The 72,089-nt window shown below is 36.9% G+C and overlaps 1 protein-coding gene across 2 annotated transcripts; it reads left to right on the top strand.

Moving 5' to 3' along the window:
• Nucleotides 1-12,006: 12,006 nt before the first annotated feature.
• On the top strand, nucleotides 12,007-59,639 carry cplx1 (complexin 1). 2 transcript variants are annotated; one of them, XM_084431085.1, is made up of 4 exons: nucleotides 12,007-12,112; nucleotides 13,351-13,463; nucleotides 50,111-50,286; nucleotides 56,206-59,639. In XM_084431085.1, the coding sequence occupies exons 2-4, from the start codon at nucleotides 13,433-13,435 to the stop codon at nucleotides 56,401-56,403; spliced, it is 405 nt and encodes a 134-aa protein (XP_084287211.1). In that variant the 5' UTR covers nucleotides 12,007-12,112; nucleotides 13,351-13,432; the 3' UTR covers nucleotides 56,404-59,639. The 2 variants fall into 2 exon arrangements, with proteins under 2 accessions (XP_084287211.1, XP_084287212.1); XM_084431086.1 differs by having other exon boundaries at nucleotides 12,088-12,328.
• Nucleotides 59,640-72,089: the final 12,450 nt, after the last annotated feature.

Raw genomic sequence — 72,089 nt, forward strand, 5'->3', positions numbered from 1 at the left:
GCTCAAACAAAATTACCCAGAATGCAATGCAAATTACGGTAGTTTACTGTAATATAAAAATGCAGCAATGTACTGTAGGTTTTTACAGTACTGTGCTGCTAAATCTACAGCGACATTTAACAGTGTATATGTATAATGTATAATATTTTGGTAACACTTTACAATAAGTTCCACATTGGTTAGTGCGTTAACTAAAATGAGTGCATTAACAAACTAACTTCACAAGCGATACATTTGTTACATTATTCATTCATTTTTGTTAACGTTAATACAACTGTTTATTGTTAGATCATGTTAGCTCAGGTCCATTAAATAATATTAACAGATATTTAGTCAACTTTTGTTTTTAATAATGTATTAGTTTATGTTGAAATTAACAGTAACTCAGATTAATAAGTACTTTAGATGTATTTTTCACTGTTAGTTTATGCTAACAAATGAAACCTTCTTGTAAAGCAATACCAATATTTATATATATATAAAAAAAAAAAAAAATGTAACAACCCAAACCATTCAAACATTTCAGAGGCCAAAATACTGACATTTTTCCAAAAACTAATGAGATACTGGAGCATCTTAAAGTAGCAGGTCATTATTTCATATTGGAGAGCTCATAGGCCTATATGGCTGTGTCTTCTAAATGATGCACATGAAATGACTTTTTGAATATGCTTTTTTGGATACTGCCAATCTACACCCTCGTTTTCTTCCTCTTTTGAGTACAGAGATGAATGGCTCACTATTTCTCGTTGTTCTGTTTGATCTCATGAACCACAGTTTTAGCCATGCAGAAAATGAGCAGAAAAAGCCTTTTTCCTTCCCACTTTTCCTCAGCATAATGATGGCAGCTGCACTTTTATGGTAACTTGTCATCACCCGGACATAATATTGCCAGGAACAGGCCTATTTCCCCACTAGCCACTAGCTGCTCTAAAAATGTATCAACTATTCATTATCCTCGAATAACTTCTGAACATAATTAACTTTTTTCCCCTGTTGGCCTTGATATTTTTAGTCTTGCTCATACTTTGTAAAGCCATCTCATCTTAACATTTTACTTCTTCTGGGGAAAGATAATTAATGTTACACCACTGTGAGTGGGTCAACTGGCCACCAGTCTAGATCACACTGCCAAATTTAATTTCAGCAGCTGTGTTGGAATTAATAAACCACCCCTCCTTAGTCACAGTTTTCTTCTCTTTTTTATTTGTTGAGTTAGTGCTATTAGGTTATCTGAAGTGTTGCAATGAATGACAATGGCAACCCAAAAGACCATCTGGATGGAATTATAGGCTAGTTGGTGCTGGGAAATCAGCATGGCTAAACTGGTCCACCTGATATACCAGCACTAACTAACATAAACCAACCTGGACCTGCATGGAAATTCAGAAGGATTTGGGAAGTCAGAAATTCTTTAGTTCAGTTTTATGCACAGACCAAAGAAGATGGACTCTCCTCTTAGCATTTTTAGCTTCAAATCTTTATATAAGTACACTAAAAATGAAGTCTGCACTGCATGTGGTCTTTTGCTTTGCTAAAATTGAGATGATGCTTGGCTTGTGTCCTCAGACTGCTACTACACAGAAACAGAATTAGACATTATGGTGCGAGAGGGAGTCTGACAGATCCGCTGACGTTAACTGAAAACGGCACTGGTAAAGGTTCCTACGACTCCCCAGAGCAGTGATTCTTATTCTGATTATGTAATTACTTTCAACAAGCTGCAATGCCAACAATTTTCAGCAACAGGTGCAAGGTACCTGGTCAACTTATTTTGTAATTTTGTAATTTTGTCATTTACAGCCTTTTTCAATACTGCATTAAAAAATATTTTATGAAAGTTGTGCAACAAGGTTTTTTTTTAATACATATTATTTTAAATAAAGTAATTATACTGTCTTTACTCTGTGCATTTAATTGTTCTGGTTTTGCTTTTCACAATGAACAGTGTGACCCAACACAGTACCACCAACACTGTTTATTTTGCAAAGATCAATGCTCAAGTGAACAAGCACATATGTGTGCCTAAAACAAATGTTTTCATGGAGAATTCATGATTTAGGTGGCCTCAGAAAAGAGGATTAAAAAAATATTAGTATAAATTGAATAACTAAGTGACAAAAGTATTCATTTTATACAGAGTAACACTAAATAAATTAAAAATAGCATGACAAAATGCAACCTGTCAGTATATGTGTATATATAAAGCTGTCGAATGAGTGGTTGAAACATAATCACGTGCAGACTCTAGACCTATATAAAAACCGTTTTAAAAATGACAGTCCTTTTCTCAATGTTGCTGAGCATGCTCTCTGGCAAGCGAGCAGGAGAGTGCACGGTTCGGGCATGTTTTATAAAGTTTCTGTGTGCATGGACATTTAGAATCATTTAGAATATAACACAGATTAATCTTCATTAGAATGATGGATCCTAGATTTTTGGGGGCCCTAAGCAAATCTTTGTCAGGGGCCCTGTCAGTGTGTTCATAAAACCACCAAAATAACCCTCAACCCCTTAATCTGTTCTTTCAGAGCAGTTTTACAGTTGAAACTGTCAGCAATACAATAAAAAAGAAGAAAATATTACAATCAATAAGACAAATAGAGAAACGATACAATTGAAATAAACTACTTAGCCTACTAAAAATAATATCCTATTTTACAGAAATTGAATAATCAAATGAAAAAAATAAAACACTGACTACTGTATGAATTAAATATCATTGATTCTTATTAAAGTTACTACAATTATTTAGAGCAGTGAATGATTCTCTAATTTTTTTGTTGTTGTTTGATTAACATTAAATGAAAGAGACAGCCGGTTATTTAGGCTGCTGTCACTTTAAAACCGAATACACAGATCTAATATATATAAGCATTGGTTAGTTTTCCAACTGTTTATGTTCATTTAAGTCATAACTGACTGCGTTTAAGTGATGGACATTTTGACATTTTTGTGTGTATTTGTCCGTTTAAAGGAGAACTCCGGTCAATTTTAACATTGAGCTAATTTTTTTGTACATTTGGAGTGCTGTCAATACAGAGAACAACGACAAAAATCGGTGTTGCCTACAACGTGTTATCCTCTTTTTAAAATTTGCACCCTGTTGACTTCAATGGGTCAAGTTTTAAACCTGCTTTTAGCCTCTTAACATCCTTGATGTGTCATTACAAGTGCACAGGTCATGTGAGTGATTCCTTCGGAGTGAACGCGGGTGAATCTGACTGCAGTAGATGTGAAAGATATGAATAAAAATGATGTTTATTCAGCCAGCGCACATACCTGTATTTACATCCTGTTTTCGGTCGAAGTCCACAGTAGGGCTGGGCGATATATCGCATGCGATTGTTATGCGCATCTCGTCAGTAAAGCCGGTTCCTTGATTAGTAGTAAATCGCCATCACCTGCTTTCAGATGGAGCGGCATTTACAACACAGTGCCGTAGTTAACTGACAAGCTGAGCCATATCGCATTAATTATCGCAGGCGATACATCCGCGTTCTATAAAACAGCGTCTCTTTCGCAGTTCAGCATGCTTTTATTGTTTTTTTTTTGTTTTGTTTTTGCATATCGACCACGGCAGGAGACTGGCTATATTACGACAGTCATGTTACAGGATTTGACTGATTTGGATGGATGTAGGATTAGGATTATGTAGGAAGGGCGACAGCGAACAAAGGAAAGTAAAGGAACGGAGTGCGGCATCACGTTTTCATAATTGTTGGAAAAAACGTAATCAAAAACGAATTTTATTAATCGCACAGCCCTTCATTAAATCATATTTGAGAGCAATTTGGCCCCCTGGTGGTTCAGGGGCCCAATTTAAGGAGTATAGGGATGACAATTAATAAATAAATATAAGAATGCACCTGTGGTGAATCCCGCGTATATTTTGCGTGAGTTTTTTCTGCGCACGTATTTGAATTAATTGAAATTATTAGTGAATGTTTAATGTTCTTCAGAGAACATACATTCTAACAGTAGAATCTGCATCAAAGCAACATTGTCTGCTCGACACAAGCACAGCCTTGATCCAGATATAATAAGTAAGAAAGAGAGACAGGGAGGGGACAAGAGAGAAAAAGAAAATAACTGAAAAAAGAAAAAGACACAAGACAGCAGAATACACTTATTAACCCGGGACATGTTACAACAAAAACCATGTGAAGCTCAACACTGTTGTATTTCACTATAACAGAGATTGAAAAAAAAATTGTAGCAGTTGTGAAACCGTATATTGTTTCAGTACATTGTTTCAGCACAGTAACGTGTTCGCACTAAACCGTTTCAACATTAATAAAATACTGTATTCAGAACTGTTAATATAAATTATACTATAGAATAACTTAGAAAAATGACTGTTTAATTACAGGAACTATAGTTTTGAATGAACAAAAATATAGGATTGAATGTGAACCGATCAGGCTTGTTCTGAGACAGTCAGAGAGACACAAATCCATCTGATCAGAGAGTAACGTTCTGTCCTGTTGTAAATAGGTAGCCCAATTTTGTGTGATTGACCTGAATTGGGTTCTATCAATAGAACCATTAGTCATGACTAAAAAAAAAGTAGAGAGAGCTAGATATTAGGGTCTATACTTAGACATTGTTATCTGAATAGCTGCCTGTGGAAGAATGACAGTGTTGTGTGGCATCTGGATCAAACAATTCATTGTTAAATTCAATAAACTGATTTACTATGATTTAGATTTTGCTATTTCTTTCATGAACTCTTATATATAGTTTTGATACATAATGACTTCAATTTGGCCTATCACACAAAGCTGTCAAAGTGCCTGGGTTTATGTACTTAAGTTTAAAGAAACAGTCCCCATAGTTACTTACATTATACTGTCAAGAATGAAGAGGGCAATCTTCCAACGTTCCCCTGTTGTGTTCCACAGAAGAAAGAAATACAGGTTTGAAAATGGCACGAGGGTTAGTAAATGATAGAATTTTCCTTTTTTTTCCTTTTTTTTTTTTTTTTTTAAGGTGAACTGTCACTTTAAGAATTAGTTCAGTTCACAGTCAGCAAATTGATGCATATCACAGATAATTTCCATCCTCACTTCATTTATTAGCAAACAAAGTTTTGACGGTTGACATAGACAAGTTTCCATCCTCTTGAAATTGCAGGTGGATTCAATGTGCATCTGAAGACAATACATACGGTACATAAGTTCAGAGTAAACTAGGATTGTCAGCACTGTCAGGGTTCCGTTTGGTGACGGAGCTGTATATAGGCTGTGTCCGAAATCACATACTCTCTTCAGTAGGTACTTATTCGTTAAAAAGTATGTTCTGTATAGTATGAATGAGTGTAGTATGAATGTAATCCGGACGCACTACATCCGCAATGTTGTCATTATCATGTGACCGACCAGCATGAGTTAATTCACTTCACTGTCATTCATGGCCTAATAGGATAGTAAAGTGTTCCTTGTTTGCACACTTCAGAATCTCGCTGGACGTAGTAGGTCATCCGCGTACTCTTTTATAAGTGCGGTGAATTTGGACATACTTCTTTCATCACATACTGTTTTTCACCTACTATATAGAAGGGAAGTATGCGATTTCGCATGCAGCCATTGTCTTGTCATGGTGAGGGTATGGATCTGAGTTTGCTCAGGCCATGTGTGTGTTCTGTTCTGTGTAGCACGCAGTTCGTGTTTGTATCAGCCGTGTGCTTTCTTGTTGTCGTGTTTTGTGTGGACAAGCAGTCGGTGAGAGCTCTCATTGCTGCATGTTGGCGTTTTGTTTGAGCACATGGCTTGTGATTGTGTCTGCTGGCCATGTGCTCTTGTTTTTGTTTTGTGTGGTGTGAGCACATGGCTTGTCATGTTTGTTTCTTTGTGCCATGTGCTCCTGTGTCTATTGTCTAACCCCCGCCCTTCTTGTTAACTGATTATTGGTTAATTTGCCCCAACTGTCCTCCCTCATTACCTGCTTTGTTTGCTGCCCTATTTTTTCTTCATGTGTTTTCAGTTGTGTGCCAGTTTGGCAACATTCAGACTGCAAATGAGGCCCAAATCTGTTTTTTTGTTTTGTTTTTTTTGCTCATATGTGACTCAGATCTGTTTTTCTCATGACAGTGTGAACAGCACAAACCATACGGATTCAATTCCAATTTGTGCCACTTCCATATTCCGGATGTTTGCAATGCGACCGTAGTCTGAACAGTCATATTGGAACTCATGCGAATTTTACATCACTCTAGATCAACATTCGTTACAATTCTGGGTTCATGGGATTCACTTCAAAGATTTTACATACCCGAAAGTTATCAAGACAGTTGATAAAGGTAGTCAATGAAGGACAGTGATGTGTCAGCTTACAATATTACAGTATTACAGTAGACTGGTTTCCATTACAGATTTGCGCAAAATGTTTGCGATATTTTCTAAATAATTTGTTTCCATTAACCAATGTTATGTGACTAAAACAAGAAACTTTCCCCTCTCGCGATAAGTCATTCCCAAAATCATGGCGACGGATGTTGGTAGGATTACGTATATCGCAGCCACCGCACTAGCCATTATTTTTAATCTACGGAGACGTAGGCGTGTTATCCAAGCATTAATGTAGGGGAAATAAAGGTGAAAGCTTTATACTCTGGAGAGGCCACGTGTTTCTGGGAGGTTAAACGTGATTTCACAGAGGAACTGTGTCTTTGTTGTTTAGAATCCAGTATTCCAATAATTAATAAAGAACTTGCCCTAACTTGTCTCATCTTCCGTCCAAACATACCACGCCATCTTGAATGATCATGTGACTTTTTTTACGTAAGCCAGGTGATCTGTAAACCTCTACCATTGCAGTTTTGCAAAATATTCCTTTTTAGAATTGCCTGAAAAACCACTTGATGCGACTGTAAAAACTTTTTTGCGATAATGTGAGTTTTTGCGAAATTGACGTGTTTTCATTGGTCGCATTTTCAATTTTCAATTTCAATTTGCGCAATTTGAAGGTTAATGGAAATGCAGCTAGTGACAGCTCTATTCAAGCAAAACACGAGGGCTTGTATCATAAATGTTTTAAAAATCTGCTCTCTTTTTTCCGCATCTTTGTCTTCGTTTTTTTATATCACCTGTGCATAAATTAGCTGGCTTCCGCAGCAGGTCACACTATAAATAAAGCGTAATCACTTACTTTAAAGGCACACTGTGCAAGATTTGTACCTTAAAGGAACACTCCACCATTTTTTCATATTAAACTATGTTATTCCCTTAACTAAGACGAGTTGATACATACCTCTCTCGTCTCAGTGCGTGCACTCAATCGCTCTGGCGCGCGGCGACACTTTGATAGCACTTAGCTTAGCCCAAGCCCAGTTCATTCATTAGGGACCAAACAGAGATGAAGTTAGAAGCGACCAAACACCTCCACGTTTTCCCTATTTAAATACAGTTACACGAGTAGTTACACGACCAAGTATGGTGACACAAAATAAAACGTGGCGCCTTTTTTAAGCGGGTAAAAAGGATACAGTATATGTCAATATATTTACTAACAACATATATGTTCATATATGTTTTAACTTTTGCAAATTGTTTCATTTGAAATATTAATATATCTAATAATTGCACTTAGTGTTAGGTACGTGCCACCTAATATGGCCTAATAGTCCTAGGAAAGCAACTATCTGTCATTTTACATTGCAGTCATTTAAATGTAAGTACAGTATTTATTATAGCTGTGTGTCATAATACAGTAGTGAAATATGGTAGCCTACTGTTGTGTATAGGGGAAAAGGTAGAGGAATTACTATGATCAAAATACATTTTCGACCCTTCTTTAGCAAGCCAAACATTTTATGACCGTATATTTTGTCATATATTTTACATTACATGTTATAAATGTAAATATATTTCACACTTAACATCATATATTTTTGTTATATTTCAGAATATATTTCAAAATGATAAATATCAGTGAACAACAATGCAAATATATTTCAATGTATTTGGAATATATGCCACATATATTTTTGACACTTTAAAAAAACATTTCTGTATGGGTTAACTGAACATAAGATCTTTCATAATTAAAGCAATTTTTATTAAACCCTTGAAACGCTCCAACTTTCATAAACGCCTGGAATCCAAAGGAAAGTGCAGTGGGGATTTGTATCTAATTATCTCTTACCTTAAGGATACTGTTTTACATTACATGACTTGATAAATGTTTAAATTCATGGTCCAACTTGTTTTTCTGACTGCGGCGCTTGAAGATGCTGTTAACGAAAACAAATCAGTCCCTCAAGTGATAATCAAACAGGAATCTTATCACATTACAGAGTTGTAGCCTGGAGGCAAATTAAGGAAAATGACCCTTTCTTACCTATTCCTAATGACGTACAGCTCTGAAATCCATCCTCCCGGAGAGCAAATAGAAGACACCGGGAGGGATGGAAAATTATCCTATTCAGGGGTCTCTCAGCGTCCACTTACCCATGGTCATTATTGCAAACCTGCACACCGACTACCAAGAAATAACAACGAACACAAGCGCAGATGGAGTACAGTGCTTACTCAGGGTAATTCAGTTCATTTTTGGAGCAAGAAAATTGCTCTGTATTCACTGTGTGTTGGTTTGTTTGTGCTACATCCTGTTCTTTGTTGGGTTTTTTTTACATTTACTAGTTGCAGGGTACCATTAGACTGCTTGTTTGCACGACACATTACGTTCATTCGCATGGTGCATTAACACATTTAGTACAACCCCAATTCCAGAAAAGTTGGGACGTTTTGTAAAATGTAATACCATCAAGAATTTGTGCCTTTGTTAATTCTCTTTAACCTTTATTTAACTGACTAAATACAAAGAAAAAAATCCCATGTTTTCACTGGCCAAATTAATTAAATATAAACTAATTTTGATTTTAAAGGCTGCAACACACTCCAAAAAAGTTGGGACAGAGGCTAAATAAAAGTGAAAAGATTATAGAATATCGAAGTTAAACTGTTTTGAAATAATCCACAATTAACAGGTGAATTGGTCATAGGTGAGGGGATCATGTTTGGGTATAAATGGAGCATTCACCAAAGGCAAGCAAAGAGTCATGGGTCTTTCATGAGAATTGCCTGGGGTTGTAGTATATTACACTGGCACTGCAGTCACAATTTCATATTTAGGACACAGAAGACTCAGTAGACTGTTGAAAATATCCTGAGTATTAGAGCGTTTTATAAAAGAGATTAACAGCCAGGATCGGTGTTGTTTCTTTGGAACGATGAGTCAGAACGTCCATTACTTCAGTAAACACTTTTGTCTTTTCTGCCTCTCTCTATTTTTCATTTTCTCTTTGAAGGGTGAGGATGCGGTACCTGCTATAAAATACGATGCGTGGGTGTTTGGGTTTCTACAGTTCATGATTCAGACAATTTTGCAGCCTAGGATCTTTGTTAATACCAATGTAAGCTAAAGTACAGGTTGTTCCCTTAAGCGTGATTTAAAAAATGAAAACAATACAGCGGCTCATGATGAAGGACACGAGAGCTTTAATGAAATGATGCTCATGTTGTTTACACAATAATGAGTGAATCCTGGTTACTTTTCCATTATTTGGCCATGAATTGGGACATTAAATAGATGCTACTACTTGCAACATTTTAAAAATGAAATGGATTTTAGGTGGCAAAATCAATTGAATGCTGGCTAAAAACTAATTCTGAATTCAATCAGGATGAATATCAGACTATTTTCAGTGGCTCACTTGTCTGCTATGAGAAAATGTGTGTCGCTGAAAAACCATCATCATTAGACAAAAACGACAAAGATGGATGGTTTGGATAGTGACTGTAATGTCACAATTTTCAAAAGCCATCTCCAATTCTAGGTAGCAATAACTCGACCAATCGAGACAAGAAATCAAAGGCTGCTAAAGTGTGACAGGCTGTTTTTATAATGCTACTCAATTCAACCCCAAAGCCATTTTACATTTTAATGTATTTAGATTGAAGTGAGAGAGACAAAGCCAACACAGATAAACACAGATGTGGGGAATAAATCTCTAATTTAAGGAGCTGATTTAAGCATGCAGCATTCATTAATTCATTAAAAAACTCTGCAAAAGCACAGCTGTTCTTCATCGTTATCACACTGCAATAGTCCTAGTCACAATTGTTTGCTTGCTTTTGGTCAGAAAGTGAAGTATTTAGGCAGTGTTTAGCATTTGTGAGGTTCTTGTGTGGGCGACAACGCTGATTGAAGCTGAATGCTCCTTCACTGCTGTTTGTAACAGCGCGGTGGGAGGCGAAATGTCTCAAAATGTCAAATTTAAAATTCCCAGGGAATCTGACACCCACTGCTGTCTGTAATCCAGGTTATTACCAGCCTTCACTCCCCCATATGTGAATCATTTTCTCTTCTCGCGTCAGTACAAATCGGTGTATTTGAATACAAAGCTAGATAAAATATTGCAGTGCAGAAGGGCAGAGAGGAAGGTCAAATCGTAAACGATGATGTATCACAACTGCGTGCGCTGTAAATTCTGCTGCGATATGCCACTTTACCTGTAGCCTTCCGGATCAAGTTTGCAGGGTCTGTGTACTTAACACTTGATGCATTTTGTTTGCATACACATTTAAGATTAGATGGAAGAATGGATTTTCTCTCTTGTCATATCATGGGACAAAAGGCAGTGTGACTGATCTAACAGTCAAAGCTTCACTTTAAACCTTGGATAAGCTTCACCCACCTCACTACTTGTTCTCGGGTTACATGAATTAAATGAAAAACTTTTCTTACTACACAGAGACCCACAGATGCCCACTTTCCATTTACTGACTGTCTGATGGAAATGAATCTGGCAAGCCGTTTCAGTCGAATTGGCAAGAAATTGGAGAGAATTTGAGTGTTTATAAGTTATGTTTATAAGGCATTGGGTTGATACAATAATCACTTTTGAGGGAGAACTATTCACTGAATTTGTCAAAGCATGCCGTTGTGGTCTTAAATATTTCAGCCCCTGCTGCCACAAACGGCATCTTTCTTCATTGATGGCCACATACACTAAAAAAATATACATATACATCATACTTAGCTGGATATGGTTCTGATTTCATATTTTTACAGAATTTACATTTTGTTGACCTCACCGTATTTTAGATTTGTGTGTTGACGTACAGTATAATGTGCATTTTAATTTATTTATCCATCAGAGTAATATGTTTGCCTCTATAGTTTTAAGAGGCAAATAATGACTTCCTCGGCTTTGAAAATCAAACATAATGATGGCAGAACAAGGTTTGTTAGCTCCTTGCCTTGCTAAATACTAAACAATCTTTAGTCGTCAAGACAAGAATTTTTAAGTTCATTAGATGAACAAAAGTTTTAAAGTTTTCAGTTGTTAGATCAGTTAACTCAACAAACAGACTAATATAGGTTGCTTTATTTTTTTAAGGTCAACTTCTAAGGGCGAATGTGCTTCTACTACTGTATATTTTGCAAAATATTCCCAGTTACTGTATTAATAGTTAATCAGGTCAAACATAATACCACCTCACACACAGACACACACACACATATATATATATATATATATATATATATATATATATATATATATATATATATATATATATATATATATATATATATATTAGTAGGCTATATAAGATATAATGGTTTATTAGATATAGATGGTTTCATTAACTATTATGAGAATTGCACTCAACACAACCTACTAATTGAAGCCAGAAGCACATCTGTACCACTTCACCAGCACTCCTAACGCTCACGGGGTAAACATATCGGTCACACTTTCTTAAATCATTCTTCAGGGGAAACACAGAGAGTCGCATCCAACAGCTTCAAGGACGAATCGAGGTGAGGCCGAGCAACCGGCGGCTTAATCGTTCAATCATACTGTAGCACTAAAAGCATTGCACCGCAGCCTATACGTATAACCTTCCATGCATTTCCCATTTGCATGCTACAAGACTTTTGCAATGTGCTTTAAATAAGCTCATCCCAGCTGGAATTGCTTTGGGATTGCACAAGCATATAATGGACACATACAGCAGGACACCTACCCACGACGACCACAGTCGTTAAAAATTGATCGCTCAGAACATGGGACGCTTCAGATGGGAGCTCTCCATGTGATTCGGTGAGTGCCTTTATCAGCAGCAGCTGCAGTTCCCCTCACAGACACTCACACACTCACACTGCCTCTCTGAACAAGAGAAACAAGGACGTCCTTCTTTTGCCTGGAAACTAGAGATGTTAGGAACGAACAGTTAAAGCCTCGCTGTATCATTACTGCTCAACTTTCATTTCTGAGGAGTTATTCAGCTTCTCGAAACATTTGAATTCGCTCGTGCAGGTAATTATGACCTTTATGTGTGTGTGTTTGAATGTGGAACGCGAGCGTTGGGCTTTTGCTCTATGTGGGATGGAGCGGGAGCTGTCCGCCAACGATGGTGCTGAAATCAGCTTCAATGAACGAGGAAGTGATTTTGTTTTCGGCACCTATCGGGAAAGGGAGTAAATACTAAAGCGGGCTATTTTAACGCATTTATAGGCGTACGAAGGTACTAGGAGCACAGTAACGTACGAGATTCATCCGGACTCTCATCAGCCGATGAGTCGGTGCATTCGGACTATAAGCGTGTGGGTTTCGATTCGGATGGACGAGGGAAAGTTTACACACAGATTAAGGGAAAGGGGCCATGCGTTGGATCATAATATTAATTAAATTTACATTCTAGGATTCACAGTCTTAAACTCTATCAATTAGAGAAGATCATCACAACACGGCTTTTCCTCAAATGTTATTTGACATTCAGGTTGCAATGTAATGTTGTCATTCCCCGCGAGAAGAACAAACGCTCCCTGCAGATTTATTTCAAATGTACACGATGTATGCTTGTCCCGGAGCTTGTCATTAACGCTATTCTTCTTAGTGAAGGTTAAGTTACATGCAGGCACCGATAAGCCACTAATGGTAGCCCGTGGTAATTTTACAACTCTGCACTTTGTGTGAACTGTATGCGAGGTATATTGACCTTTACTGTCCTTCATATGTCGCATCTTGAGAATTGATCGACTGGATAGTATTGTATATGCCATGCAGTCATTGTTATTACAGCCTTTAGTAATGTTTTGTCGTATAACATAAAAATGCATTCATATATAACACCAAAAATAACTGGGTTTAATCAATTCAAACACACTATTTAATGACAAAATCGCTATATTATATTATATATATTGAGTTACACTAATATATATTTATATATTTTGTTTTTGTGTGTGCTTTTTTATAGTGAATATCTCTTTATACAAACTAAGGTTTTTTGGGGTTTTTTTTTTTGCAGTTAAGTAATTGTCTGTTTCACATTGTAGATCTGGCGACGAGGAACTACTTGAAAAGCTTAACCTGAATGTAATATTTGGTTGAAGAAGGCAGGAATAAAAAGCCATCATCATGAATTTTGTTATGAAGCAAGCGTTGGGAGGTAAGTTTCAGATTGTCCCGTTTCTCCAAACATGACACACACACACACACACACACACAGAGAGAGAGAGAGAGAGAGAGAGATGACTAGGAGCAGTTTAGTTTTACCGAACCTACACGCTCATGTATGCTTGCATAGCAGTACCAATTATGTTTAATCGTCTTATACATTACTTTTCTCTTGCTTGTCATGCGCTGCTTTTGTATTTCCATGCACATATAGAAAGAGAACCAAGTGTTGCTTTTTCCTTTATACTTATCTCATTCTAGCATAATTTATCTTATAATTCAAACAAGGTAATTTAGAATAATCTTGTGATGGGTTAGAAAGCAGCTGATCTGTTGGGCAGGTCAGTATCATCACAGATAGAGGTCGTGAGTCTTCGCGCATTTTAGAATCTGCCGCAGCACCCGCACGCTGCCTGTTGTTTTCTTGATATAGAGGTTTGTTTTCTAGCTGGAGGTCACTTATGTTATTTAATATTATATTTTATTATTTAATAACATTTTGTTGATTAATCTTTTTGCTCATTATTATTATTTCCATTTTAATTATTCTTGCAAGACATATTTTATGCAGACCCACTAGAATCACTATAACTATTGACAATGTGCTCTGCCTAGCCTAATCAAAAAGATAATAATTCCATAAATATTGGCATTAAATGTCCAAACAGAACTGCATCTAAATGTGGTTCATTAATCTCCTTTGCATTCTTAATGAGGATTGTATCCGTCTCACTCTGTGCGGACTTCCGCTCGTCAAAGCACTTAGAGATTGACAGTCCAGTCCCGAGGGATGTCAGGAGAGCAGGACTGATGGTTTATTAGCATGGATGTGCTATAAAAAGGTGGCGTACGACCTGTTTCATTAACCAGCTGCAGGCTGCTTTGCCCATGAGGGTCCTGCCCTAGTCCACTTGCTCCGTCGATACAGAAAATGAGTGAAATCCACTGAGCTGTACGGAAAGGGATTTCACCCTTGAGAAGAAAGAGTGGTCCCCGGTTTCTTGTTTACTCCCAACTTTCCTCTCTCATCCTCTCATGTCCTTTTCTAAGAGTAGCAGTGCGTGTCTAAGATAAATTGATCCTGGCTTCAGATGTTTTTGGATTATTATGTTTTAAAGATTTGAAGTCGTCCATAACTAGATTTGCATTTCCTTCAGGAATTACCAGTACTTGCAAAGCAGCAAGAGAATACGTTTTAGGTAAGCTTAGTTTCAGGCTTCGGTTCTGCGCAAATGATGATGACACTCATAGTTGTTTTCAGTTGGCTGCACAGAAGAATCAGATATAAATTGCAAGTGCCCATTTTATGCTCATTTACAAGTTAATAATTACATTTTTGGGGTCTGCTAGAATACATTTACATCACAAGTTTGAGAAACACATTATTTTTCTCTTCTGTACATAGACTCAACATCTGCAGGAAATTTTAGTTACTGTCTCTTTAAAGCCCACTTTTCTGAAACTCTCAGTCTGCTCTGATTGGTCAGCTGACTTAGTCTGTTGCGATTGGTCAACTACTTAGAGAGTGTGTCTGAAATATAACATAATCTGGTTTCCGCTCCCAAGACTTTATGAGCAGCTCTAAATGGTATCATGTCTGTGGTAATAATGGCGTCGATATTGGCTTCTCTTTTTTTTTGTCTTCGCAATGAAAAAAGTATCTCCTCAACATGATAAATCACTTTCCCAACTGTTCTTTAACCCTTAAATGCATGAATGTTTCCCCAATCATTATTACAAATTTGGGTCTTTAGCGACCCGGATCTATATCTAACACGGATGGATCTCTAACTGCCGTAATAGTATAAAACTCCCCTGATATTTGAATAACAATTACAAAATAATAAAATAAAGCATATTTTATTACCTTTTGAAACTTGGAAGGGTTCAATTTGAGCAGATGCTTTTAACCATCATCACTGTCATCATCAGAGCTCTTTTTCCCAGCACATTCAGGATCTGGCTCATATTTGCGATCTCAACCATATTCTCAAAACTATTGGTTTCAACGTCTTCGCTGACAGTTTCTTCACCAGATCCATCATCAAGTGACAATGACACTAATATTTGATAGCGTTCAGTACTTGCTCTGGAGTAAATCGCTGAGCCATTCCTAAATTTAGCTGATTGTACTTGTATTCTTTTGATTTATGCCTGAAGTAATTATGAGTGAAACATCACGTCATTGTGTATCAGGCATTGAGGAGAATTGCACTTATTGAGTCATCAGAGATTGTTATTGTTGCCCAGAAAAAATATACTTGCACTATTACATACCTTGGGTTGCTAGCGACCCTATACACTTTTTACTAAATAAATTTATTAGAAAGCATACATTCTTTTAGAATTTTGTTCTTGTTATATTGTTATAATAAATATATTGAGGATGCTAAGAAGGTTGATGTCTAACTTTCAAGGGGACCTATTATACCCATTTTCACAAGATGTAATATAAGTCTCTGGTGTCCCCAGAATGTGTCTGTGAAGTTTCAGCTCCAAAAACCCCCACAGATCATTTATTATAGCTTGTCAAATTTGCCTGTGTTTGGGTGTGAGCAAAAACACACACCGTTTTTGTGTGTGTCCCTTTAAATGCAAATGAGCTGCTGCTTCCGGCCCCCTTTCCAGAAGAGGGGAGAGCCTTTACAGCTCGTGTTTCGGGGCAACAACAAAACTGGAGAATGTCACGCAGCCAAAATGTCCGAAAATGTCAGTAGCAGTGTTCAGCCTTAAGTGTTCGAACCAGAGTCAGACACTGAAGGAGAGACTCAGGATGAAGTTATAGTTTAGAAGTTTAGAATGCAACTGAATGTTTCTGAATGGTTAGTGGATAAATGTATGTAGTTGTTGCGGAGTTAAGTTGATTCAACTCATCGACTTGCATGTACCGTCATGTTAATATTAAAAAAATTCAGAAACAACTATTGTGCAAATCCAGTTTTGAACTGATCCTCGTTTGTGAAGCAGTCCGGCGTAAAATGATTTGCACAAATATATAAAACTTCCTTCATAAATGAAATTCAACCACGGTGTTCTCAGTGGCTCAGATGCCTGGAGTCTATGGAGACTTATGTCCAATGGTACATCCACTAACAGAACATTTGTAGTGCTTTTTTGGTGTGTTTCTTTTTTGGAGCAGACATTGTGTATCTCCAGCTGCTACAGCAAGGAAACAGAAATGGCGAACTGCTGCGGCTCTCTCAGTGCGGGATCTAACAGAGCAGATCGTCACCAGTCATGGGCGGTGCTTCCGAAATCTGCAACTGCTCATTTGGAGAGACTGTTTATGATTTATGGGGATTATAAAAAAAAGAAGTGGGTGGTTTACACACACAGTGGACACACATTTGTGTTCAAACACCTTACAAAAGTGAATTTTGCATAATAGGCTCCCTTTAAAAATCAATGAGAAGGAGGGTATAGTGAATGGCGTCCCAGGGGCAATAAAGACCCAAAGTATGTGTTTAAGGGTTAAGGGCGCGCCAAGGCAGCCAGAAGGCAAATGTGCAACGTGGTAACATTGCTACATTAAGTCACGGAAATAATGGCCAGACTACAAAGTTGTAACTGAAACAGAGATTATTGGAGTACATTTTACAAGAAAATTATAAATCAGTTTTTCTATTTCAAATGTCTTTGCATTATATATATATATATATATATATATATATATATATATATATATATATATATATATATATATATATATATATAATATATAATTTCCATAGTAAGCTATGCTACACATTAAAGGAAAGGCAAAATCAAAAAAGCATTTAAATATATGCAAGGAAGACGAGGACAATCACAATTTACTATGCAAATGGATCCTGGAAAGAAAAACCAATCACTTGCAGCATCTTGGAATACCAAATAAATGGAAGTGGTTGTATGTATTTGCTCTAAAGCTTTTATTGCATCCTTTGGATGCATACATTAATGCATGACTATATTGGCCCAGTGTAAAACTGCTGAATGTGGGTTTATTGTGTGCTAGGAGTCTCCACTGTTGATTGATCCTGTAAATCACGGAACAGGCAATCTCCATTTGCTAGCAGCCGTTTTGACAGGCGCCCCACACACGATTCTGACCGACATTAGATAATAAAGCTCAGGCTGAAGTGAAATAATGGGCCTGTCTGGCTCAGTAAGAGATTTAGAGGCAGCAGGTCAGCATGTGGCGAGAGAGTTCGGTACTAAAGCTCACGAATGTAAGACTAATCACGGTTATGTGAGAGAAATCTCCTGGGCATCCCTGCAGCATCAGCCAGAAAGCAACCGGAATGGGAGTCTACCCTTATCCACACACACGCTCTAACACTTACTCATCTCACTTTCCTGCTGAATTTCACACACATTTGCTCTGTCTTCTTTTCTTCCAAATCTTTTGCTCAGTATCGCTCGCATGCACATACACATTTGCAATGTTTCAACCCTGATATTCTTGACCACTTCCTCCCTTTCTCCCTCGCTTTGCAACTCTCTGGCTAAAGCAGCTTGTTGGAGTGGAAAGAGAGTCCTGCGTAGAGTTGGTCAGCATTGTTAATAAGCTCGACATGCCTGGCTGTGCTTTAATTTTTTTAATTCATTTCCAGGTTTAAATTAAGACAATCACAGATTTAAATGTGCTCTCAGGCCTCACTGTATATATATAATTTTCATGATTAAATGGGATGCTCTCATTTGTGTTAAATTAACACCTGTTGTCATTAATATGCAGGAGCTGCTCGCCTGAATCCAATTTTAACAACTGTATGCACTGAGGCGTTCAGACCTGAATCAGATCACCTTCACACTAGCGCCAGCGCTCTCGCACCTCCTGCGGGGGGGCTGGCGGGCCGCTCAGACAAAGGGTCACACATTAACATAGGTCGTGAAAATGCTTAATCTAATCAAATGTCCCTAATCAGAAGCACAAAGCAACTTCAAGTCAACTGAAATTAACTAAATTGAGTTATATTGAATTGATGGCTGTGCAAAACTGTGCTGTAATTCCACATCACGGCTGTCACAGGGGTTAATTAGATTTGCATTAATGACAGAACAAATTAATCACGTGAAAACAAGCTATTACTTATGTCATGTTTTTCCATTAAAAAAAAAAAAGTCCTGTGTTGGCAGGGCATATCAAAAGCCTCATGCCTTATAGCCAATAAATTAGCATTACGGTTGCAAGTGGTGTTGAGGGAGTGACTTAATTTACTCATTCATTCTGTTCAGAGCATTTTATTGGACACAAATGAGTCAAAATCTTGTCTGGGCCCTCGCACTAGCATATAGATGACCTAAGTCATGAGATAAAAGCCAAACCTTCAAATTACCACAGTAACAATTTGCATCAATGATAATGAAGTTTGTCTCTCTATATTCCTGTGTATCTTACTAGGCAAGGGGAAAACAAACCCTGTGACGCCAGGACGCTCAGCTCGGTGCAGCACCAGAGCTGACGCCTATTGATTTATGTGCTGACCTATAAACAACTGATCACTTGTGCTCAGTCGGCATGATTTTTAACTATGTAATGAGAAGGACGGTAAATGCAATGTGCTGAAATCAATACAGCAGCTGAGATTGGGTCAGGGGCCGATCCCTCTGCAGGGAGGAACGAGGTTAGATGCTAGATCCGGCGTTTCTGCCAGAATCAGACAAACTTTAAATTGATTATGAGGCTTTTAGGAGCTCTTAGAGCCGGACTCATGGACTAATCTGACAGTCATCAAGTTTATAATTGTAATGTGAGCCTCTAAGGTGAGCGAAGGGAGGGAAATCAGGGGCTTAACTATATTTATGAAACGTCCTCAAAGGGATGCTTTGCCCAATTTTGTTATATATTGTAATTTTGCCTTCAAAGTAGTTTACAGCATGCGTTTTCAAACTGAGGTCGGCACAAAACTTGAGATGAGAAATGTTTTGGATATTATTACTTAATATTTACATGACATTTACCTACTATTTCATTCTGTTTTTTAAAATCATGAAAGTTGTAATTATCTTATTCTATTGTATATATTCATATTTGCTCATACAGAAAAAAAATGGGTCTTGATACGTTAAGTAATAAAGCTGCCTTTATATTTTAGAAAGGGGGGTCTCTCTCACAAAGGTCACATCAAACTCTGGTCTACGGTAAACCTATACACACACATCCACAGACTGTAATGACTCACACACTTTCACACCTGTTTTAATGGCTCTCTAGGACAGGATGCAATATGTTCTCCTGTCCCTCCTGTAGCGTAAGAAACAGTATTGCTGTGAATCGTGCCTGACCTTAGGGCACTTTGGAGTGGAACACAGCGCTCTCTCTGTTTCGTTCTCTCTTTCACTATCTCAATTCATTTCTCTTTCGGGTCAGCAGATGACCACATGGTAGGACACATGGGCAGGTTTTCCGGCTGTAGGTTTCTGGCTCTGAGCTGCAGGGGCTACATGTGTGCAATGGCCCTTTCAGTTCCACACAGAGAAAACACCTGCCATCATGACACACACGCACGCACACACACACACACACACACACACACGCACACACGCACACAATGCACCAATGCATGCATCAAATTGACATTGTGATCTGCTCATCTGCAAATCATTGTCTCATCTGCTCATCACAATCGATGTCCTTTAGTTGCCAAGTCACATGCAGTGACACATTTGCACACGCTCATACAATATAAGCACACATACACATACAGACACAGCACAGATGGGCTCTGTCCCCAGAATGACTGCCGGTTCGATATCTGGTCAAGCTGAAGCCATTCATGTGTGTTATAAATGGATGAGTCATGACTTTGGACCGGCCCATGGATCTACATGGTGCCATGTGGCTTCAAAACATCTTTGCCAGTTCGACACGGCAAAGCGCGCTAGAAAAAACTGGAAGTGAAATTATCTTCATTAGCAAGCAGTTTGTTTGTTGTTGCAGGTTTCTGTAAAACCAAATTCCTTCTTTTATTTCTGCAAAATATGAATTATCCTAAAATAATATGGAATATGAACTTCTAAACTAAAATTCTACCCATCCCTGTTTTCAGCTACACTAGTAATTAGGTTCCAAAAGGGGGTTTTCGCAGCCATGCCATTGAAGAACCATCTTTAGTTCCCCAAAGAATGTTTAGTGAAGTTATATTTTTTCTTAGTGCACTGCAAAAAAATATTTTCTTACTCAGTATTTTTGTCTTGTTTCCAGTCCAAATAACTAAATAAGTCCAAAAAACTTAAATCAAGATGGATTTACTAAAGTAGTCAAATGCTATAAGATATTATGTCTTGTTTCCTGGGAGAAAAATCTAAATTTTGTGCATGTTCTGCCAGTGGGGTTATAAAAATAATCTTAATTCAAATGGAAAACAAGATTATTATTCTTACCCCATTGGCAGATAATTTTGCTTGTTGCTCATTTCATTTTGATTTTTCCCCCCAGCAAACAAGACATCATATCTAATGGCATTTAGTAAATGCATCTTGATTTAAGAATTTTTAGATATTTGCACTGGAAACAAGACAAAAATACTAAGTAAGAAAAAATTTTTTTGCAGTGTGTGAAGAAAATTTTTCTAAAGAACCTTTTTCCATTATAAAGAGCCTTTTATGCAATGGAAAGGTTCTATGTATGTTAAAGGTTCTTAAAGGGATAGTTCACCCAAAAATTGAGCACTTTTATGATGGATGGATGCGCTTTGAAGGACTTCCAAAAACCCATTCACTTCCATTTTTTAATATAACTCCAATTGTATTCGTCTGAAAGAAGAATGTCATATACACCTGGCTTCAGGGTGAGTAAATCATGTGCTAATTTTCATTTTTGGGTGAACTATCCCTTTAAGGAACCACCAATGCCAGTAAAGAACCTTGATTTATAAGAGCATACCAGTAGCACTTTCATCTTAGTTACATTTTTCTTTCTAAATGCTTTCTGCAGACTTTCCAACCAAATAATCACAGAAAAAAAAAGTCATTACATAGATTCCATCTCGGCCTAATGATGATCCTGCTGAAAAGACCAAGATTAGTAAGCTTAGACTGGTTTAGACTGGTGCCAGTTACACCAGTTAATCCGGCCATGCTGGTGTCGTGGGTGGGCAGCATCTCATGCTGCACTGCTAGAAACGTCTTCTCAATGAGTTTTTAATTATTCTTATTTTAAACTTGTTTTGCAAAAAAAAAAAAAAAAAAAACTTAAAACAAAATAAATTAAATGAACTAAGTAAGACAAAATTTACTCGTTTCAATATGCATACTCTGAAAATAAATCTTAATATCTTATGAAGTCTTGCTTCTTAAGTTAATTTATCTTGTTAATTTATCATAAAATAAAAACAATCTATCTATCTATCTATCTATCTATCTATCTATCTATCTATCTGTCTATCTGTCTATCTGTCTGGCTGTCTGTCTGTCTGTCTGTCTGTCTATATCTATACGTCATCCTTCTCCTCGTCCTTACATTTGTCATGGCAACTTTACAGCATCATTAAACATTAAACCATCTCTACTTACAAACTGATATTTGATAATCAGAACTCAATTGAAAGAGTTTTTACTTTTATTTTAACTAAATTTGATAAGAACCTGTGTAAAGAATAGCTAATTCTCTTTTCCCCGATGCACTCACAGTCATTACTTCCTCGCCCGACATTAAAAAGTTAAAATAAGGGAAAAAAATGATTTAGTACCTACTGATCTGGCTCGACGTTGTCCAAATGGCCCTATTAAAACCTGTTTGACATTTCATTTCTTTGATTCATTACAGGCAGCTCTCAAAGCTCTTTCCTCAACTGTTACTTTCCTCCTGCAGTCGGCCTAATATTAATCCAGTGTCATGATACCATTGCGAGGTTAATCTCAGCCATATAACAGCCCCGGCCCAGGGAACAATTATCATACGCAGCATCCCAGAGCTCCTCTGTGAAGATTATTATATGTCTGCCGGCATGACAAAAACTTTCAAATGTCCTTGTTTTAAGATTGTTTTTTTAGCTCCGCGAATTAAGACGTCTGACCTAATTTAGGAATATTCATGCATAGAAATAGATCCAGACCCAATAAACTCTGGATGTCTCTTGAGAATTGAACAGGCTCTAAATAAAATCTCAAACTAATGAGTGAAAGTTAACTCCTTACACCCTTAACGTTCTCATTGCGATGCAAATTACGTAAAGGAACCTCGGCAAGCAAAAAATAGGTTGCTGACGTCAGCTGTTAGATAACCTTGACATGCCACGCACTAGCGGTTGGGTCTCCGAGCTGCTATCCGGTATCCCTGCGAGAGAACTCCATCGCTCGCTGGCACGGGGCAGAGGACTTTTGGCCGATACACTGCTTGCCCTTGACCGCTGTCCAAAATGGCGGTCACGGCCCAGCAAGAAACTCTGGCAAACTTTCTGTCCCTAGCAGAGTTGATCCTACAGCAGGCCTGGAAAGGTTGTGAGCCGATCCCTTTTTGTGACTGCGGTCACAGATGCTACTTTCTGTCTACTTTTCCTCTAGCGCTAATCATTTATGACCCACAGGCTGGCATGGAGGTCTATTAAGCAGTCTGGTGCTTTTGTGATGAACTACTAGACCATTTGTCAGTGTGTGTGTGTTCGATACAGAGTGTACGTGTGAACGTCAGTGGACGTTTGGACTGCTGGCAATAACACCACGTTATGTGATCACACTCTTTAATGGGATGTCTATTTCAGCCTCATTACCATAGAGATGAAGTCAGTCCTTTTATTAACAATACAGAAACATGCTACCAGAGTGAATGCCCATTAATGTGAATTATTCGGATGAGTCTTCTGTATTTGATCTCTTTGGAAATCCAATCTGGTCTAGTTGCTTTGGGTTCTCTTTGGGTGCTATGTTCAAGCGAATACATCAGCAATACTGTGGTAACCTGACCTGTCATGTGAGTACTTTTACCTGTAGTATTTATATTTGTCAGGTTCAAGGAGCCAATGTTAAACAGGTTAGCATGCTTCAACCCCTGCTGGTTAATGTTGTAACTACACCATTCTATGGGCAAATAGCATCTTGCAACACATAAATCATTTAAACATAAAAGTACCACCTCTAATTAAAACAGTATTTCATTATAACCGATTATATTTAGATTTCGAGAATATATATTGTTAATAAAAAATATAGAAATTAATTATTTTAGTAAGCAAGGACAGGTTAAATTAATCAAAAGTGACAGGAAAAGATTTATAATGTTACAAAAGATTTCTATTTAATATAAATGCTGTTCTTCTGAACTTTCTATTCATTGAAGAATCCTGAAAAAAAAAAAAAAAAAAAAAAATTTCCACAAAAATATTAAGCAGCACAATTTTTAAACATTGAAAATAATAAGAAATGTTTCCTAAGCACCAAATCAGCATATTAGATCAGATTTCTGAAAGATTATGTGACACTGAAGACTGGAGTAATGATGTTGAAAATCCACCTTTGCATCACAGTAATAAATTACATTTTAAAACACATTCAAATAGAAAATGTATGTATTTTTAATTGTACTAATATTAGTACAATATAACGCACAATATTAATATATACACAATATTACAAAGTATATATTTTTACTTTGTTTTTGATATATAAATAATAAATGCAGCCTTGTGAGCATAAGACTGCGCTTTCAAAAACCTTTAAAAAATATTATCGACCCCCTTTTGAACAGTATATCGTGCACACTGACAGGTCTTGATATCTTATTTATTGAAATATCATCCCACAATGTGCCTATATGGACCCTTAAAGGTGAAGTATATGATTTCTGTGCCACAGCCCTATACCTAAATGCTAAAATAATTATCGTTTCCAAACAGGTTTCCCAAAAGCACTCCATTGGCTGAGCCAGAAGCTGATATGTCAAATAGTTCAATCACAGGTTTTGAAAGGGCCACAGAGCTGCAGTGTTCATCAACCTATGAACGGTTTACTTAGTTGCCACTACACATCAATGCACTTTAACATAAGAATAATTACACACTTCACCTTTACAGTCAAATAGAGTATAATATAATGTCACCAGCAGCACATCACTCCAAGGCAGAAAACCATGATGGTTTCAGACAGAACTGGATCCCAGCATTACCCCAGCTTCCACTGGTGCACACAGCAGGCTACATCATTCACCATCTGTCACGGGGAAATTCCTTCCCCCTCTTGTGAAAGTTGTAATACATTTTTTCTATGCCTTAAGTGGCTTAAAGGAGATGGGCTGAACTGAACAAAGGCGAGTATCTACAGTACATTTTGATCATTGCTAGCTATTTTTGGCTTCACGTTTGCTGGCAGATGGAGTCCAAACCACTTCAAAAAACACTCCCTGAAATACTAAAGCAGTAGTAATACATTTCTATTTATGTTTACACTGCAAATCCTCAAAAAGAGTCAAACTCACTTTTTACTAGATTTTAAGATTATTTTAATATAGACTATCTGAAATTAAGTGTATGGGCCAGTTTTTGCTGTTTCAAATGTGAGACACAGGTCTAATATTCTTGTTTAATGATGTTTAGATATTTTTATTGGAAAAGGCAAACACCTTGAAAAAGTCCAAAGCCTTGAATCCTGAAGCACATAAAGAAATAATAATAATAATAAAAAAAACGTTCTATTCAGCATCTCTCACCACTTCCTCACCTGGCCCCACACACCCACTAAAATCTATTCCTGGAGAGAGAGAAAGCGGCCTTGCTTTTAACAAACGGTGTATATGAAATTGTGCGGCATATGCAGTCACTGTGGTCTTCGTGACACTGGTGGAGAGTTATGGCCTACGGTGACACCATTTCAAAATCATTCATCACAGTGAGCTTTGCGCTGTGAGCAACCTTAGGAATATAAAAAGGGAGCCCATGGCCTCCAAACGTGGTTGTGTGTACAATGATAACACAGCTGCAAAAGGTTGCGTCCTTCCAAAGCATGTGCCTTTAACATACTTTAATACTCTTTCAAAGGCCAAACAGTTATTCACCAAACTTTTCCATTTGGTGAAAATTTTTTTTTATGTAATCTTTAAAATTACTTTAAATACTTTGATAGAAAACGCTATTTGTGTGATGGAGGTTTTTTTTTTTCTCCATTTGAATTGAAGGTCTCAGAACTAATCTTGTGTTTCGGTATGCCTTTGGAGCGGTACCCACATGGTGAAGGTAGGCGTCAGAGAAAAAGGGGGTAGTGGGCGTCTGGAGAGTCCTCTGCTGACCCACCAACACTTTACAGAGTCCCTGCAGAGCCCCGCCAGAAAGCACCACCTCCATCCAAACAAACACATTTAGCCAGCACTCAATGCCAGGGAGAGCAATAGCTGCCAAACACGCTTCTTCACTTACAGTTGACTTTTTCTTAATGCCTGTCTTCTGAAATCTACAGTGATTTATAGCCTCTTTTTTATTCATATATATTATATATTATATTATATAGTTTTTGCGCGCAAAAATGCTCTTGTTGCACGTGCGCGCAATGCTCAACAAGAGCTATTAGCTTAGCAACTGACTAATGTCTGTAATAGTATTATATTTTGGACTCTTTCAGATCAAAAACCACAATGAAAACAAACATAAAATGCAAGGAATTATGCATGTGATATTTAGTTTTGTTCAAATAAACTAGGAAACTAAAAGCAGAGAGCTACTGTATATCTTGGTTAACATCTGGAAAGGTAACTGTAAGGATATACAGTGGGTTCAAATGAACCTACAGGTTTGTGCTGTGAACTATAAGCATTGTGCCCTTAGACAAGGAGCTTGTGCCTGGAATAAGTGTACTGTATGTTGCTCTGGATAAAAGCTTCAGCAAAATGACAAATTAGTAACCAAGATAGGAAAACACACATAAATCCCCATTTGTGGCTGCAGCTGGTGTTTTGATGAGGCTGCAGATTTGCTCAAATTTATTGGCTTGCCAATTCAATGTGTTTTACTAATAAGAATAATAAATCTGAACACACCAGCCTTATTAGATCTGCAAGTTTACCTCATGCCACAACAGCACTTATAGGTGCGGAGTGTTAAAGGGATGGTTTGCCAAGAAATCAAAACTATCTTTCTTCTGTGGGAGACAAAAAAAAACTAAACAAAAAAAAAGTATTCTAAAATATTCTATCCATAAAGAGAAATGCAATGGGGTCAAATCCCAGTTAACACAGAACGTTCCCCTAATGTTATTTTTTGGTTATTTTTTTTGGGAACCAAATACTTACGTTAGGGGAACGTTCTTTTTTGGTTTTATTTTTATGTAACAATAAAATAACGTTCCCAGAACGTTGCTGGGTGGTTACCATAAAAAATAACGTTCTGGGAACCATAAACTAACATTCTGAGAATGTTCTGGGTACCAAAAACTAACGTTATGGGAACCAAAAATTGTTAGCTGGGATGTTGTTTGAACCTCAAAGTTATCTTATCTCTTAAAATATATTTTAGAACAGGTGAGTTTTAGGAAATAATTTACATTATTTCAGGTTCATTTTAGGTTAAGTGTCACTTTGAGCGTACTGTCGTACTGGGAGATGATGGGACTTATGAGTCAGTGAATCATTTTTGTTTGAACTGATTCACAAAAATGAATTGGACTTCTCGATGCTTTTTATGGGTGAGAGAATTGACATATTAGCCTACTTTTTTGTATCTTGAGTATCTTGTTACTGGAAATGCCATTGCCAAAAATGACAATTCTAAACATTTAAGAGTGAGTAAAAAAATGACAGAATTTTCATTTTGGGGTGAACTATCCCTTTAAATGGATCCATCTGAGAAAGAAATTGATAATTGTCCAAATTCTAAGATGCAAAAGCTTGGTGAATCACTTTAAAGCGATTGTTTTCTGACAAGCTGAAATAAAGAGAATATTTCCCAATTGATCAGAGATGCCTCTAAAATATTAGACAGGCCTGCTTCCAGGAAAATAAGAAAGGCGGGTTCAGAGGGCAAATGAAACAGAGAGAATCAATCTTGTGTCTACAGTTCCTTCCATGACCATAATATGAGTCCCTGAACATTTTTAAAAACGAAAAAATATCACATTTGAGAGGGTCAAACCAGCACACGCAGCTCAGATCAACTTGATTTCAAAACTCCAGTCTGTGTTTTGGAGACCACAGGGTGGTTTGTGTCTTTGTAAATGCTGAGCTCATCTGGATGGCTGGCAGACAGGTGGACTTCTGGGACTGACATCAAACGGTGGCATTGTCCTTGAAACAACAGCTGTAGTGATATCTGTCTCGTCCATACACTCCAATGCACAAATACATCTGACTACACGCCAAATCCACTGGACAAAACTGACCAGTCCTGGGAAAGAAAGATAACATGGGATCTGAAAGGCAGAGTCGATTCATTTGGACCTGGAAATAAACAAAAAGTTTTAGAAATGCTTAAGATTATTTGATGCACCATGGTTTGTGTTTCATTAGATTATCATATGAGTATGACAGAAGGAGGAACAAGTGGATGGATGGAGACAGAGAAAGACAGACAGATAGTGTGACTCCCATAAAATAATAATGGGAGCAAAATCAATTGCAATCAACCAATTCTGCAGGTGAACAATTCCAGAGTCATGCATGGCTACACATAGAAAGGTCAGAGACGTGAATGGAATTGCACAGCAATATTCCAGTACACTTCAACAATGAACGGCATTTACGTTGAAGGCGCGTCTCAGAAAGTGCACGACAGAGTACTCCATGAAAGAAAACATCAGCAGAGGGCTGAGCACCAGTGTCATTTGCTATTATTGCAAGTCACAGCAGACAGTGGACGGACAAAGCTAATGTAAGAATGTAATTAGAAACCCATTTGTGGCTAATGCACAGAGCTGAAAATGGCGGCCGACACAGAGACCATCAGCTGCATAATAACAGTCCATTCAAAGGGGAGGTTAGAAGTTCCTCTGTTACTTTACATTAACTGGTCAAAGGTAACTGGGTTAGGATTAGGGTTAGCCAGAAAATAATGCAACTCTTGCTAATGGTGGGTAAATTGAGAAAATTCATAATAGAGAAATTAAAATATCCATCCATCCAATGACCCGCCCGCCCATCCATCCATCCATCCATCCATCCATCCATCCATCCATCTATCTATATATCTATCTATCTATCATGTTTCTTGACACTATTGTTCTAACACCATGGGAATATCCCAAAATAATATATTAATACTATTTCACATAACCTAGATAATAATTTAATTTGAAGATTAAATATAACAATATTTTCTGGAGATCCTGTGATAGCATTGTAATATTTCTGAAGAATTAAATTTTTCTTGTTTTCCTCTGCAAGCTGTCAACATGTTTACTTAGCATTCGTAGTGATTTATGTCACTATTACACCTCTGCCAGGGATGATTAATTATATTAAAAAAATAAAATAAATTAGCTCATTTTGAGCATGAAGAAAAATCACCACGTTGAATTATCACGTCAGAATCCACAATCACGAGAAGAGGAGGTGGTTCTGGAAGTGCGTTCATAAAAGCAAACATTATCTATAGTACAGAGGCTGTCCCATCACAGGGCATGATGTCACCATGGGCCATGTTCCATGTTGAGTTGAAATCATGCTGAGCTTTGTTAATGAGGGGGAAACCAAAATGATATGCTATAGGCTTCAGGGGTGAGGCAGGGACAATAGTGGTACATGCTTGAAGCGGTTAATTACTAATGATTCCGATTAGGGAAGAGGGATGCTGGAATGCAATCAGGGTGAAGCTGATTAATTAGAATCTGCTCATTACATGATAAGATCTTAAAATAGATTATTTAACCAAGAATGTGGGTGTAAATCCAAAATCAAAGCTTCATGTTTGTAGTTCCCACAGTGCTAGAGTCTTTCATTTACAATTTAAACTCTTCTACACACTGCAGAAAAATTACTTAATGAGTTAATTAGTATTTTTGACTGGTTTTCCAGGACATCCTTCAAACTGGACACCTTTACTTGAGAAGCAACACCGCATAAGATATAAACACTTGATTGTACCTTCACTATAAAGTGTACTTGCAGATTTTTGCTCTTGTACACATTTAAACCAAGTGAAAAAAATCCGCCAGTGCAGTAAGACAAAATGCATTGTGCCACCACTTACCCATCATGCATTGTAACTGGGTGACCCTGAGCGCTGGACAGGTTTGGGTCCAAATGCTAACGGGTCTGAGAGTGTGTTCTTAGTTTGTAAAGAATGGATACCATTGTTGGACTGTATTGCACCAGGTGCAGCACTGGGTTGCCAAATTGTATATACTGTATATTATTGCATCTTCTCACATTGCATGCAACAATGTGACAAGCCTCTACCTTCATTTCTGCAAAAGAAAATTCACAGTAGTATATTTTGTTCAAATTGTACCAGTGAAATTCTTTAAAAAAAAAAAGTACAATTTTTCTCTGTCGCTTTGGTGCATTTCTCGGATTACAACTGTAATTCTCAAAACTACTAACCTCCACATCATCTAGTCACCTGTGCACATCATAAAAGCAATTTCTCATTCTTTTGAACAAATTGCAAATGCTTTGGTACATTCATGCAATTGATCATGTACAAGTGTCTGCTGTTTCCTACATTATCAATTGCTTATGTCATGTTGATCAAAATATATTATATGGTTCCCTGTTGAATAGTCTTACCCCTCAAAACATCTAGGCACACACACACACACACACACACACGTACATACAGTATGTGTGTGTGTGTGAGTGTGAGAGAGAGAGAGAGAGAGAGAGTGTGTGTGTATATATATATATAGTCTTGTCTTTTCTTTATATCGAAATGGCATTTTACTGTAATTTGTCGACAGACCAACAGGAAAAGTGTAACTGAATCTTGTCCAGTCTCTTGCAATCAATATCCCTCATTGAATAATGTGTAAATTTGTACTGTTAAAATGTATATATGCCATACAGATAAAGTGCATTCTTGTGCATTTTCCATCATTGTCATCAAAATCAAATCGTAGCCATGTTTACATCTGAAAATACTGACACTGTTGACATAAGAACTTACTGACATAAGTACACTGTTATATTGAGAACATGACTAAGCATCTTATTATCTTATTTGTGAACAATAACACAAGGACTTTTCATTCTGATGGCACTGATATTCATTGATATAAACACTTACTTTTGAGAGATGAACTAACATTTTTACAGGCTTTTGCTGGTAATCCATTGTTTGGATCTGTTTGTATGAATTGTTTTGACAAATGCACTTTCTGGATTGCAAATATTAAGAAATGTCCCAAAGCGACTGAGAAAAACTGTATGTAGTGTTGGTTTATCAAGCCAATTTTCTTACAGAAAAAAAAAAAATTTTACTCATTAAGAAAAGGATATTTTCTTTAGTTATTTACAATATACAAACACTGATTCTAGGTGTCCAAAATCTTCTAAAACGTGAACAAAAATGCAAAGGATAATTTGCCGTCACTGTTGGACATTTCAGCTGAGCCATTGAAACTAAGCACAACACATGAAAGTTTCTGTGACTACAAAGCGCATGCATAATTAATGAGGCAAGCATTGAGGCATTTCATGATCGGGTGTCTTTTGCTTAACAACTCGCCTTAGCATTCTATCACTGCATTGTTTCTGTATTCTCTTGGCACGGCAATTTGGGGTTAGCGCTGTGACATAAAAACACAAAGCGTATAGTCTGAAAAGCCCTTAAGATTTCCAGAACTTTCTTGACACATCTAGTCGGACAAATAACAGATGCACGCTATTTTATCGGTGCTGGTGTTGTGGCTGTTGTGGGCTTTTGTTTGCATTGATCTGAGCCTACTTTTCATTGTACGGTTCGGCCCCAGGCTTTTACTACAAGTGTGTGTACAACCCAAATGGTTCTGGCACCAGATAAATCAACGTTCATGTTCATTCTTGCTTTCTTTAGCATCTTGCACAGAAAGACACAAAACCAGGCCAGTCGCCAGTCTCCCCTAAAGGATAAAAAGGTTAATCTTCCAAGTGAGCAGGTCCTGTCAGATGCATTACAGTAATGACAAATGTAATAGATCCAGACAATGGTAGTGTGTACACTGACTGCATCTCTACAATGACTGTGTGTGAGTCTTTGAGCAACGGCCAGAGGGTCAACACACTCACCGTATGGCTCATTGAGCGTTGAGTCAGATAGCTTTCCGGGCCTATCGTGATGTACAGTAAATGCGGTGTTGTAAGGCTTCCATCACTTAATGTGCCTGCAAGACTGAATGAAAAGTGAGTGTCTCTGGTTAAACAAGTCACGAGAGGTTCATCTATACCACAGTAAGAGTAATATTTTATCCATATATAAAGCATTCAATACTATCATATTCCCTGAAACATTCCCTGAAAGACAGTGAAAGAAACACTTGCTTCAGAAAAAAAATAAATAAAATTGTCTTGTTATCCAGTACAAATATCTATCTTTCTAAACATTCTTAAATCATGATACATTTACTTGAGAAGGAAAATATGTTCTTATTAAGTCTTATTTTCTTAAGAATTGTTATTATTATTATTTTTTTTATTAAAATTAAGTGAGTTAATGCTTTTAAAAAAATCTGTCAATGTGGGGTCAGAAAAATAATCTTGTTTTCTCTTTAAATTAAGTTTATTTTTCTGACCCCATTGGCAGATATTTGGTCTTGTTTTAAGCATGAAGTCGTTTTACTTCTCAAGCAAATGCATCTTGATTTTAGGATGTTTAGATATTTGTACTGGAAAACAAGACAAAGATACTGAGTAAGAAAACCTATTTCGCAATGTAGAGCCTTCGCTAAGCTCCGCCTTAAAACATTACTGACCAATCATACAATAGCAGCTGTTGCCATCTGCCCGAGAACCACTTGCTCTTTTCTAATGCAAGTCTATGGAAGTTCTGTGACTTTGTTTTTTTTTTAATTATATTTTACAGAAATTATAAAAATATCATAAAATGATGTGGCTGTACCTTTGCATCATAATACATGATAATGTAATACTTTGCAACTACATGTCCACTTATTTTAACCCTAACCCTACCAGTCTACTAATACTCTACTAACACTCTAATGAGAGTTAGTAGACATGTAGGTGCAACGTTACTTATAGTCAACAGAATGTGTTAAATGGGACCATCAAAATAAAGTGAAACCCATACTTTACCGAAAAAAATAATTATAAAAAAATCACACTGTTGATGGAAATGATTCTGTAGTGACAGTCTGTAAAACTTGTCTAAGCTAGCAATCGTAACCAAGGAGGATGGGTCTTAGCGAGACATCAGTTGCCAGATGTGAAAAAGTCAAGGACATCACTTTTCAAGGACATCACCAATAGCATTGGTTAACTAAGGAATGAAGTCTGCAGTAAAGTTTTTGACATTCTCCTTAAAACCTGACAACCTTGAGAACAAAGTTAAAGTCTGAATACAAAAGGGGAGAGCTGTTAAAATAAGACCTGCCTCTTGTGCCTTTTGGGTATTCCTGTACCATTGCTGCAGTCCTTGTCTAAAACATTCTGTGTGAAAGATGAGCCAAACGAGGCAATAGCAAACGGAAGCTTGGAAACCTGGGAGAAGTAAACAGCCTGGCACTGCAAGACACAGCTATTGATATTTCTGGGCATGCCGGGAGAAGGTCGTCATGGTGAATGAGTCAGCATATATCAAAACCTTCAACGTATTGCTTGGCTCTCATTCACATTGGGGAATTCTTGATATTTAGAACACCAACGCCTCAGAGTCTTGGCAAGCGGTTATCGAATCTTCACTTTCAACTCGCTTAAGCAATGAGACATTTGAAATAACACTGAATAGCTGTAAGGTCGCCAACTGTCCTTGAAACATTTGAACATTTTGTACAACTTGCAGCACAGCTCGACACATAGAGAACTGAGATAACACTAGTGCATGATGCGGATAGATTGGCTTATATCACCTATTATATTCCATTGCATTATTTTGTTGTTCTACCATAATTTCTAATTGTCTTCTTTTTTAAAGCAATTTGTGTGTCTGATGTCCATTAGGTTTTGAATACAGGGTTAAATTCTTGAGTTTAAAGTGAGGTAGCAAACAGGACGCATAAATATGCATATTCAAATGTGACTTTAAGTTGTAGTTTTTAAAATAAATTGAAATTCAAAGAAATTCTACTTTGAAGTTTATTTCGTTCACAGGCCTTAAAAATAGAGTTATATACTATTCAATATTCACATTTATATATTGTCTGTAAGGCCTGTGAACAATATACATTTTCAATTTATATGATCAAATAAGATATGAAAATAGCATAGCTTAAACAAATTGCTCTAAAATTTAGTTTAGACAAAAATTCATCAAGATACTTGACATTGGGCTAACTGCACATTTTAATAGATTTCACATCAACAATAAACTCTAGAAAATGCCCTTTGACCCTACACCTAACTGCATCTCGATTGTGTAATTTGCACTTAGATTCAGACTTTCAATTCACTGTAAAGTGTAAAAAAACATCAGGCTAAACACTTGTTCTCATCAATTGCCTCCACAATGTGACAGTGTCACAAAATGCTAAAAACAACTCATTATGACCAATCAAACATTAGACATACTCTTCTAAAAAGTACATGCTCTAACCTGCTCACCATTAGAATGGAGACCAAGAGATTCTTTTGATCAACATGCATGTGAGATGTTTGTCCATTGCTGTGATTTCAGGGGCTAGATTGGCTGACAGGACAGACCCCAAACACTATTACTGTCATATTAACACTAGATTAATGGACTCAGAGAAGAGCGACTGCTGAATCATGCCTTCATTTAATAGCTCTGAATCATAAGCAAACAATCAGGACAAGTTCCCGTCCCTCTGCAATTACTGGACATCTCAGATGGATGAATACATGAACACCTTGAAAAGAACAGAAAACCAACACACAAAAGTGCAATTATTTAGACTTTTTAGAGAATTCTGGGTTGACCATCTTCACCAGATTATTTACAATTGCAGCAAAATATAGTTTTGCTGTGACAAAACTTGTTGACTAATTGTTGTAAAGGTTGACAAAACCTTTAACAGATTTAAAATTGACATTTAAAAAAAAACCTCTTCAAGGACAACAGACCAAAAATGACCTACACATATTTTTGTCCAATCAAACAGCCTCTTGAATGAGAATGCCCCGCCCCCAACATGCGACTGACTGGAAGTACTGTACCAAGTCATGGTCGCTGTGACTTAATTAAAAAACATCACGTAAACAATAATCAATACATTAAAGAAACAAGCTCATCAACTGATGTCATGCTGGTCTTCCAGATAAAATATACACCTGTAATGTAAATATAACTATAAATACCATTTATGCATTTGGCACAGACACTTTATTCAAAGGGAATTATAATGCATTAAAGGTACATTTACATTTAATCAGGGGAATCGAACTCATGACCTTGCTGTTGCTAGAACCATGGTCTAATGTTGAGCTTCATAAAAGCTATTAAATATAAGTTTGGTATTAATTGGTATAAACTAGCTAATTGACAAACAAAGCCATGCAATTCACCTGTCAAACTGGTGATACTGCATGTTTCTTTCTGGTTAAGAAGCCAAGTGGTGACCAGCTATCCTGATCAATTCAGCAGGGCAAACAGCACAGCTTCACCTAATGGTGTCAGCCAGATAAAGTGAGTCTAATCCTCTGAATCGACATATGACGTGACCTGCATGGAGTGCAATTGTCCTTGAACTTGGCTTATTGGCTCAATGCATGCTTCAGTGTCTCGCCGAATGGCTTTTTTTTTTAAGGCTGCTGGGAGAAAAAGCAAGCTGCTTAACCAACACTGCACATTTGAATAATGTATTCTGATGAGACTCACTCGAGAGCGTTTTGTGTGTGCCTCTGACCCGTCCGTAGCGTTCTCATGAGCGTCATGCTGGGAACGGGATTGTCCTTGAATGAGTTTTCATAGTTCTCACGATTAACTGAATACAAACAAATTCCGTCACACACTGGCAGAGTCTGGGAGGGACGTAGGCGAGCCCAAATTTGAATAATGATGTTAGTTATCTTGGGAATCAGATAGGGCTGTGAGATCGATGGCTGACTTCTGGGAGTCACAGTGAGGAGGCTGATATGTTTACACAGAATAAGAAAAGGCGTATTTAGACGGCTAATACTTTACCATGCCAAGTCAAGTGCCAGTGAACAACAGAAGAGAAATTGAGTGCTTAGATTTTGCTCATTTTATAGTTCATGATGGAGTTCTCAAACCTGTTGCATTGAAGTATCAACTGTTTAGGTATCAACTGTTTCAGATGCCTCTCCTAAAACTTCTTAGGGGAAGTAAAAACAGAAACAAATGAGACAATTGTTGACATGCAATACAAGAAAATAACTATAAAAATTGCCTTTTCTGAGGCTATTGGCTGAGGCTATTTACATCAGGCGCACTAATGTCTGGTTAGACCAGACAAAATTATGGAAGACGCTGTTTGTTAACAGTATTAATAGTGTAGAGGTATGGTGTGTGGCAAAATGTTTTGACCCGAGTTCGAATCCGCCTTTTGCCGAACTCATTCTTCTCCTTTTTCCCATCACATATCAGATCGGAAAGGCCTTTATTTTCAATTAAAATGAAGAAAATATTGGAAAAGTGGAAATAAAGTGTCTAACGTGTGCTTAATAACAAAGTGTTTTTATCGGTTAGGGTTTGGGGTAGGTGTAGGGAGGGCTTTATTGTCCCTAATATATCATTTTAATAAATATAACAATTTACACTGTTATTATTGCATATCGTTTATTTTGTACAACAACATTGAGATGCAAATAGTATCTGCCGCTATTTGTAAGTACAAATAGCATCTGACTACTATTTACACTTATTGCATATTGTAAATAGAATCTATATTATTTCTATATTTACACTAACACAGTGTAAATAGCATATCGCTAAGAAAATGCGTATATTTCCACTTAGTGTAAATAGCATCTATTGCTGCTGCCTTAATTTTAATAGCATATTCTTTTTATTGATCTTTGAAAAATTTGATGAGAAATTTTTTTTGAGTTTATATTAAGGAAAACTGAGCACATTGAGACATTATTGAGATCTCTTATGTACCCTCCAGCAAACCAGGACTACTGGTGAACATTGCCACCTATAATTAATATGCATGAGCCAGGCTAATAAGGTTTAAACTGTGTCCCTCCCCATCCTGGAGGCTGGAGGAAAACACCTGTAGTGTGATGAGGAGTTTTTGCAGTTTATGGATAACCGTCTTGTATTGCTCCCGCATCACATTATGTAAACCGTATTTATAAAATAAGGGGAGGAGCCGAAACCTGTCGCTATTTTCATATGAGTTTTAAACGGGACTGAGGTGATCACGAATTAGTGTGCAGATTATGGAGTTATTTGCACATTTTTTAGGGGGAATGGGTGGAAATTTAGGGGGTTTAAATCCTTCCTAAAATGTGCCTAGTAACGCCCTCCGCCATATGTGATGGACATTATGAGTCATAATTGAGATCTTAAACCTATACATTTTAGCACATCAGGACTACTTGGTAAACATTATGTCGGCTAATTAATATTCATGAGCCATGCTGATTTTATTTACTTATAATGCATCCCCTCCCACATATATGAGATTTTTTAGTATCAGAGAGGCTGGAGGAAAACAAAACAAAAACATTGCTTCACATTTCATTTTACATTGCTGCCTCAATCCCATTTAATCCCATTAAATCAATCTCATTTGTGATTTTTCTTTAATACGATATGGGAAGGAAGTCGTGGCATTTACATAGAAAATATGTGTGAGTATGAGTGATGTGATATGGTGCTTATGTCAGTGTTTGTATGTGTACGTGTTATGCCTGGAATCACATACCAGAGAACAGAAGCCGATAGCTATTCTTGCTTTAATATCAGCACCATGGTGATGGTTTCTTTAGGGCTCCAGTGATTCTGTCCTAATGGCAGATCATTGAGTCTGACCTTTCTCTGTGACCTTTATTTGTGTCAGACAGTGGACCTTAAGGCTGACCTTATTCAAGCTATTTTGACATTTACCAGGCCCAGTAATGAGCTATCAGTCACTCTAGCCCAATACTGGCACGTGACAAGCAGTGTTGGTTTAACATGGCAGATAATTTAAGAAAAAAGGCCATTTACTGTATAATGCTTTATAAAGGTATTCATAATGTACGTTATAATGCATTATATATTTTCACGAGCAATTGTAACCAAAGTTTAAATGCATTAAAATATTTACAGATTCCTTGTTACATCTGAAATTGGTTGTTTTTTAACGCATTATACTTTCTAATGGTGTATTATAACTGTGGTTACAAATATTCATGAGACCACACAATGCATTATAAGGTGCATTATGAGGCATAATTGATGCATGCAAAATACTTTTATAATGCATTATACAAAAAGGGTTTATGTAAAGTGTTACCAAAAATTCTGCTGCAAAATTAAATAAAAAATGTGTAAAAAAAAACAAACAAAAAAACATGTGCCAGTGGCCAGAGCTAGAATTGTCTAAAACAAAATTGATTTAGTGTGATTTCTGTTTGAATACATTTATGCGGCCTACAGTATGTGCATTAAAAAGCCAGTATAAATGCACAGTGATATGTGGTGCTTCTGTACACCAGCCTTTCTTTTTCCTCAAAACACAAAAGTTAAACTCCCTCTATGATAAAAAAGCAATTTCCCCAGTACACATTTTTATCATTAGAAACCATAGGTTAATAATACATACTAATATGATCCAGGGTAGAAATAAGAGCTAAAAAAAAAACAGAAATGATAAAGGACAGAACTCAGCAGAGAAAAAAGCAGCACGGCCTCCAGTCATGAGGAAAATATGATTTTAGTAGATGCCAATCGGATGCAGAGAAAAGAACTGGCACTACTGCTGCTACAGCACACAAACCTACTGTAAATCTGCTGAACACACATCAGTGTGCTTTATAATGCAAACTCTGGTTCTGGTTCTGTTAAATGCTTCATATATAGAACTTTTTCACAGGATCCCATCATTTAGTTTTAATTAATTGTGATTAGTTATTTTTTTTTTATTCTGATCAATTATTATTATTATTATTATTATTATTATTATAAATAAACAGCTTGTAAGCATACTTTATCACTAGAAAAAAAAAAATTAATAACCCATTAAAGTATTATGCAATCATTTAAGACATTTCGGTAACACTTCATTTCAATAATCCACTTTAGACATTCTACAAACTTTAAGTGACTTTGCAACTACTGTACAGTACATGTCAACTAACTCTCATTATAGTATTTGTAGACTGTTGGTAGACAGTTTGGTGTTAGGTGTTAGGGTTCTGGTAAGTAGAATAAGTTGACATATAGTTGCAAGTTTACTTATAGGCTGTATAATGTCTGTTGGGGAACCATCACAATAAAATATAAGTAGATATCAAGCAGATAGTCTACTAATACTCTAATGAGAGTTAGTTGACTTGTAGTTTCAAAGTTACTTATAGTTAGTCTAAAGTGGATCATCGAAATAAAGTGTAACTTACATTTATCCATGTATAGAATCTAAAGGGGTTCTTTAAAATTGAGTCAAGAACCCTAGGGACCCTAGAGTGTGAGACAAACTTGATACCTAAAACATAAATGAGAGTAAATTTATAAAAGGGCATCCCTAGTGAAAAAAACCTATACCAAAATGTATTTAAAATACATTTATTTCATAGGTGTACTACAAATCTATTAACATATTTACACACATATCGCTTGAGACTTACTGATATACATATTATAATTAAACTTTATTTGGACCACTTCTTTATTGCACGTTTCTTAATATTAAGCCAAATGTGTTTCAATATCACTATTAGTATAAGGATAGTATGATCTCTGTATAATTTCAGTCTTTAAATGCAAGATATTTAAAGTGTACCTAAAGTATACTAGCAATAGTTCCACTTTAGCACAATCAAATACACTTAAGTATATCTTTAGTTGGACCTCAGCACTATTTCCGGATAACTAAAGTGGATTAAGAACAAAATAGTTGTTCCAATTTAGCAGACTTTAAGTAAATCAATTTAGTATACCAAAAGTAAAATTGCAGGGTATTTATATTAAGTACATGTACATGTATTTGTAGTATACTTAGCATAAAATAAATGTATTTCAAATACATTTTAGTATATTTATTTTTTCACTATAGGGATATCACAGCAATAAAACTATCTTTTTGATGGCACTATGATGTATATGCAGTTTTGTTTTTAATGTTTAAATATTATATTTGAATTATATTTGAGCAAAGTTGAACACAGTGAATGTTATTAGATGACATAAACCTGTCGCTGGGCTTTTAGCACCACCCTGTTGGCCGCCTCTTTTGCACTTAAAATATTCCAATTAAAATCTAATATCAGCAGTTGTATTTTACAGCATATATGTGCAATTACAAAAGGTGTACGTATGTCAGGACAAGCGCACGCAGACAGTGCAATGCACAGGTATGTGTTAATTTGCACATCTGAATCAATTCTCACAGTGTGTTAGGTGTCAGCACACCACACATGAACACTCACACCACAGCACAACACTAACGAATAGCTGTTTTGATATTTCCAAACCTGTCTTTTCACTCTTTGAAAAGAAACTCTATTAACACTTTACCAGCAGCGGAAATAAGAAGTCTGAAAAGAAAGTTGAAAAACCAACTTAAACACTTAAAAGTCTTATATACCAATAGCTGGACTAAAGAAAAGTCATAATTGCATAAGACAAGGACAATTAAGAGACCACACAATGCAAACATGCAGCATGTAATTTGTAAGCGAGTCTGAATCAGTTCCTGGTTAGCTGAATGCTAATGTGTAAATGTGTTAGAGTAGGTGTTAATAAGCAGCGTCATCTCTGTGACCCTGCCAGAGAAGAGTTTTTAATTGGCTGCCGAATCCACAATTAGGGGTATGTGTAGCTGCACCTGATATGCAAATGTAATGAGCCTTATCTCATTATAGTTCATTCGCATGGGTTTCTTTAAATTATAGCGTAAATAGGTGAGTTAGATACCTTAATTACACTGAGTAGGCTGGCTTATTTTATTTTTCAAATTCCTGTTTTGTTCACAGATGTGGAGAAACATCAGAATGCTTTCAGAAGATTCTGTGAAACCTGTTGCTAACTGCACAATTATCAAAGCACTTTTAATCATATTCTCATTTTAATTTCACATAAAAGGCACTCAACAATTAGTGCTAACTCTCATTTATGTGACATATCATCTGTTCAGTGGTATTTATAGCTACAGTTAGCTATAGTTATGATTAATACAGACAAGTGTTACATTTATATTCCATTTTTGCATTTAATCATTATCGAACAAGGAAAATCACAAAAATAATGTGCGCCCTCTTCCTAAAATTCCAATTATATAGATAGATAGATAGATAGATAGATAGATAGATAGATAGATAGATAGATAGATAGATAGATAGATAGATAGATAGATAGATTTGACGGCGTTGTACGTTTTAATACAAGAGCACAGTAAAAATCTCATGAAAAAATTTAATCTTATGAAAATGCTCAAGGTCACAAATGACAGAAACATGAAAGAAAACGGCATAATTAACCAGCTCCACATGCATTTGGCGTATCCAAGGCAACATAAATAAGAATGTGGGTGTCATCTCATAAATGTATCTCTCTCTCTCTCTCTCTCTCTCTCTCTCTTTTTCTTTTTTTGGAAAAATGTGGGTTTTTCTTTGGCATTTGCAAAGTTGGTTGAGATGCATTTAGATGATGAATTACTCTAGTTCCTAAACATCAATGTGTAGGATCTATTCTTACAACCTCCTCGGGAGAGAAGCAAGTCTTTTATATTGAATTTCAAGACCCTGAGACCCTAGAATGTAATTCAAGAATGTAAATTTTTAATCTTGTTCTGCACACTTTCAGCGCTTCCATCATTTATCTGAGCAGACTATTTTTAACCCTTCGAATCTAAATTTAATCAGCTTTGACACATCCCCCTATGCCTTTAGACACCAGAACAGAGTACACTAGGAAGTGTCATTGAGCTTCTTGGTAATTGGCATGCAAGGTTACCACACTAGATTTGTATTACAAGCTCATCATAGACCCTCCAAAGAATCTTCAAAGTTACAAGAACATAAGCTCCTCTGATGAGACTTCCATTACTGAGACAAAGTAGTGTCCCTGAATCCTTCAGCTGAAGATTAAATATCCCATGGATGCCAGTCCCCAAAAGCAATCCTCTCTCTCCACTTCCTTTCATTTCCCTTTGCAGTGCCTTTACGCATGACACAAGCATCTGTGGTGAAGGGTAATCAGTGGGCACTTTGAATTTCATTGGAATAATCCTTTCACCCCAGGTTAAGATGCTGTGCAGTGGTTTCCGTCTGTTTCTCAGTATTGAGGGATGAGATGCTATAACTCTGTGCCCAGCAAGATGAAAGCCCTAGAGTGTGAGAGAGGCGTCTGCAGTTGTATGATTTCTGGCAGCCCAAGATCAGCATGCTGAGCTGCCCAGGACTGCAGTATTCCGGCACGCACGACTAGAGAGGTGGAGGATCTACACGAGAGAACAGACGCTACAAATATGGTTTACAATGCAAGAAAGCCAGTAATTCTCCAGGCAAATTCAATTGACAGTCAGACAGGAAGATAGACACTGCAGCTATTAAATAGGATCAATAGAGTGGTACAGGGATGATGCCAGAACCCGAAAGTTGAATTCGCAGCTTGTTCCTTCGAGATTTTCCTGTAGGGATTTATATTGGGTGATTTATGTGTAAAATAAAGCCTGTGGTGAACATAACTTGACTATACTTTGACGTTTTGTTCTACAACATAAATTACATACACCCATAGTGAAAACATTCAATTTGAAGCAGTCGTGTTCGTTTTTTAAAACGTATGTTTCTAATAAGTAACTATATGAGCCCTATCTTGCACCCAGCGCAATTGACTTTGTACACTGACGTATGTATCATTCCTATTTTGCACCCGCGCACAGCGGACTTTTCTCTCCACAGACGCACGTCGGTAAATTAGGAAATGAACTTGCGCTCCCGGGGGGCGGTTCAGCGCAAAGAGGCATGTTCCGGCGCAAACGTTCCCTGGTGCTATTTTGCAGGTTTAGAAAACAATTCCGCCATCAACCAGGAAAAACCTAGTCTGAAGTCACATTGCGCATGTTATTCATATGCTATTTTAAGGGTGCATGCTTGGCCATAATGTAACGTGTGCACAACGCGCATACACTTTGCTTATCTCATCTACACAGAAGCAGTAGTTTTCATTTTTAGAAAACCATACATTATTACAAGGAAAAATATTAACACACGAGGGAAATCATTGTGGTGTCCATGAAGATGTGAAAAAATAGGTATAAATCTAGCTTACACATTTACCCAAATTATTATACTCCTGTTTAACCTAAGCTTATTTGGGTGGGTTTCTCCCATCCCCATACAATGTCACTTCTCTGTGTTTTTTACGGCCCTGACGAGAACGTCGGTCTCCTCGGCTGTGAACCGCTCCTGGCGTGCGCCTGCAAATCTGCCGTTATAATAGCAATCCGCCATGGAACAAGCGCGCCTGCTCTTAAAGGGAATGTGAGATGTCGCTCTGACTGGTTTATTTCACGTTACGCCCAAACCACACCTATGAGTAATGAAGCTACTTCAGACCAACCCATTTTAGATTTGCGTCGGGCGCAAGAGTCATTTATCCCGCCGGTATAATAGCAACAGCGCCCAAGACCCGCCCACAAAGTTACTTGCGTTTCGCGCTTGTTACTTGCGTTTCAGATCGTTAAAATAGGGCCCTATAAGACAGTTTGGGGTGTGAGTGTGTGCAGTTGTAGAACAAAATGACAAAGTATCGTCAAGTTATGTTTACCACAGGCTTTATTTTACTCAAAAATTGAAAAAAAAAACCCATCGGAAAAAATCTCAAAGGAACCAGCGGCGAATAGACTTCTGGGTTTTGACGACATACCTGCACCACTCTATTGACATATAATCAAGGTAGAAATAATAGATTTTTCTTTTGTTATGAGTCAAATTATTTCCTAAACACTCAACTAAACACTAGTCCAGATAGATGGTGGCCAGTAAAATGTCCCAGACGGTGATGGATCTATCCAGCCCTGCAAAATCGGTCCAATTTCTTGGCTCTTCGCACGTTGGGAAGGGAAGATAATGGCAGAGAATGGGTGATAAAAGGCTTTCGTGATAGCACTCCTGCCACCTTCTCCTATCTATTCTTGGGAGATTTAGGAGATACACCTCACTTCCTGTAACCCAGTCCCTAAGAAAAAAAAAAAATCCTCCTCTCATTAGAGCATGGAATACTGGCCAAATCCTTCCATTTTGGCTCCAGGCTTTTGCACAGTTCTTAGTTACCGTGACCTCTCCTGAAAGACACATATATCATAACGCTCTTCTCTTTGTGTGTGTGTGTGTGTGTGTGTGTGTGTGTGTGTGTGTGTGTGTGTGTGTGTGTGTGTGTGTGTGTGTGTGTGTGTGTGTGTGTGTGTGTGTATGTGTATGTGTGGTAAGCAAAAAAGTAAAAGCTGTCTAACAAAATCTGATAGAATTCAGGAGCACATGAAGTTTTATAATCAAAGATGATGACATTTGCATGATCATATATTCAAATTAAAGGAGTTGTTATTGATATTATCATATAAAACACACAACTGCTATCCTACATAGTCAACAAACCCCCAAATCCCTTCCCTGCTGTCTATGAAATTGCTAAATAATTAGAAATAAGCAGAAAATTTCGAATAAAATAAAAAGTTAGTGCTTGGCATTGATATAAAGAGTGTTTTTTTCATTCAACTTTTAAAAATAAACTTTGTAAAAAGAAAATGGAAAATCACAGGCACTGTTTTGAAGTTATTATAATATTAAGACTCATCATTATTTTGGAGTTATGGAGATAATCAAGGACAAAATGCCAAGTCTTAAAAAATCTGTTTACAAAGACTCAAATATAATTGGATTTTTTTCAAGATGAGGCACCTTCACCATAAATCATCACTTAATTGGGATGGATTAAGTACGTCACACGAGACACGTGATTACCGCTACCATATGGAGAGTAGTGCAGAGGTCATGGCCTCTCTGCCGCCTGGCACTGTGGAAGAGACGTGTTTGTGGGTGTCCTGTGTGGTATCTGGTCTGTTGGTGGACATTAATGTCCTCGCAGAGAGGAAGGTGTGCCACTGGGCTCTCGCTGTTTAGCAGGTGCGAGATTAAGACAGATGGAGCAAGAAGGGAACACAGAGTCCTTGAGTTTGCGCTCTCTCCATGTGCCCGGGCTCCACGGGGGACTTGATCACCCCTCTCACAGTCCTTCAGTGTGTAGATGACCTTCACACACCCAGGCACAGACACACACACACACATGCACAAGCACACACACATTCACAGAGAGGAAAAAGAACCTTGAAAAGAATAGCTGAGAAGCATCATTTATGCAATATATTGTTACTTTTGAGGAAGTATATTCAGTGAATGAAATGCCTTACACATAAAATGTACTCTATTATTATCAACTTTTACATTTTCTCTAAGAACGCAAACTAATAGATTAGATTATGCATAAGAAATAACCCCACATTTTGACACTTTATGTAACACTTAGCAATACTCTAAAGACCAAACTGTTCCCTGAAGTGAGCTAAATCTGACAAGACATCCACATCATTTGGAAGTCCCGCTGTGATAATAATCAAGCTTTTAAAGTGTGTTTCTGACGTCACAAATTACCTTGTGACCAATCAGGTCAACGTGTGATCGTCAACGAGTGGATGTCTGAGCTGGTGTGAGTGAGTAGAGGCGGGGCTCATTTGTATATTCATAGAACCACGTGTACTAAATACTATTCAAGGAATAGTAATGCTTAATGCTTAAAAAAATGCTTAAATATATAATTTTGGTCATCAAAGATGAGTTTTAAGGGATAAAATGATTGACTACTGAGGGACTTTAAATATATTTTAATGTAATTCATTTGCATATAAAACAAAATAAACAGATACCGGCAATCGAAGAACAAATATGCTTTTTGGTGCAGCTATGGCAACTAATAGGAATCTAAGTGCTGAAGCTAACCATGTCAACTCCTGTCCACTAAAACATCTACTGTGGTTTGAATGGTTTAGCAAAATCTCCACCAGCTGGCACATTTCAACGATCACACGCTATATACCGCACGGCCCTACGGGCATGTTTTCCTTTTCTACACAGGCACTCGGCTAAAGAGTGGCACATTTTGTTCTCATCTACCCACACTTCCTCTCACAGTAAGGACACAGACACACACTGACAGCCACACAAAGGAATGAGGATACGCCACCTGTCAAGTACGCCATATCCATCACTTTTTCCGCTACAACAGACACATACTTAAGCATACACACTCTTTTTATATAACACAGTCCATTTCCAGCCCATGTGACTGTACCATTTTCAAAATTCAAGCATCACTTTGCGGTCTTTCAAATCGCACAGGGCTTCCCGGCCGACAGGCGTACCATGACACATGATGAGGAAACCCTTGAACAGCGTTAGCTTTAGCGTGGTTAGCTGCTTGTTGTGAAGAGATCTACTTTAGGGACTCTGGTCTGGTCTGCACAAGTGGCTGAGCAGTAGAGAACGCTACGCTGCACAGAGACCTCGTAAAGAGTTTGTGTGTCACGCGGAGACTTTGTCACGATCAGATGAGCTAATTAGCCTCTGGAGCGCAGATTAACAGCGCGTGAAGCAGAGGAGCTGAGACAAGAGCCAGTGCCAAGCCGCTGAAAACAGCTCTAATTAAAAACAGACAATGAAAAACACTAGAGTTCAAACGGGAGAAAAGAGTGACGGCTCTCGCCTGTGATCTTCAAAAACTTTGAGGGAAAAAAGGGTTAATATTAATTGGACTGGAAGTTGAGTTGAGTTGAAACAAGTTTTTTCATCAAATGTCTTTGGTTAGGGCACATGGTCCAACCAAGGTTATTATCCATTTTAAGTTAATTATGTTTTTTTTCTTTTTTCTTTTTTCTTTAGATTCAGTATAGTCTAAAATAAATTCCCAAAGGCTATAATCAAGTCTTAAGGCACATTCAAATTCAAAATGCTTTATGGTCTATCCTCACAGGGGGAGAACATTGTCTTCAAACAATAAGTTATAACTATAACCATAATTATATTAGCGTCTGTTTATTATAAGTACATGCTGCAGTTTTTTCATCTGCTGCTCTGATTACTCAAGCTCTTTAAAGTTCGTTGTATTCTGTTAGGCTGTCAATGTTTTTATCGTTCATCAGCTGGAAAAAAAATTGTTCTGAAAGAAAATCCAACGATTTAGTTCTTCTGTGTCGTTGTTATTATAGTGTGGACTTCCCTATTCTCACAGAATTAGAACGATTATTAAAACGTTATATAGCTATAGTAATCGTCCTTGGTGTGAATGGGCCTTTACCCTAGAGGTTTTACTTGTTGAATATCCTCATGCACTCAGAAATATGTCACATTTCAGAAGTAGACTGGCGTAAAATCTCATGTTGACTTAAATGCAAAATTCCCTAAGTAAAATACAAATATTTAACAAATTACCACAGAATTAATAAAATGTATAGAATGCTAGGTCTTCTTAAGAGAGTGCCATGCAAAATTCAAACCTCAAATATCAGGCATTACTTTATTCTCTCCTACATTGAAATTATACAAACACAGCCTGTGTTGAGCAATTTAAAAATATACTTTGCAGTGAGAGAAGCACTGTTTGTACCTTCAAGACATTCACCTACTGCAGCCAAAGATATTCTCAGAGACCAGCTATACTCATTTCAAACCTTGAGTTTGCTAAAGCTGTTCACTACAGGGATATATACTCTGCACTCGACTGGTAATTCAGGATGACAGCTCTCTACAAAATCTCTCGGTTTCAGCAAGTTTTCGGTTATGTCAGCTAATCCTTCCCATGGATGCCCTAGTGGGTAGTTTCAGTTCAGTTGCCTCTGAGTCAGTTTTCATAGGTTAATCCTACTCTAAAATTAAAACCCCAAATCAATCGTTCTAAAATTTTAAAGATGAAGACCAATGGTTCCTTTCATTTTCCCATTTTCTTTCCAGAAGTCAATTTAAGAACAGTATTAAGCCTGCAGTGCTTACTAAGCTATTGATTGTGCTGACGCTGAATGGCTGGGTCCAGTGTAATGTGAGTGGGGATAATTGTTTCATTTTGTTGGAATTACAGCAAGACAGAAGTGAGTCACTTACACTGAAACGTCAATTGGTTTGTGATATAAATTTATGTTTTGACCCCACATCATGCAACTATTTCCAAGAAAAAATAAAAGTAGAGCAATCCATTCATCAAAAATGGATTGAAATTGATGGGGGTTCTTTAACAGAGTCAGACTGAATTTGAGTTTGCAGTTGATTGTCAAGTATTTTTTGAGCTAAAGACCTATGATAATGGTTAGCTTTTGCTAGCCTGTGTGGTCTAGATAACAACCAGTGAAGGGGGTAGTAACACATCACAAATAACGCAAATTACGCAAATAAATCAGATTAAATTTTCCAAGTAACAAGTAAGTAATGGTTTACTTTTACATTTACAACAGAATATCTGAATTACTTTTTCAAATAAGAAACGCAAGCTACTTTGTTTTGTATCAGGTCTCCTGTCCACATGTTGAGAGAATCGTAAGTGCAGAGGCGTTGTGTGTGAACATGATGGGTATTGTAGTTCTAGACTAAATGTGAACATGCATTTACTCATCTCACTTTCACAAAAACACATTCAGTATTCCTCAAAAATTGCAAACTCAGAATATTACACAAACCTACAATAATTAAATATGTTAAATTACACAAATATACTTTATGTACTTAATCTCACTTTAACCAATGTCTTCGCTTTTGACCTTAAAACATGCTAATAAGCAAAAGAGTAAGCAAAAAATAAACCTCATTTAATTTTTTGTTTGTTTTTATTGCTAAAATAAGATTGTGGAACTTTCTTCTCCTATTCGTCTGCAATCCAGCAGAAGGCTTATTCATTTCACTTTTGGTGTGAAACAGCCTTTATATTGCATTGCAAAAAAAAAAAATATATATATATATATATAACTTTTGTTTAGTTATTAAAAATCAAACAAGCAAGCCTAGCCAGGTGAGAAAAAGTAACGCAAAAGTAAAGTATTGCATTACTTTTCATTAAAAGTAACTAAGTAACGCAACTAGTACACTTTTTCAATACCTTTAAAAGTAACTTTCCCTAACACTAATAAAAAAAAATAATAAAAATAAAAAAAGTTTTCCACGAAATTACATAGCATGAATTATACACAATAAGACCAGGAATATACAAGCTCAATTTGCTATTATGCTAACTCCGATCTAGTGATTAGCAGCTTTTTTTTCTACATGTAGGCTATAAACTCTTTCAGGCACTAACTGTAAAACTGGGTCTCTCATGAATGCCTGATAAAAAGCAGATGGCTATACGCTCCCCAACCCTCTCCAGAGTAAACACAAGCCTGGTCCTCTCAACCTTCATGTAGATGTGATGTGTACGAGCAGCCCAGGCTGAAAGAGAAGTGAATCGTCAGATCTAAGCTGAAGTCTTCACACGTCTCTGCTGTCAGAGAGACCCAGTCCTCATTAAAATCAATTTCTAGAGAGCAGTAAATGCGGGACCATGTGTCATGCAGGTTGAACGCAGACCTCATGGACTGGTGGGCAATGGCAGTGTGCCGCCCTCAACTGCTGATCCAGGGAGAACAAAACTCCTGGACTGAAAACAGAACCCTTCATGCATTTACATGGAGCTCTGTCTCCCAGCATAAACCGACGTGACATGAATACATATTGCATGAACTTGGATAACTTCTGTTCTGCTATGTCAGCCTAACTCAGACACAAAGGTGGCAGAAATTCTGGTTTTGAATGCGGCTAGATATGTGCTATTATTTGAGCTCAGCTAAAGACTTTAAAAAATATATCATTAGAAACAAAAGAGTTCATAAGAAAAATGTATCGCTTTTTATAATGTTCAATGCAATTCTACGTTTAAAAGTAACGTTCCCCAATCCTAAAGGGCATGACATTAGCTGCATGCTCACAAAGGGTTATTCTGACTTTGCCATGTGTGATTTTAAGCACTTGTCTTTTGCTAAATGCTAATTACTCCCTCATTAACAGACACAGCCTAACATCGTGTTTGGGTTTGACCAACAGTGGAGAGATACACGATCTCACTGCGAAGCGCTAACAAGCGACTTGATGACAGATAAATGTGAGCTGCGGACGCAATCAGAACTTATTATCTGCTTTGTCAAAATCCTGTATTCTCATGGCCCTAATGGAGCCCTTTTGTTATAACAATCTGACCCATTGTGCTTTTCTTGGCGATTGTCCTACTTGCATCTCCTGCCGACAAAGAGAGCAGTCGCCATTGAGAGTATTTATAAAAGAATCTGGATGACTGTGAGAACTAATTTATCAGCTTTTCAATTCACCTTGTGAGAGGTTATCCTCCAAATGTCTTTGGAAATTGGAAGTCCCTTTTTTGTGATCCAGTATGTATAGATCGTGGACTGTTGAATGATTTTCTGTTCCTGATTCTCTCCTTCTTTCTCTCAAAGGAGCGACCAAAGACATGGGGAAAATGCTGGGGGGCGAAGAGGAGAAGGATCCTGATGCTGAGCGAAAGGAGGAAGAAAGACAGGAAGCCCTCAGGCAACAGGAGGAGGAGAGGAAGGCGAAGTACGCAAAAATGGAAGCGGAAAGGGAATCGCTTCGACAGGGCATCAGGGACAAGGTAAATCTATCATGAGATAATTGACTGTTATGAGGTGTCAAGATGTTCGTATGATCACTCACGGTAGTCTAGGCCAGGGTTATTATCTAAACCTCAAACTAAAACCATGAGAAATGAGAAAACTTGAACTTATTTTATTTCAGCTACTTGCCAAGGCAAGATTTATCATTTTAATTCATTCATTAATACATGCTATATAGACCTATTAAAATAAAACTAATAAAAAAATGACAAAAAGTTTAATTAAAGTGAAAACAGAAAATATATATAAAAAAATCAAACTATAAAAAATAACACTGGCCAAGACCAGTGATTCTCAAGCTGTGGTAAAATGATAAAAATATTTACATATGTACATTTTATTTTACTAAAAAGTTCATATACAGTATACAACCTTTTAGGGGTTTATCGTTTTAATTAATTTGTTTTAATTCACAGTTTGTTTTATTACTAGAAAAACATGAAATAACCCGTTAAACCTGGAAGCATTATGTAATCATATAAGACATTCCTCTTTATGGAAGAACCATAGGGTTCTAAATAGAACCCATCTTTCCCCAGTAAAAAAAAAAAAAAAAAGTGTTATGATCATGTTTGTTTTTGTTTGAGAATCACTGATCTTTGTATTAAGAAAATAATATAATAATACACTGCCGTTCAAAAGTTTGGGATCGGTAAGATGTATAATGTATTTAAAATAAGTATTTTCTGCTCACCAAGGCTGTATTTATTTAATAAAAAAATAGTAAACAATAAAATATTGCAAAAAAAATAAAATAATCAGTAATATTGTCAAATATTATTAAAATTTAAAATAACTGTTTTCTGTTTGAATATATTTCAAAATATAATTCTGAAAAGCTGAATTTTCAGCATCATTAATCCAGTCTTGATCCTTCAGAAATTATCCTTCAGAAATCATTCTAATATGCTGATTTGCTGCTCAAGAAACATTTATTATTATTACCAATGTTGAAAACAGTTGTGTACACATTTTTTTTTCAGGATTCTTTGATGAATAGAAAGTTCAAAAGAACAGCATTTATCTGTAATAAAAAGTTTTTGTAACATTAAACACTACCGTTCAAAAGTTAGATTTTTTTTTTTTTTTTTTTGTGAAACAAAAATTAAAGAAATTAATACTTCTGTTTAGTCATCCAAAAGTGACAGTAAAGACATTTATAATGTTACAAAAGATTATATTTCAAATAAATGCTGTTCTTTTGAACTTTCTATTCATCAAATAATCAAAAAATATACACAACAGTTTTCAACATTGATAAGAATAATAAATGTTTCTTGAGCAGCTGAAGTGACACTGAAGACTGGCGTAAGGATGCTGAAAATACAGCATTGCATCACGAGAATAAAATACATTTTAAAATATATTCAAATAAAAAATAGTTATTTTAAATTGTAATAATATTTCATAATATTACAAATAAATTCAGCCTTGGCAAATGCAAGCTTACCGATCCCAAACTTTGAACGGCAGTATACTGTATGTTGCAAAGTAGTGATTCACAGTGAATGGTGAATTATACAGACCACATAAATACATAAAGCAAATGGTATTTATTGTTCTTTGTTTGTTTCACTCTTGGGGAGGCTGAATGTAGTTGAGTGGTGCGTTGCGTATGAGAATGGAGGGCTCTGAGGGTGCATGCTGTGAACCAGAGGGACTGGAAAAATAACAGTCTAGCTCTGGCAAGCATTCCATTACTGTGGAGGCTGTGGAGATTGACTGTGCTTGAGTCCCTGCGCTCATACTGCCATATGGCTGCTTTACTGTGCAATAATAAAAGAAAAGAAAAAGGTGTCATGGAAGGGAAGACCCAGGGATTACTAAAATGAAAATGTTGTTTTAATAAAAGACAGTGATATTTCACAGCTTCATTACATTATTACAAATATTATTACGCTATATGCATTGCAGAGTATTAGTTCATCGACATTCATATACTGTAGAACTGCCATTAAAACTGTGATTAATTTGCTCTCATTTATGATCATTTAAATGTATATGAGCTACTGTTTGTTGCAGAATGTTTTTTAATTATATTTTAATTAAAGTTAATTTATGAATTGTTAGATGTAGTCTTTAGGCAGATTATATTAAACAGTCTTTTAAAATTACTTTAAAAATACCACAGTATATAGACCAGTTTACTTCATCATACATTCTGCAAACCACAACAGCTGAATTGGAAGATTCCTGAAAATGTTCTTCTTCAATATGCATTTACAGGCTGAAAACTTGTATAAATGACATCAAGAACATTTGCTTCATCAGATGTACTAAAGTCAGAGCTAAAAATAATTTTTCTGCTTAACAGACTTGGCATTTACGAATTTGTCATGATAATTTACTTTGGGCTCCTGAGTCTCAGTTGCGCACAATAGAGAATGATTTCCTTTTGTGAGCAAACTGAGTTGGAGTAAAACAGATATATTTTTATGCAAAGCCATGTTAAGAGAGGATGGGATGCCAAAGAAAGCCTGTCTTTTTTTCTGCTATAAGCCATCACCCCATGGGTCTAATTTACCACAAGGATTAAGGCAGAATCTTCATATTCTGTTCAAAATGTGACTGCAATACTGATGGAAGTCCTTATGTCGTGAACTTCAGGGTTTGCCATGCACTCCCTTCAAGTAACCCATTTAAATATTTCTCAGATTAAGCTGCATTAATACGATTTCATGTCTACATAAGGGATGGAATCCATTTTATTCCTAATGATAGATAGTTTAAGAAAAGTAGAAAATCATTGTTTATAAGGTCAGCTGCTGATTGCACGAGCTAGTTCTGGTCCCTCAGTAGTCAGAGGAAGAAACCATTTATTGGCAAGATGTCACAATTATATGTGTCTCAGAGCAGCAAAGAGTTCTAAGGGGGGTATATTGCCCTAAACATCATTCCTTCATATAAATCTCCTTCCTTCCCATTAATATACACTCACCTAAAGGATTATTAGGAACACCTGTTCAATTTCTCATTAATGCAATTATCAAATCAACCAATCACATGGCAGTTGCTTCAATGCATTTAGGGGTGTGGTCCTGGTCAAGACAATCTCCTGAACTCCAAACTGAATGTCAGAATGGGAAAGAAAGGTGATTTTTGAGCGTGGCATGGTTGTTGGTGCCAGACGGGCCGGTCTGAGTATTTCACAATCTGCTCAGTTACTGGGATTTTCACGCACAACCATTTCTAGGGTTTACAAAGAATGATGTGAAAAGGGAAAAACATCCAGTATGCGGCAGTCCTGTGGGCGAAAATGCCTTGTTGATGCTAGAGGTCAGAGGAGAATGGGCCGACTGATTCAAGCTGATAGAAGAGCAACTTTGACTGAAATAACCACTCGTTACAACCGAGGTATGCAGCAAAGCATTTGTGAAGCCACAACACGCACAACCTTGAGGCGGATGGGCTACAACAGCAGAAGACCCCACCGGGTACCACTCATCTCCACTACAAATAGGAAAAAGAGGTTACAATTTGCACGAGCTCACCAAAATTGGACAGTTGAAGACTGGAAAAATGTTGCCTGGTCTGATGAGTCTCGATTTCTGTTGAGACATTCAGATGGTAGAGTCAGAATTTGGCGTAAACAGAATGAGAACATGGATCCATCATGCCTTGTTACCACTGTGCAGGCTGGTGGTGGTGGTGTAATGGTGTGGGGGATGTTTTCTTGGCACACTTTAGGCCCCTTAGTGCCAGTTGGGCATCGTTTAAATGCCACGGCCTACCTGAGCATTGTTTCTGACCATGTCCATCCCTTTATGACCACCATGTACCCATCCTCTGATGGCTACTTCCAGCAGGATAATGCACCATGTCACAAAGCTCGAATCATTTCAAATTGGTTTCTTGAACATGACAATGAGTTCACTGTACTAAAATGGCCCCCACAGTCACCAGATCTCAACCCAATAGAGCATCTTTGGGATGTGGTGGAACGGGAGCTTCGTGCCCTGGATGTGCATCCCACAAATCTCCATCAACTGCAAGATGCTATCCTATCAATATGGGCCAACATTTCTAAAGAATGCTTTCAGCACCTTGTTGAATCAATGCCACGTAGAATTAAGGCAGTTCTGAAGGCGAAAGGGGGTCAAACACAGTATTAGTATGGTGTTCCTAATAATCCTTTAGGTGAGTGTACATCATTCCTCAGGAAGTGACTGTGATTCCCGGAGCGATACAGGAAATAGAACCCATCATTTGCAGGTCGTACGAGTTAAAACAAGCACACAGTATATACATGTATATCTTCAAAAGTATTTAAAGGGTCATTAAGATTTTTTAAGGGTTATTGAGATTTAAAGAGTCATTGAGATTTTTTTATTTTTATCAATTTGATTAATACTTTTGCTGTTTATTCAGCAAGGAAACATTAAATTGATTAAAAGTGACAGTAAAGACTTTTATAATGTTACAAAAGACTTTTGTTTTAAATAAATTCTGTTATTTTAAACTTTCTATTCATCAAAGAATCCTGAAAAAACATGTATGATCGTTACCACAAAAATATTGAACAGCAAAAACTGTTTTCAGAAATCAAGTGAATCAGACACTGAAGACTGGAGTAATGATGATGAAAATTCAGCTTTGATCACAGGAATAAATTACATTTTAAAAGAGAAAATAGTTGTAAATTTCAATAATATTTCACAATGTTATTGTTTTTACTGTATTTTTGCAGCGTGGTATTTTTTCTGTATAAATGCAGCCTAGGTGAGCAAAAGAGACTTCTTAAAAAAAAAAAAAACATAAAAACAATTGTAACAACCTTATCATGAGCACATAACAGCAAGAGCACAATTAAAGTGGAAGATTCCTTCATTCTCTCTTTGTGGTCTTATAGTATAGCCAAAAGGGTAAAACAGTTGAATGGGCAAGAATTAACGAGCCTCAGACCCTTTGGGGGTGAAACAAAGACGAAATGGACCATTTGTCATCTAAGTACTTCTCTAATGAAGTGGATTTCCATGCCAATATTCGGCACACCATTTAAATCAGGGCATTTATTTGTAAATGAGAAAGTGTCTCTGATCTAAATGAAGCTTCTGTGAATCACTAAACTAACTGCCAAGCCCAAATAATTACATTGACTTGCCAAATGGCAGTCTGCCAAGGTTTTATGGACATACACCATCCCAATTTAAATGTTTCTAACATTCATGTCATGAGACAATCTAGAACTGAATGTAGCCAGAATTCTCCAATGCTCAAACATTTGTGTGCTAATCAACAGGAAATAGTCCTGAATGTGACCTTTCCTTTCCTTTCCTTTCCTTTCCTTTCCTTTCCTTTCCTTTCCTTTCCTTTCCTTTCCTTTCCTTTCCTTTCCTTTCCTTTCCTTTCCTTTCCTTTCCTTTCCTTTCCTTTCCTTTCCTTTCCTTTCCTGACCTGTCTAGTACATGCATAAATAGATTCATTTATGCTTTGCAGCAGACTCTTTTATCCAAAGTATAACTTATATTGAATTCAAGGTATACATATACAGGCCTGGCCCCCTTTTTGTGTGTATGCCTTGGATGGGAATTATTTAAATGAGGAATTTTGTGATGTGTTTATTCCCGGAAGAAAACTCAAGACTACAAGGCGTTTCAGGGAGTTCTGAAACAGTGTGCACTGATATAGAGAATAAATCCCTTTGGAGAGGACTTTGTGCTTTGTAACTTTGCAGACCATTTTCAAGCTCAAACAGCAACATTACACATTAAAGAAAGCTGAAAATGTATAAAAAAAGATACAATTTTAAAAATTTAAAAAAGCATAATATGTCCTCTTTAAAATTTTGGGTTTCTTAAAAATGATACAGCAGAAAAACTGCCAAAAACTAGTTTAAAAAAAAAACAAGTTTCCACATTCTAGTGGAAAGGTGTAACATGCTGCTGTGTATTTTTCAGTATGGTATAAAGAAGAAGGAAGAGAAGGAGGCAGAAGCCCAGGCAGCCATGGAGCAGGCGTCAGAGGGCAGTCTGACCCGTCCCAAGAAAGCAATCCCCGCCGGCTGCGGGAATGAAGAAGAGGAGGAGGAAAGCATCGTGGACACCGTCATGAAGTTCCTCCCGGGCCCGCTTCAAGATATGTTCAATAAAAAGTAACAGCATTCCACGACAAGTCGTGATAAAACGGGAATCATTAATGTCATGAAAGCCACCTCCTCTTTCCCCTTCCCCTCTCTCTCGCATTTGTTCTAAGATCTCTGGACTCAAATCGTGTGCCATAACATCTGTCTTTAGCTGCGATACAAGTGACTTTTTTTTTTATTATTAAAAGAATGAGGAAAAATACAATTTGTGCACTAGAAATGTTACATTGCAAAAGCTCTGCTTAAAGACAAATTGAATGCCCCCTGAGTCCAGACCTTAGAGCAAGAATATTCCTCATGCTTCATTAATTTTGTTTGTAAATAGCAAATGAAAAAAGAACTGTATATGACTTTAGGATATATATATCAATATACCTATATATATAGATATATATATAAATATGAGTACAAGCCATAATTTATCTTGGAGGGATTTCTCCAATCATATCATATTTTTGATTGTTGCTCTGTTATAGTTATTATTAATGAATCCATGTGGTTTACCTATATATATATATACTGTATACAGATTCATTTAACATCCATACTTCAAACAAGTATACAGGTCCTGCCATCATGAACTGTCACATTGTATCCGATTTAAATGACTGAAAACTGTAATATGGAAGAGGAACGTACATGGTCTGGCTGGTTTGCTGTTTCTTTTAAGCATGCTACCATTTTTTTTTTTTTTTTATCAGTTCACAATATCCAATTTCATTTAGCATTTTTAGCTGAAATACACTGAAATTTAAGGCAATAACTGTGCTTTTGGATTTTGTTGTCCGACACTGTACGCCGGTGTAAAATGGCATATTGCTCACAACTCTGTAGATCATCGTTTGGAGAAAAGCAAACTATACGTCCCTCATTACGTTGTCACGCACATTCACATCACAATCTTGTAAACTGGATTTGATTGATTAAAAAGGAATCACAAAAGTTAGCTAGAGAAACCATAGCGCTATGTGTTTCTTGAATTGACTTGTTTGTGCTTTTACAGTACTTAAGTTTGTGGATCGATCACATACAACTACAATTGGATCAATAGGGCTATACATATAAATAAGTCTATAATCTCTTCATCTTCACTGCTGTACAGTAGAATCTAGTTCTTTAGTGTCTACATTTATTTACGTTAGCTCTCACAACATGGTTGTGAGCACACATTACGTAAACAGACAGTGACAATGGTGCAATATTTGTTTCTAAATGAAGATGTCCTGTGTCCGTTGGTTGTTTATGGGACTCTGATCCCAGATCAGCAATAACAGACAATCTTCATGGCTATGTATTCAGCTTATTTGCTAGAGAATGTTTGTGTGCAAATGCCGTGTCGTCTTCCTAGTATCAGTCAAGCGAGCTTAGTAAAAGGAAACTGGAGAAGGACGTTGTGCGATTCCTACTTTTTAGAGTAGCCTGGCTCTTATTTTATGAGCTACGAACGGATCTGACTTGTGTTTTATGCCTGCTTGTTGCTAGTTTATGTATGACGTTATTTCTCGTTGTTGTAACTGCATTGACAAGAGGGAAAACAGCGGAACTGATTTCAGATTTCAGAAAATCAGATTTGAAAGACGCAACGTCAGATTGTATTCTCTGTACTCTCTTTTTTACTAAGAAAATAAAAAAGATAAGCTACTTGGCCGTGGTTTGATAGCGTGTGCTTGTATTCTCATTAGATTATGTCTGCAATTACTGTAAATAACAACGCGTTCAGGAAATCCCGTTAGTCGCAGATGTGTGTGTTTAAATTTTAACAACATTCAAGATTCAGAAAAATACAACTAGGAATCAGCCTGCCATTCCGTTGTTTTGAACATTCCGAATATTCCAGACATTCCACCCAATCCATGCTGGCCTGTGAATGAAGAGAGAAACGTTTTTTCAGTGTCTCTATAAAGCATACGATAAGCCGTAGCTTTGAGAGTAAAATAGTGTCGTTTTAAAGCACATTGATGTCATAGCTTTCCTGCCATGTATCACATGAAACAAGGAGTTAATAAAATTTCTATTAAAGTTTATAATATGAATGTGCTACGGTTTAGAATGGCGTCCTTCAACAGCTGAACAGACTAATGCTAGTGGTCAATCATCCTGAATGTTGTCAGATTTACTGCCACTTGTGTTTAAGGCCTTTACTCACAAGAAGTGACGATGTCAGCTGTACCACTTTCAGAAAGACGAGATTCCGCTAAAAACATTAGCATAGCATTAGCATAGTAAGCGAAATACATGCGACCTTCCGTGCAAATGACTTAATATCTCACATTTCTGCCACCCAGAGTGTACTTTACAATCGACAGAGGCCATTTTTGGAGCACAAACACGATTTTTCTAGATGAATATAAACTGCCCTCGATTCTGCCGCTCTTATAGTGTGATTGGTGTGACGTGGTGAATTGTCATCAGCTGCACTGATAAATAAATACTGCCCGAAACCCATCACTCATCCTATATCATCACCTGTTTTATTAAACCAAAGAGTGTTCCTGTTTTGTGAGATTGTCTGCTGTTATTATTTTTTCTTCTTCTTAATTTGAATGTTGTTATTTTACATTATTTTCTAAAGTGGTGTAATATGCGACTACCTTGTCAGTTCTTTGGGCTTTGTGATTGTCTTAAACAGATTCCTAAAACAAAGAACAAAAGAAATGATCACACAATTAAATTTAAAGTTTAAAAACAATCAACAACAAAAAATTCACCCGTTCCCTGAGCATCTTTTGTATGTTTACTTCAGTACTGTATAAGTAAAAAAATTGCATACTCATCATGATGTTCTCTAAATGTAAATCAACATTTGACATGCATTTACTCAAAGTCATTCCGTGTCTCTCAGATGCTAATGAAGATACTGCCTAACACAGAAACGTTATGAAATATCCCATTGTTGTTATATGAATGTACGTGTCTACTGTTCTACTGCATTGTCCTATGTGGTAATCTTGGTTATCTTGGTGTGATTTTCAGTCTGTAATCTGTTACTGTCTCTAGGTGGTTGTATTTTGGAAAAATTCTGTTTCTTATTTGGTGCATTTCACCTCCCTCTCTCTTTGTTGATGAATTGTATGCATGCATATGATGTGCACTGTAGGTGAGGTTGTAAATGATATTTCTGTGTGTCCTCTGTGTTTTTCGAGCGCTCCACCTGTAGGCCTCACTGCATGCCCGTTATAGACAGATTTTAGACTGTAACATTCCTGCCAAATGGAATCACCACACACGGATAATAAAGTGATTTCATATAATTGTTTTATGGTTGTGTGTTCCTGCTTTCGGCTGGGCAGCAAAATCTCCTGTTATTTGAGGTTGAAGGAAAACAGAAACAGACATTCTAACCTTTGAAACAAGATTTAGTTCAAAAGCAACAGTTGTACAAAACCGTAAGACTTGCTTTCAGAGTATGTATCTTTAATGCAGCTGCATTTTGACTTTACTGTGCTAAACCAGTGCAGTAAGACAAAATACATTTGTTTTCAAGATGCATTCTTTGAAAACGAGTCATATCTTATGCAGTGATTCAAGGGTTTTTAGAAGTTTTACTGGAAAACAATTGGAAAAAATTTTTTGCAGTGTGACCCTGTTTTATGTAGAAAACTGTATATGTCGATCCAAAAATGTATAATTTCTGCATTAATTTCTCGTTTTACATTCTTTTGATGCTGCTCTACACATTTTCAAAAACATAAATACAATTCAATAAACGTAAAAAAATTAAATAAAAAAAAAACCATTAGGGGTGCCAAATGATTTAAAGTAATATTCCTCTTTAAACAAAAGTTGTTTGCCCAAACCATAATGGTCATGACGCATACATTAGTATTCTGGAATATCAGAGTTGTAATGCAAAAAAAAATGACAGTGATTTACTATGATTTTATTATGACTTCTGGATTGTGCAAAAATATACTTGCACCTTTGAATTAATCAGATAATATGAATTAATTTATGTCAACATTGACATAACCTAGTGCATGTTATTAGTCATCACACGTCTGTATACTTACAGAATGACTCTAAATCATTTGTACAACAGCTTACAGCAGCGCCAACATCTAGCTATACTTTCTATCTTGATCAATAAAAGTACTAAAGTACAAAAAACATCATTGTATGTAATCAAGTAAATCAAGAAAAAAGCGGGTGGTCTGATGGAAAGCTGGCTGGCTCGAAACGTTACCATTGTGGGAAATGTCTTAATAAATGAAGGGAAATTTTATTTGCAGTTGCAGTGTGCCAATTTTCTTGATTTACTTCATGTCCTCACCTATAGAGATGAAGAATGCAGGTAACCATAGTGACGATGACTAAAGTAAACATTCAAGATGATGACTTCTATGAGAACAGGATGACGCAATAACTGCGTCTCATTTCGAAGGCTGTGTCCTCAGGAGGTCGGATGTGAAGGCTGCATATACGACATCGAGGCGTTAGACCTTTTTTTGAACCTTTTATACCTAAATTAGACCTTTTTAAAAATTGCAATCAAAATGCCCTGTCCACAATGAAAAGTCACATAATTTAAAGTCTTTTGCCATTGATTGCTAGTTTAGAAATATTAGACGTGAATTTTAAGATGGCACCCCCTCACCCATTCAAGAGCTAAGTGATTTTGAGATTAAATATAGCATGATAAAACCTAAATGCGATATTAGCACATACATGGGAAAGTTGGTTTTGGTTCCCTAAATTCCCATTGGTCTAAAACCTGTAATGAAAGTAAACCACTTACAACTTATGACTCCTATGTTGCTCTTTAAACTGCACAAGGGGGAAATCAAGAGACTAGAGCTCTAATTGTGTAGTATAGAGTATTCATGCATATCCATTTACTACCATGCCTGTGCTTTTGTCCCGATGCACACACTCCACTTCCTGCTCTACAAAACCATGAGACTGCTGGAGAAAAAAAATCAATTCCATTATCATTTACGCTCAAGGGTGGCCTTTTCATACTCAGCTGCTTTCTTCGTCTCAGAACAGCTCTGTGCTGGTAGGAGAGCAGGCTTCAATTGGCGTCCTGCAGTCATGAAAAGTTTATGTCAATTAAACGGTCTCTATTGAGTCCTACATGAGGAGACCCTTATCCCATCTTACATAAGAAAAGTTTCTGAGGTAATCTCTCGAGGTGGCTTTCTCCACAACCTGAATTCAGCTTATTTTAAAGGGTTAGTTCACCCAAAAGTAAAATTTCTGTTATTAATTACTCACCCTTTTGTCGTTCCAAACCCAATTTGATTTGAATGTGTCTATATGTGATCTCTATATGAAAAAGTCATACATTTTTGGAACTTAATGAGGGTGAGTAAGTAATAATAAAATTTTTTGAGTGAACTATTCCTTTAAGGAGGACACAAATATAAACAAAATGCCTGTCGGGAGGCTTGAATAAGAACTTGGCTGTAGGGCCACTGCCAGGGGCCTCTAATGCCTCAGGCAGTTTTAAACACAATTTTCAGCTTTCATAATTTGTATTGAGAATTTATTGTTCCTGTCATACCGGACAAAGTAAAAGTCTAAAGGTCCCTTTCCATCACTTTCCAGCCCTAAATCACACGTTGTACCTACTTTCAAAAGTCATCGAGAGTTCGAGTATTTAATACAAGACCAGAAACGCACTAGAAAGTCCCTATTAAAATCATGATGAATGTCTATACCAAGAATTCTCTAAAATCTGCCTATGAACATATCACTCCAAGAATACAAGAATTCAATCACCCATCCAGACTCCCAATAAATGTGCATGTCTGTCAGTCAGGACATATCTATTTGCATTCAATAGATTCTGAGATTAGATGTGTAAATGAGGCTGAAGAGGAAAGATTGGGGGGAGAGTTGTATTGTCAAATCTCCATCTGAGCAGCTTCACACTGAGAGATGGAGTTTTTGGCCCCGGAATTGAGATTCATCCTCTGAAATATGATAGCCATTTTTATGGCCTGGGGAAACCATGATTGACAGCTCCATTGACACGCAAATGTTAAAAAAGAGCATGTGATATGGGATGGAAGAGCAATGATTGAAGGCAGCTCTTCTGGGACCTGCAGCTTTTAGGGACAGGTGAGAAGATGGCCACCATTCACAGACACGCACATACACACATATATACAGGCTCCACCTCCTAATGACAGGCACTGACACATTATAGTAGAATTATGGGCTATTTCATTTCAAAGGTTACCCCTGGAGGACTTCTCCATTTCAGCATGTTATAAAGAGCGAGATTGAAGCCTATGGAGATTAGAAAAGCACGGCTGGAGAGACCCTATGACCTCAATTAATGAGACTGTGTCCTTAGCCATTTTACAGATACAGAGGAGCAGGGACAAAGCACTCTCAGTCGGAAACCCAGATGCCAGAATATTCCAAGTTGATGCATTTAAGCAGTAAACGGCATAAGATGAAGCCGGTTATCCTCAGCTGACGCTGCGATGCACGGTTTATGGGCAATAGAGAAATAATAGCTCTGTTCCAATGCCTAGTGAGCTGCCTACCTAGACAGTATTTTAAGGCATTATAGGCATTGTACTGACACAAAGTCTGTTCCAATAGGGCAAATTATAAAGCAGCATTGAATGCTGGAGAAGGCAACCCCACAGTGGCGTGTGGTCAAGACCCTTTAAACCCTTTAGAGAAGGGCTAACAAAAATGTAGACAATGAGGATGCAAAACTTAAATACTATTATAATTAATAAATACTGTCAATAAAAAAGTGTATGCATAAAAACAATATACATTTGATTGCACTCTTGTTTTAAAGGTGTCAGGTCAGGGGTTTTGTGTGTGTGTGTGTGTGTGTGTGTGTGTGTGTGTGTGTGTGTGTGTGTGTGTGTGTGTGTGTGTGTGTGTGTGTGTGTGTGTGTGTGTGTGTGTGTGTGTGTGTGTGTGTGTGTGTGTGTGTGTGTGTGTGTGTGTGTGTGTGTGTCAGCCAAACCCCTTAGATGTAAGATACTTACTTAAAGTATTTAAAATAAATATTTCAATAATTTAATGACACAATCAAAGGATCATGGTTCTCTGATATCAGTTAATGTTTACATGACATGCAAGTAAACATGAACAATATCTAATCTTTTTTTTTAGAAAGTGTTTTATTTTGATTGTTTTTTTGTTTTTTTTTAAATCATTTTTAGGGCTGTGCGACTTGGCCTAAAAATTATATTGTGATTATTTTTTTTATATATATATTGCAGTTGCGGTTTGAACTGCGATATGACAGATGTTAAATTACGAAATATGAAAATGTCTCATATTGCTACTGCTGAGACATCCAGACACAAAGACACAAAGACTACTGGAAATAGTTACTTTCAAGGGTGTTAACACTTGGGTTCATATTTACAACAATACAAATGTTTATTTATAAAATTCTTCACTTTCAAACATTCAAACCCTCAAGATTTTAATATGTCAAAAACTTGATCTTTTATTTTAGTGGAATATTGATAAAATGCTGAAATTTCATTTGCATTGCATTCCCAAATGCTCATTAAACTCACTGTGCTTGCAGAGATTGGAGTTTAAATGAAATGCCAGCCTTTGATTTGATGATCGCGATTTGCTATTTTAGTTTTATTTGATTCATTGTGTAGCCCCATTTGTTTCTTTTAATTTTAAATTTGATTCAATTAATTATTAGCTTTGATCAACTCACAAACCCCTGTTTGGGGAAACCCTGGGTTAAGTGATAGAAATGATCCAAAATGGTAAACAAGTTGAAAAAATGTTGATTATAAATACATGTTCTGAAAAAGCATCACCAAAATCGTTTAAACCAATTAAAATGACCAACTTTACTCAATATTTGTGTGTGATATGTATTGCTATGCTCATTAGATTATAGTGTTGTCATGCAGCTTAGCAACATGCTTACATCAAACTCTATTAGACTCTGCTGCAGATCTGCTGCTGCATACAGAAAGTTGAGTTAGGACGCTGCTTAGCATGCAGTAACACGCTGACTGTATGCAGCCATGAAATCAGACCCCCTCTTCTTGAAATCCGATCACAAGTCACAGGAGATGAATTAAAAGATGCATGTTACCAAAGCAAACAGCGATCTCTCTCGCCTTGCTGCTTGTGATCGGATCACCTGAGATGGATGTTAATGCCAGGTGTAAACAGAGTCATTTTTTTTGGTCACACAGCAGATCTTGGTGCACACAAACAGGCCTTACATCTGTACACTTGAGTGCCTTGGTTTACATAATGCCTTGTTTTCTGGTGTGTTTGCAGCCCCGAAATAACCTTAAGATACAGAAGGAGCTTAGCTGTGCTTCATGCAGTTTAACGCATCCAGACAGCAGATAGTGCAGCCCCAGTGTGCATTGAAAACATATTTACACAAGCTCTGCTGCCATTGAATATGGCGGTGCTAAATATCACAGCCCATTTTTCCCAAGCAAATCTGCTCTCTTACTTTACGCACTGCATTTCTTTGGATTAAGCTCTGCTAGGCTGCAAAATTGAACTGCCAACCACCTATAGAAATTTGATAACTGAGCCTAATGCACTGAATCCAAATTTCTTTCTTTTTCCGTGGCCCCTGAGAAGAGTGGCGTTAAGTAAATCTGATTTTCATGCTTATTAAAGCAAGCCATACATGAAGAAAGAGAAGACAAATTCAAGAGTTGGTGGAGCATCACCAATATCCCAGAGGGACCCTTTGATATTGTATTATCTTACTGATTGATGAAACATCTGGGCCACTTAAGTTCAACTCTCTATGGCCAACGAAGCCACCCACGTGTAGTCCATCGGAATACCAATTACTTATTGTGGAAGACCTAATTGGTTCAGAATGAAGTTAAGTGCACTCAATATGAGGAGTCTAGACAAGATTTATGCAAATGAGAGAAGGTAAATGAATGAATGCCTTTGAAATGGTAATTCCCCAGGGTTTCAGAAGTTGTTGGCTAGGCTGATGACTCCACAATGGCAAAGTCTAATTTTGCATTCTTATTAGGAGCTGTGAACCAAGCATTTATCAGTGAGGCCTGTTTACCACAGAAATATAACACAACATTATTAGTGCTATAGCTTGTACCTTGGCAAGATGCAAGCTACTTTTAATTTAAAGAAGCTAAACAACACCTGGGACAAGTAGTTGTTATATGGAGCTGGTTATGTGATGCAAACTTTAAAATGTATTAGTTTATAAATCATGGTCTACGGTAAAATTGTTTTGAGGGCACACTCATAATATAGTAATATGCAAGGAACCGCACAAAAATAAGTATTTATTAATCGAAAATCTGCCCCTGTAATCATAGACTGTGTAAAAGGGAATACAAATTGGAGGTGTTTTACTGCCACTAGAGTAAATCTGGAATTTGCAGTGAATTGTATGTATATTTTTGGGGAGTTTTGCCAACATTTAGACACAGTAGAGCCACTTTTCCCCAACGAGCCTATGCTGGATGAGGTTTTTTAATGAATCTTGATTAGGGCGACAACATTAAATCTTGAAGAGGTACATTTGCACATAAAAAATAAATAAAAATAGAATGTGTAAATGATGAACATTAGCATTGAACTAAATATTTTACTATTTATTTTTTGAAATATTAATGTAAATCCAAATATATGAATCCAAATACAAATTTGCCAATGCTTTAGAGAGAGCTTTTGATTATAACTTCATTAAAGCTGTGTTCACAATTCAATGTCACATAAAAATGCCATCTATGTCACTGTTGGAAAAAGTATAGTTTGTTACTGGAAAAGCAACACTATAGAAAACAGAACTACTGTCACACAAATGGAAAATGTAGCTGTTATATGAAGTGCACACTGTTTTCACAACATACATAGCATGCTTTTACAGTAATAATGAGATGTCATCAAAGCATATTTGCAAAAATATTTCCTTTCAGAGATTAACACACTCTAGAGCTGCTCTTAAAGGAGAACTCCGGTCAATTTTAACATTGAGCTCATTTTTTTGTACATTTGGAGTGCTGTCAATACAGAGAACAACGACAAAAATCGGTGTTGCCTACACCGAGTTATTCTATTTTTAAAATTTGCACCCTGTTGACTTCAATTATTTAAGCCAGCGCAAATACCTGTGTTTACATCCTGTTTTCGGTTGAAGTCCAAAGTAGTCGATTGCCGAGTTCACGCGCATAGGTTTAGTTGCTATGATCACGCGCGTGAACTCGGCAATCGACTACTTTGGACTTCAACCGAAAACAGGATGTAAACACAGGTATTTGCGCTGGCTTAAATAACATCATTTTTATTCATATCTTTCACATCTACTGCAGTCAGATTCACTCGTGTTCACTCAGAAGGAATCACTCACATTTTCTGTGCACTTGTAATGACACATCAAGGATGTCAAGAGGCTAAAAGCAGGTTTACTACTTGCCCCATTGAAGTCAACAGGGTGCAAATTTTAAAAATAGAATAACTCGGTGTAGGCAACCCCGATTTTTGTCGTTGTTCTCTGTATTGACAGCACTCCAAATGTACAAAAAAATGAGCTCAATGTTAAAATTGACCGGAGTTCTCCTTTAATTACTATCTTGATTAGATTAAAAGTGCTGGTAGATATGCTACAGATCACAGAATGCAGGGCCTACCAGAAGACAAGGACAAGAGAGGACATCAATTATTTGCATGAGGAAATCACACGCTCTGCAGTGAAATTGGCTATTTCATAGAACCCAGAGAATCATCAAAGGACACTATTAATCCCGGGAGAGATTTTACTCAAATTCATTTGCACAGTTTGAAAGGAGCTATTTTCATATACAGTAGAATGCCAATAGAAAAGAAAAACTCATTTCATTTAGAATTTAAAAAGAAAATATCTTTGGAGCCTCTTTGTTCATCCAAACTATAGTGCTGTGAAATCATACACTCTTTATTATAATCTATCCATTATAATCTAGAAAATGTTCACAAGGATGTCATTTCTGTGCCACTAACCGTAATTGCACAAAACCACAAAATGGTTTCCCAAACACGCCTCCCGTCTGCCACTGGCCAATCAAACATATTTCTGCTGTAAACTCATGCCATTGGTTGAGCCAATCTTTCTGTGTCAGGCTAGTTTTGAATGTGCTTACATTTTTTTTAATGGAATCAGCCTCCAGCATTCTTGTCTCTGCACATTAAACTGGAAAAACGTATTTTAACAACATCAGTGTTCAACCTGATAAAACTCTATAAGAGCAGGAAATAGATTCCACTCTGGACTGTATATATGGATATTCAGTTTCCACGACATAAAATATTTCCATTAAGACCAGCCATCGCATAATGTAATGGAAGTCTGGCTGTTGCCATGGCTCTTGACCAGTAATGGAGGCGAGTGGAGCTACACTGGCAGCTCATGGTCACAGCTTTTGGCATCAGTTAGGCATCGTAAATCACTCTGCCCTCGCCGTTCGAGCAGATCCTTTACAGGGACAGATTACAGTTCCCAGACAGAGACCCCGGGTACCAGCCTCTTCAATATTGCAGGCTTCAATATTGCAGTTGTGATATATTGTTTCCAAATGAGAAATTGCATCACAAATATACGCAAATATGACAAACATGCCATTAAAAAAATGATAAAAGAATGTACTGTACATTCTATCTATCTATCTCTCTATCTATCTAGAATCATCTGTTTCAGAGGCAAGCATTCTTTATAAAGGCAAGCTACAACTTCATCCACAATGTTTCTTTTATAGAGTGCTGCAGGCGTGACGCCACAACTCGAAAAAGTAGTTCGCCAGTGGTTCTCTTGAAATTTGTCTATGGTTTTTATAATGGGGTTTTTCAATTTATGAGTAAAATAAGATCTGGTGGTAAACATAAACTTGACGCTACTTCGACATTTTGTTCTACAACGTAAACTGAACACATTCGATCACACCACAAACTTATCAAGTTACTTATTCGAATTTATTATTTTTTTTTTAAATGAACATAACAGCTTTGAAATTCACGTTTTCTATATGGGTGTGTTTAATTTACATTGTAGAACAAAGCGTCCAAGTGTCGTCAAGTTACGTTTACCACAGACCTAATTGTCCTCATAAATAGGGTTGGGTATTGAGAACCGGTTCCAAATTTCCAAGAACCGTGGATTCGATGAGACACCTGCATTTCGATTCCTCTTCTCGATTCCTGTGTGCGCATTTTAATTAGTGATTTTAAACCATTTAAGATGTGAAAGAGCACTTAGTTCAGCACACACATATCCAAAGCTCACGCACAAAAAGCTGCCTCTCATTTACTGCGTGAATACTGAATTGAGTCCCCTTTCGCGTCTTCTTGCACTTGAACGGACAAATACACACAAAATGATGTCAAAATATTCTTGTAAACACAGTTGGTTTTGTCTTAAAGGTCCCGTTGTATGCCCCTTTTCACAAGATGTAAAATAAGTCTCTGATATCCCCAGAGTGTGTATGTGAAGTTTGAGCTCAAAATACCCAACAGATCATTTTTTACAGCATGTTTAAATTGACATTTTTTGGGGCTCAGAAAAACGAGCTGTTTCAGTGTGTGCCCTTTAAATGCAAATGAGCTGCTGCTGGACGACCCAGGGGGCGGAGCTTCATGAGCTCGCGCTCAGTCTGTCAGGACAAATTCATCTCATGGAATGATGATAATATCAGAAACTCTCAGTAACGGCGTTCATTTCGAGTCGGACAATAATGCCTACAGAGTCAGAGTGCTGTATAGAGATGAAACAGGTATGGTTTAGTAGTTTAATTACGGTTATTATAACGTATTGTCATCTGCTTGTATGTATCCATTATTTATTAACAGCCTACAAGTCTGCTGTTTCGGACCAGGTCCGAATGATGATCAAACATGATGTACTGATGAGTTTAATAAAGTTTATTGTACATCACACAAAAGATGAAGCGTCAGTTTTACTTCAAAAAATCACGGTAAGAGCTGAGTAAACACAGTAGCCTAAGTTATAAGAAGTGCGCAAGTAGCCAGTAGAGTTGAGGGAGCATTCCTGTGGGCGGAGGTTAGTCTAAACACGGTTCTGGTGATGTCACTAATGAAGGAAGTAGAGGGGTGTAGTCCAATCGAGCCATTTTATGTAGTCAACTTCTGTCAAATAAAATATCTCGCTTGGCATTGAACTTTGAGCTTTATCATTTTACAGATATTATTTATACTCTAACAACAACATTACACACTAACTAAAGTTTGAAACATGGGATCACGTAGAACGGGACCTTTAAAGGAGCGTAAATAGTTGAGAAATAAAACAGGTGTAACAGTATATTGGATCTGTGCATTAGCTCTTAAAGTGACAGCAGCCTAATAAACCTCCTGCAGTCTGCATCATTAATGTAAATCAAAGAACAAAAGAAAAAGAAAATCACATCACTCGCTGACTGAATAACTTTTGTAATTTTAATAAGGATTAATCTATTTATTTAAGTTATAAATAGCAGTGCTATATTTTACATTTGATTACATTTTACATTTCAATTTCTGTACCTGAACTTTGTTTAGTTGAATTTATTTTTTATTGCTAATTTGTTGTTTACTTGTCTTTAATTATGTTTGGGATTTATAATAGTTAGTCTAGTTGTTTTTTCTGTGGTATTTTTGTTAAAACCATAGGCAAAAGTTCCTTTGTAAGTGTTCTCTTCTGATTTTTGTTCTTTAGGCTGCAACAGAATGTAAATATGTTTGATATCTAAAAGTTTTTTTTACATTATTGAAATTGAAACTGGGAATCGATAAGATCAGAATTGTTGAGCAGAATCGGAATCACTAATATTCAAATGATACCCAACCTTACTCATAAACTGAACATAAAGCAATAGGAAAATCTTAAGGGAACCACTGGCGAATTATTCTTCCAGGTTTTGTTGTTACTCTGTAGTATATGTTGATTTTATCCAGTTTACTTTAGACTGATTAAATCACAGCTAGCAAGTTATAACATCAATCAACACATACTCTTTAATTCTACTCTTCAATCAGTCTATCAATCTATCTATCCATCCATCCAACCAAATCATTGCAAAAAAAATAAATTTACCCTAAAATAACAAGAAAAAAACAACAAGAAAAACACCAATAGGATCTAAGACATAAAATCAATATTAATATGACATTCACTGTCACATAAATCGACAATAAGAATTTTTTAAGTCAGAAATCCCCAACACATGCTCTCTGGTTTTACGTTACACAATTTGAGATGCATGAGAGCTGTGCAAATAATGGATTTTCGTGCCTTGCTTTATTTTAGGATCCAGCGGCGCACGTCTCACGTCACATGCGAAGAAAGGGTATCATGACTCATTGAAAACAAGCAGATGCGATAAGCACCTTGGCGCCCATTTTGCTTTGCCGAGCACCACGGTTTGTGTCCACTTTGAACCCTTGCTCAAAAAAAAAAGTAATAAATAATACACATCAAACCTCAATAGCAGCAGACCAGGCTGTTTTTCATTTATTTATTTATATATTTTCCTAACGTCTCCTGGCAATGCAGTGAACAAATAACATTTTGTACGAAAAGAGCCGCAGACAAAGGGAACACTGCTGGTGTTTGCCTCTTTATCTCCCTCGTTTAATTGGATTTCTTTGAAAGTTCAGATGAACCTCATGGGGCTCTCCTCTCGTTTTGCACCTTCACACTCGTTTTTTTCCCCCCTGCCTCTCACTGAAGCTGATTAAATCGCAGAGCCTTGCTTTAGGGGCCAATTCATGTGTCTCATGTCAGAGATGGCTTTGATTGATTATTTCCACAAACACAAAACTATAGGGCCTTTAATGGAGATTCAATAATATACATAATGAATTTACTTCATTACAATATTATTTGAGAAAGAAGTATATGCATTTTTCTCTTTCTGCATGAAGATGAAAGGCTTAACTGTATATATGTAATATAAACATATGCACATGGCTCAAGGCAAAAATGAGAAATATAGAACATACAGTACTGGAAACTTAATATAAATTTAAACTAATTCAAACAAGCTAAGTTAAAGCCAACGCATATTAATGTTGTCTTCATATGCACCTCTAAAAGCCTAAAAGTGACAGCACAATAAGTTCTCATGGCTTTTAAATATTCAACATCTGTAATTATCTTGATCATAATTAAGTGTTGCGCACTCATTTTTAATTTAATTCTGTTGGGAATGAGATTCATCATCTTTTTATCTTTTTTTCTTTGTCTCCCTCCCTTTTTTTTTCCGTAACAACTCCATAACTCTCTGAAGCTATTAATCTTCGTTGATTAGACACGAGTGTCTCTCAGAGCCATCTGTACAAAACAAGCAAGCTCCTGAGAAAAGTTGTTCTCTACTTCTTTCACAACTATCAAAGTCAATCGTGAAATTGAGATATGGGAGAATTGAATACATGGCAAGCTGATGTTATATACAGTACACTAAAAATAATTATCTTAGAACTGGTCACACATATCAATAGTTTAGTTGATGTTGTATTTTTTCATAATCCCTGTCAGTACTTTGTGATTACGGTAAAAGAGCAAAGCAAAAAAAAAAGGAAGCAGCACAACTGTTTTCAACATTGAAAATAATAAGAAATGTTTCTTGAGCACCAAATCAGCATATTAAAATGATTTCTGAAGGATCATGTGACACTGAGGACTGGAGTAAAGATGCTGCACTCAACTTTATGTAAAAACGTCAGTCTGTCAGTTTAAGACTGAACCTAGCTCATCAACCTCCATTTTTGTAC

Source organism: Rutilus rutilus (assembly GCF_951802725.1).
Source record: "Rutilus rutilus genome assembly, chromosome: 14".
Classification (NCBI taxonomy): Eukaryota; Metazoa; Chordata; class Actinopteri; order Cypriniformes; family Leuciscidae; genus Rutilus; species Rutilus rutilus.

Excerpts from the sequence above, each read along its gene's own strand:
- cplx1 (XM_084431085.1), top strand. The coding sequence starts at position 13,433 with ATGAATTTTGTTATGAAGCAAGCGTTGGGAG. Across the intron at positions 13,464-50,110 it reads TATGAAGCAAGCGTTGGGAG|GAGCGACCAAAGACATGGGG; the intron begins GTAAGTTTCAGA and ends TTTCTCTCAAAG. Across the intron at positions 50,287-56,205 it reads GACAGGGCATCAGGGACAAG|TATGGTATAAAGAAGAAGGA; the intron begins GTAAATCTATCA and ends TGTATTTTTCAG.